At 37.4% G+C, this 72,089-nt stretch overlaps 1 protein-coding gene across 1 annotated transcript; it reads left to right on the top strand.

Moving 5' to 3' along the window:
• Positions 1-45,560: 45,560 nt before the first annotated feature.
• RIOK2 (RIO kinase 2) lies at positions 45,561-68,618 on the top strand. Its single transcript, XM_066381895.1, has 10 exons — positions 45,561-45,685; positions 48,818-48,956; positions 49,712-49,828; positions 51,659-51,834; positions 54,401-54,489; positions 57,581-57,772; positions 60,979-61,071; positions 61,763-62,284; positions 64,197-64,293; positions 68,338-68,618. The coding sequence occupies exons 1-10, from the start codon at positions 45,620-45,622 to the stop codon at positions 68,500-68,502; spliced, it is 1,656 nt and encodes a 551-aa protein (XP_066237992.1). The 5' UTR covers positions 45,561-45,619; the 3' UTR covers positions 68,503-68,618.
• The last annotated feature ends 3,471 nt before the right edge of the window (positions 68,619-72,089 follow it).

Below are 72,089 nucleotides of genomic sequence, written 5' to 3'. Positions count from 1 at the left end.
AAGATGGCCCGGGCGCTGGGGATGGCTCCATGGCCTCTGCCCCAGGCGCGAGAGTGGCTCTGGTCATGACAGAGCGACGCCCCGGATGGGCAGAGCATCGCCCCCTAGAGGGCGTGCCGGGTGGATCCCGGTCAGGCGCATGCGGGAGTCTGTCTGACTGCCTCCCCGTTTCCAGCTTCAGAAAAATACAAAATAATAATAATAATAATAATAATAATAATAAGCCTGACCAGGCAGTAGCACATTGGATAGAGCATTGGCCTGGAATGCAGAGAACCTAGGTTCAAAATCCTGAAGTCACCGGCTTGAGAAAAGGCTCATCCAGCTTGAGCATGGGCTCACCGGCTTGAGAGTGACATTGTAAACATGACTCCATGGTTGCTGACCTGAGCACAATGGTCACTGGCTTGAAGCCCAAGATGGCTCACTTGAGCTCAGGGTCACTGGCTTGAGCAAGAGGTCACTGGCTGGGCTGTAGCCCCCTGGTCAAGTCACATATGAGAAAGCAATCAATGAACAAATAAGGTGCCACAATGAAGAATTGATGCTTCTCATCTCTCTCCCTTCCTTTCTGTCTGTTCCTATCTGTCCCTCTCTCTGTCTCTCTTGCAAAATAATAATAATAATAAATAACAATAATTTGCTCAAGAAACCTTACTATTATCCAACATATTTCTCCTGCTATGGTTTGTAACAATTTTCTTATATTTTCCTGTAAAATAGAACACTATTTTTTAAGGTACAGAGGATAATGTTCATATACTACAGAGATTTCTACTGCTATATTTAGGTGAAATATATCATAACATCATCAAAAAATAAATATTCCTACTTAAGACAGAGAGAAAACATCTAATAAACATATTCTATAATAATAGCCCCCCATGTAATTTGTAGCAGTTGATGCTCCTTATAAAAAATCTGTAAGAAAGATTATTTGGTTTCCAATGATGAAATTAATTTACCATAGGATGCTATAGATCAGAGACTAGTAGTTTTTTTATTTCATAGAACTAAATGTCTGTAGTAGACAGAATAATGCCCACGTCATAATCCTAGAAACCTATGAATGTTATCTTACATGGCAAAGGGACTTTGCAGATATAATTAAGTTAAGGACTTAAAGATGGTGAAATTATTCTGGATTATCTGGATTGGCTCAATATAATCAGGAGGGTTCTTAACCCTTTAAGAAGTGATTTTTTTGTTAACCCTTTGAGTGAGGACGTAACATGAACATTCATACTACTCAAAGGATTAAAAGAGGGAGATAAAAGGGTCAGTCAGAAACGGAAAGGTGATGACAGATGCACAGGTTGGAGTGATACAGGAAGGGGACATGACTCAAAGAATTCAGGTGACCTCTAGAAGGTAAAAAAAAAAAAGGCAAGAATATGTTTTTTCTCCAGCGCTTCAAAACGACTGCTAACACCTTGATATCAGCATTGTGCTGACCTACAGAACTAATAAAATCATAACTTTGTGTTGTTTTAAGTCACTAAATCTGTGCTAATTTGTTATAGCAAAAAAACTAAGTCAATGACTATGAATATATTATTTATTGATCTCATGAATTTCTACCCAGATGTCAAAAATAAACAAAATATCCTGACCAGGCGGTGGTGCAGTGGATAGAGTGTTGGACTGGGATGCGGAAGGACCCAGGTTCAATTCCCCGAGGTCGCCAGCTAGAGCGCGGGCTCATCTGGCTTGAGCAAAAAGCTCACCAGCTTGGATCCAAGATCGCTGGCTCCAGCAAGGAGTTACTCGGTCTGCTGAGGCCCCCAGTCAAGGCACATATGAGAAAGCAATCAAAGAACAACTAAGGTGTCGCAACGAAAAACTGATAATTGATGCTTCTCATCTCTCTCCATTCCTGTCTGTCTATTCCTATCTATCCCTCTCTCTGACTCTCTCTCTGTCCCTGTAAAAAAACAACAACAAAAAAAACCTTACAATTTTTATGTAGGAATCAAACATATGCATACAGAACATAACTGATATAGTATATCTGTAGCATTAAATAAATAAATAAATAAATAAATAAACAAAATGTATATGATTTTTAGAAATAATGCTCAATTAAAAACATCCCCAATATTTATAAACCACAAAATGAGTCCTAGGTATATTTAGGTACTTTTAATATAACAATTTTCAAAGTATGCTCCACAGGACACTGGTTCCATGGGATATTAATAGGTGTTAAACACTAAAAGAATTCTTAGGTCAAACAAGTTGGCAAAACCATACTATTTCATTGTAGAATAATTGAAATCATTTTTTAAATTACTCCAGGAGTCTAGATTTACTAATAAATGCCTGGTTTATACAAAATATCCAACTAAAATCAACTCCACAATAAGTAACAGATATATTGCCTGACCAGGCAGTGGCGCAGTGGATAGATCATCAACCTGGGACACTGCAGACCCAGATTCGAAATCCTGCAGTTGCCAGCTTAAGCATGGGCTCATCCCAGCGTGAGCACAGGGTCACTGGCTTGAGCGTGAGGTCACTGGCTTGAGCATGGTATCATAGACATGACTCCATGGTCACTGGCTTGAAGCCCAATGTCACTGAATTGAACCCAATGTCACTGGTTTGAGCAAGGGGTCACTGGCTCGGCTGGAGCTCCCCTCCCAGTCAAGGCACATATGAGAAAGAAATCAGTGAACAACTAAGGTGCCGCAACTATGAGTTGATGCTTCTCATCTCTCTCCCTTCCTGTCTATCTGTCCTTGTCTGTCCCTCTTTCTCTTTGAAAAAAAAGGTGAAGGCACAGTAGAATATAAGTACTAAATGGTAGTACAAAGATGTCATTCCAGCCCTATGAAGTCTTGCTTATCAACTCTCATCACAACCTCACACTCCTCAGCCCATCTGTGGACGTCTCTGCCATCTGTGCCATTTGTCACTGACCTTGATCAAGGAAGCTTGCCTAGGCTTTTATTTGGAGAAAGGATACCAGAACTACTCACTAATCAAAGTGAAAAAAGCAAGCCATCTATCTCATTTATTTAGCCCAGCCCCTTACCATTCACTAACCCAACATATTTCTCCTTTCCTCGTCCAGTTCTCTCTAGCTATAGAAGGAAAGAAATCTGCCAAGAGTGTAAGTTTAGTGGACCACAAACTTCCCACATGGACATGCAGAAGTTTCAGGCTTACTCCTAAAGTACAAGATCTCAATGGTCTCAAAGTTGCAGGGACACAGAACAATTGCTTCACAAAATGTTAACAAGAGCCAAAGCTTGGTGTCTCACAAAAGTGCTACACTAAAAATGTTAACAAATTTCTACACTGTAGAACAAATGAGTACCAAGAATCTTTAAGAGAAAAGGAAAGTTACACTGTTTTTCACACATTTATGACCCAGGAACAATCTTCTCTCTGGAGTATGTACAGAATAACAGTTTGGAATATAATAAAAGACAGAGAGAGAGTCAGAGAGAGGGATAGATAGGGACAGACAGACAGGAACAGAGACAGATGAGAAGCATCAATCATCAGTTTTTCATTGTGACACCTTAGTTGTTCATTGATTGCTTTCTCATATGTGCCTTGACCATGGGCCTTCAGCAGACCGAGTAACCCCTTGCTCAAGCCAGTGACCTTGGGTCCAAGCTGGTGAGCTTTTGCTCAAACCAGATGAGCCCGCGCTCAAGCTGGTGACCTCGGGATCTCGAACCTGGGTCTTCCACATCCCAGTTCGACACTCTATCCACTGCACCACTGCCTGGTCAGGCATAAAAAAGAAAGAACTTCTATATGGGCAGTCTGAGAACTGATTTTGGCCCAATAACAATAGAAATTAAAGAAGCTTGTTTCTAGATAGTAGGGAGGAGTTTGGGCCCTTACTGCTGAACAGCTGTAACCCGATTAATTGAAGTTAGGACAGACTAAGAATGGCCAAGTATCAGAAATATGATTAAAGCAGAAATTGAGGTCTAAGGCCACGATAAGGTAAGAATCAAGGAGGTGGGGTCAACATCTGGCATGAAATCAGGATGGTTAATAGAGAGCCAGGTCACACAAAGTCACCTCTACCTACCAACTCAAAAAGAAAGCACAGAAGCAAAGATAACATGATCCAAAATTAGTACCTCAGCATCACACCATGTACTCAAAGTTAAAATTAGGGGAAAAATTATTGCAAGCAAAATAAATGATGTCCTAAGAAATAACTGCCATTATTTGTAAAAATCACTGAAAACAGTCAGATCTGACAAATGAACAATCACTCACTATCTGGAAATTCCATAGGTCCTAGGCCCAGAATAATTTTCTCAGTTATAATCCTCTTGTTTATTTTAAAGAACTTAAAAAAAATTCTACTTTTGAGAACTTTCCAAAAAACAGACATAAGAATCAACCATCAATAGTTTTCCATAGAAAGTTATCAACCAAACTTCTCTATTCCAAATGTGTTTTTTTTTATTTTATTCACCAAACTTTTATATTCCAGGAAGAAAACATAATTATAAACACAGTTTTTAACCTGGAAAAGCCTTATAAGCATCCATAATTACACACACTAACACAGAAAACCCAAATTAGTGTAATATAGCGTGGTCTTTTGGAAAGAAGCTTCATAGAACATGGCAATCATAATGTCTTTATTGCCTTAGGTGAGCTTGTCTTTTGTTAATCAAAATGATTTGATTAAATTTTTCAAATAAAAGGTATATCCAGCTTATATTACTTATATATTCATAGAAAAATTAAAATTAATTCATTCATTCAACAAATATTTATTGCTTTCTCTAAACAGGCTAACAATGGTGAGTACTAATGTATCTGTGTGTTTATCTCATAATTATATTCATTAAATCTTCTCCCCACAAATATAAAATTGCTGTGACCAAAAAAAAATTTATAGTTATGTATCTTTAGTTATTTATGAAGATCCCTAAAAGAAAGATAACTTTTCTAAATCTTAATATGAAATTATCCATTTAAATTGTAATTCTCGGAGGTTTACTATATTTTTATACAGTATTGGATGGAATGCTTTCTTAAAATATTGAATTAGTTTTACTTTTTTCCTAAGGTTTACAGATAGTGCATAATTTGGTCAGGTGTTTGGTCACTAAAAACATAAGTAATTTCGAAGGGAAAAGCATTTTAATGCACGCTTTCCTTGTAAAACAAAAAAAATATACATTTTTTTAATTTGGGCATTTGTTTAAAAAATCAAACAATCTGCAAGGTTTTATTTTATTTAATAGTATGCTTATTTTCTCTTACTGTTCATTTTATATAGCATTTCCACTTGATATATGAGCAGAAACACTTACCATAAAAGCAGCCACAAAAACTGAAATGACACACTGCAACCTAGAATATTTTAAAAGAAAATTGCCTAAACAAAAGATCTTTTGGTAGCTGAACAGCAGCTGTTGGAATGAACCCTAACTTATCACAAATAATTTCTCCAAAAGCATTGTGGTCTTGACCTTAATATAATGATTAGACTCATATTTCTTCAAAAATATTATAAGTGTTGACTTAATAGAATCATGTTTCTCACAACCAGTTATCTCTTTAATGCAATGTATTGCATTACATTAGTAATATAACATAAGTAATCTGAGTACACCAAGAAGGAGCCTTTCCATTGTTTGTCAGAGCAGTTAAAAGATAGTATTATGTACTTTAAGCATCATTTTCAGGTAACTCTATTAACAACCAACACAGCTATTTCTAACTATGTGGCTGACATTGTACTAGAGATGAAAATTTTATTCCTTCTTTGAATCCTAAGTACCAAGAAGGTAAAGCTAGCAACTTTTGTTTTCTGTTTTTTAACATGGCATTAAGAAGGAAGTTCTAGGTTTTGCATTTTGCCTAAGTAAAATTAACTTAATTCCAAACTCACTCACTGCAAAGAACTAGGTACACTGAGTAATTTCTTTTAAAATAAAGTCATCTAGATATAAAATTTGTGTGGAGAAATTTGATTATCTCTATAGCTCATCAACCTAGTAATCAGCAAACAATGTAACATTCCTTGCGGAAAGAATATAATTTTTCTCAACATTATTGTTCATATCACACACAGGAGAAAACTGAGATTGAGAGATGTGACAACCCAAGATCATGTAGTTTATGAATAACAGAATGGGGCCTCAATCCCATCAATAGCTAAAATCACCACCTGAGCCTGTCCAACAGATTGGGACCATCAAACTTGCCTATTTCACCCCACACTGAATTTCCAATTTCACTGTACTCTGAAAATAAATAAAAACACTGAATGTATTCTATAAACCAACTATGTTCAGTCTTGCAATTCATTATCAGAAATATTTTTGTATTCTCTGACTAGAAAGATATTTTCTGTAATTCATTTAATTTCAATTTTTCTGAACTATCTTAAGCACAAGTGATCTTTTGGAAAAAATATACACATCCTAATACTTATACATAGGAAAGAGAAATTTAAAAAGCTTACCATGTATCCTAAAAAATTGCCAAGGATAGAATCTGCAGTCACATTTTTAAGCCTCTCATCAGACACAAGGCTCATACCCAGCCACAATTCTCATGCCTATTGATAGATGTATTTCCCCCAGACAGAGCTCTTAGCTCTACTACTGCAAGCCCAAGCACACTATCAGTGAGAAAACCCTCCTTAATAATATTCTTCACTGATTTCTTTTTAAATTAAGAAGAAACAGCAAGGAATTCTATATATAAGAATAACTTTCTTTTCTTTTTATTTAGAGGCTTGCCATGCATACTTGAAGCATAAATGAAGCCTCCCCTTTATAAAATATTTAGGACTTCATTTTTAATTCTTTTTGTGGTTGTAGTACAATTCATATTCAGGCACGTTCCAGGCCTTCCTCGTTTTGCAGAAAGGCAAAGAAGGCCCAAACTGCTAATGTAATGAGATCTTTCTCATTAATAAATGCTTTTTAAATAAATTAAATCTAATACACTTGTGTTTTCCTAGTAATACTAACACTTTTTATATGATGCTTACTTAAATTTCTAAAAAAAAATTCTGATGTGCATGTTAGTGAGGGTTCTATCTAATTCCTCTCCGCTGATACCACTGCCACCACAGCACCCTAGGAAAAAGCTCTAGCTAGCACACAGTGCTGTAATATCTTTACATGTCTGTCCCTACTTCCAGAATGTAAACCCTAGAAAGCAGAAATCTTATCTTATTTGATTTTTAACTATATTTAATAAATACATTTGGGAAAAAGGAGAATATAAAAACCAAATACAGCTCTTCCCTTCCCTCTTTTTCTTCCTCCCTTCTTTTTTGAACAATTAAGATTATTACTCTATGGGCAGAATGAGGCAGGCACCTAGGTGCAAAACCAACACTGGATGAAGAAAGTGTCCAAGTAGAAGGACTGCCCAGCATGAGTCAGTACCTGAGTGGGGTGAGGAGAGCATTCATGTGAGGGGACAACCTCAAACAGGAAGTCAAAAGCTAAGCAGGGTGACACAGGGACCCTTGCATGAGGAACAACCCAGAGAGGGATGTCAGAGCCAGAGCAGAATACAGAAAAGAGTGCATGGACTCTGGGAGCCCAGCGTGGAGAGTCCGAGCTCAGACAGTGAAGACAGCATGTGTACTTGGAATTGATCGAGTTCAGAGTTCCAGAGCCCTAGTTAGGGGAGGAAGGTGTCCACAGGGAGAGGACCCTGGCATGCCGTGACAGAGCCCAGGCAGAGCGAGGAGGGTATTCCTACAGAAGGTGGAGCCCAAGAGCAGTCTGAGGGCTTCTTCATTCTGGGTATAAATGGGTATCTGAGCCTAAGCCAGTGAGGAAGGGAAGGGGGTGGCAGTCGGTCATGGGGTGGAGCTGCAGTGGGGGTATCTGACCTTGGGAGACCCAGGGTGGCCCCACCTTCTTCCAGTTCCCCTCCTCTCTTGGGTACTCCCTGCCCCCCACCCCTTTGCAGGGTAGGCATGTCAGGTGGATCCCTTAGCACTTGTCATTGCAGAGCTCCCCTCGCCCAGAAGACTGCCCTCTGCGTACACACTAAGGCTGGCTTACGCCCTACCTGCCATGAATCCAGCTGCCCCACAGGACTCACATTGCTGCCACATCAAATCAAACACGCCAACTCCTGTAGCATCCTGTCTCTCATAGTCCTCCTGCTCAAACAGACGTGGGGGTAGGACCGTCAGAGGCTGCAAGCCATCTGTTCTTACAGGAATGTCCATTCTCTACAAACAATTCACTTGGAAGCCAAATATACAATCACTTTCTCTCTCTCCCTCTCCTCCCCTCCCTTGAATTTCCTTATACACACTGGTAGGGGCCTATGGCAGGAGAGGCTGTGTAAAGCCAGAAGCCAGGGCCAGGGCCACTATCACAGCAGCCCGGCTCATGCAGGTTCGCATTGGATTCGGACAGTCGGTAAAGAAACAGCAGAGCCAAAAACTGATGGGCCATAGTCTTTAATTCTAGCTTGCACTCGGCAGGCAAGTAAAAATACACACTGGGCTCCAAAACCCACTCACATTCCGTGCTCACAAAGCCACTGACTTATCCGAGTTTCCTAGAATCAAAGGTTTCTAGCTCACCAGCCTTATTCTCCTCAGTTCCCCATCTCCTTCCTTCTCTCTACACAAACTCTACACAAACTGACATCTCACTCAGCACTCTGCCATCTTGGCTGCTTCTCCTGGCCACATGGCCTCTTTCTGCTCTCTGCTCTGCTCCCTCTGCTCTCTCATGCTAATCATCCCAGGAACCAAGAGAGCAAGCTCCCGCTCTGTCCCCATTTTATAGTGTAGAAATCCAAACTCTTAATCCAATATACAAAATAGGAAAGTCTCTAATACAAAGTCACTTCTCTGAGGCATGATTGGGTTGTACCACCCCACATCAAAAAAGGGTGGGAAAGGCTTAATCCCAAAACCAAGCCCCAGGCTACAAGGATTCTGCCTGCCCACAGAGACACACATTAATATCACCTGGGCAACGGCCTCCACGTGGGCAGCGCCACTTTAACAAAGTGAGCATAATACATATTTTATCTGCCCAACAGGCTATTTCAAATCTGGTTTGAGCCCTAGATGGACTGTCACACTCCAGCTCCGTTTAGAACAGGGGTCTCAAACTCGCGGCCCACGGGCCGCATGCGGCCCGCAGACTAATCCACGAAGTTCAAAATATTTTGGATAAAATTAAGTAAGCCTAAGGGCCTACTTGTATTTTTCATTTCTCTAGCATCCTAGCTAGATATTAGCTTAGTTAACAGCAGTTGTGATGCGAACTACAGTTTCTGGTCGTTTTGTGACACTGAGTAAACTGCATGTATGATTGTGCTTGTTGTACTGATTTTTTTTTGTTTTCAACTGCAGTGAGAAAAGTGTTGCGTAACAGTTGCCTTTTGTAGACCTAGTGCGGCCCGCCAAATGGCTGTGATCTTGCTCTGCGGCCCACATGCTGAGTTGAGTTTGAGACCCCTGGTTTAGAACATGAGATACTGACTGTCTTTAGTTTTGTCCCTTAGTCCAGAGAACAAGAAATGTCCCACTCAAAAGCCTAATACATATGCTAATGCAAAGAAAATTTCAGAAAAGATACACACAAAACTGGTGACCATGGTTACAATTCAGTGGGAAACTGGCACAGGAAACCAGAACAAAGGAAACTTACACAGGTGCTGTCTGAATCTTTCCTAAGACTATATTCATATACTACTTCTGTAATTTAGAATAAATCAAAAGAAATAAAAAATTTTAAAAACTAATTACTAACATTCAAAAAGAACATAGTAAATATAAATTACAGAATGGGCTTTGTCACCATAAAATCAATGAGGAAATTAAAATATGAATAAATTTGCACATATACAGTAGTTAAATAAATATATATATGCCTATCTCATACAAAATAAAAATTTTAAAACATCAAAACCCTACTAATTAAATGAGCTAGAAATATGAATTAACTCTTAAAAGGAAAACAGCTGGTCTTGGCCAGTTTGTGCTGTGGATAGAGCATTGGCCCGGCATATGGATATCCCGGGTTCGATTCCCAGTAAGGCACACGGGAGAAACGACCATCTGCTTCTCTCCCCTTCTCTCTCCCCTTCTCTCTTTTCCCCTCCCACAGCCAGTGGCTCGACTGGTCCGAACATGGAGCTTCAGCCAGGCACTTGGGTTAATTCGCACTGTGGATCTTTTCGGGATGCATGCAGGAGTCTGTCTCACCACCTCATTTCCTCTCACTTAAAAAAGAAAAGAAAAACAACTAAGTTTAAAAAGTAATCAATTTCTATTGTTTGCCTCGAGGTATAATAAGACTGGTGGTTTTTCTTTATTTTTTTTTCTTATAAAATTTCTAAAATGAACATCTGTCTCTTTAAGATTAAAAAAAATACTTAAAAAGAAGCTTCTCTTGCCCCTACCACCCCCACACACAAATACACATTTTTGGTAAAACTTAAGAAATCTAGAGAGAGAGAGCTAAAGAAACGCAAAGCTCAGTAAGGAAACCAAATGATATTCCCTTTTCCAAAAGATACAAATATTCAATAATAGTTTTAATCCATCTAATAGTTTATAATTAATTTTATACTTTAAAAAAGTCAATGAATCTTTTTTTTTCTTTTGTTTTTTTTGTTGGGGTTTTTTTTGTATTTTTTCTGAGTTTAGAAGCCGGGAGGCAGTCAGACTCCCCCATACGCCTGACAGGGATCCACCAGGCATGCCTCCAGGGGATGATGTTCTGCCCATCTGGGGTATTGCTGCTTTGTAGCCTGAGACATTCTAGTGCCTGAGGCGGAAGCCATGGAGCCATCCTCAGTGCCTGGGCCACCTCTGCTCCAATGGAGCCTTGGCTGCAGGAGGGAAAGAGAGAGAGAGAGAGAGAAAGGAAGGGGGGGAAGGGTGGAGAAGCAGACGGGCACTTCTCCTATATGCCCTGACTGGGGAATTGAACTGGGGATTTCCATACGTCAGGAGGATGCTCTACCACTGAGCCAACCAGTCAGGACCTCATTGAATCTTTAATATAGCCATCTCTCAAGAAGTAGCAACATGACAAAGATATTTAAAAATTTCCGAGTTAACTCAAAAGCTTGTTACTTTTTATAATTTTAGAATGTTCTATGAACCATTTTCTTTAGCTTCTCAACTTTTTCCTTTTTCTGTTCTTTTCAGAAGTTATCATTCTAAAAATCCTCCTTCGTTAGAAAATTTCTTTTTTCTGGCCTTCAATAATTCTGACATTTACTCTTTTTTTAGTTTGAAACTTTAGATAAAGTTTCCTTCTTCCTTAACTTTTATAGAGGTGGGTCGGATACTAAAACCAAAGATATCATAAATTTCAAAATTAAAATGTCAATGTATTTATAGAATAAATTTAATGATCTCTCAATATATTCATTACAATCATGAAACAAATAACCTTACATAGTATACATCCCAAGAATAAGTGAACTGTAATCCTTTAAAAACTTGTATAATGTACTTTCTTTCAAAAAGAAAAATGCACTAAGCTTGCAGAGCTAGTCTTGTGTCTAAAAATTAACCCGTGAATGAACTAACCAAATACAACCTTATGGTCTATAGCCATGGTAGAGAATTTTCTTCAAGAAGCTAGCCCATAATGAAAGCGAACAGCAAGACCCTTGAAACATTCTGGCCAGTTCCCTGCTCTGCGGAAGGAAAGCTGGGCTGGAACGGAAGAGGAAACAATGCTGAACCAGAAGACAAGGGGGCATGCCTCTAATAGGAATAGCAAAGCCTGACTGCCTCCCCAAAGCATTCTTTGACAATTCAAATGCATGAAACCTGCCAGTCAAGTCAATATTTCTATCCATGATTCAATCTCTCTATCATGCAGTTGGTAAAACACTATTAAATGAAAAAAGAACAACAAATTATGTATTTCCTGAAGCAAAGATAAAATCAAGGGAAATATTGTAATTATACATTATCATTTTAATAGTTTAAACTCATCTTGGGTTATCCTTATTAATTAAATCAAAAAGAACCAAGATTTTTTTAACCTAACATGAAGTTAAATACTATTAACAAATGTACTCAGACATTCACATTTTAAAAAGTGGGAAATTTTTTTTTTTCTGCATTTGAAAGTATTGCTTTCATTATCCTGCTGTAGACTCAATTTCACTAAAACTAAAGAGTCCAAACAAGGTAGTATTTAGCAAAATCTTCTGGGTGAACTGGTGTCTCATTCAATCCTACTTAGAGCCTAACTGTTAAAGAAGACTTAGAACTTCAGCGTGCTAAAAACTGTTACATAGAAAATAGCAGGCAGCCTCCCCCAGACAGCTGCATGTGCTGGCCCCTTATATAAACCAGCAGTGAGCCCCTGGTCACAGCGGGAAGGCTCGCGGGCATGGCATGTTCAGTGCCAAAGCAAAGGCTCCAATTAGCGAAGGACTCCGGTCTGACAGTCAAGGCTTTAACCTTTTTTGGGAAATAATGAGCCAGACAATATTTGAAGCTTCCATGTAAGTTTTGGAGAAGAATGGGGGTGCTCAGAACTGCCTTAAATGTGCTAAATTGACAGATACAGGTGACCGAACAATGAACTGTACACTTGGCACTACAAGAAAATAGTTGGTACATGCTAGGGTTCTCCATAGCAGCATTCCTCTTTTGTCCCTGAATTAAGATTAAACAATTCGATAGGCCACAGTATGTGGCTCAGTTACTTTAAAGAAAGTAGAAGACTTAGTGAATAAAATATATTTTTTGAAAACAATTCCTAGATACCAACTTCTACATAAATCAATATCTGGGAACTTCTCTGAAGATCCGGGACAAATCTCAGTTTCAAGGCTGAAAGTTCTTTAGTAAACATAAACATTCAGTGGTTAGAATTACCTAATATGACATCCACACCAAGGGCCCAAACACTAAATAAAAGAGAACATGTCCATTTGTCTTCTAATCTAAACAAATATTACTGCTCCGAAAAGTTGCTTGCATCCATGATTTTTTACTTGTAACTACACAAACTCTAAAAAATAAGAATATGTAGATTTTTGTTTCATATCAGTAAATTGGAGGGGAAAATACTTTTGATTGTTCACCAAAACAGCAAGCATGCATTCTTTAATAAACTAAGGAGATAACAAATTAATCCCTGGGTTTTTCCACTGGGTTTTTCTACTTCACTCACTCAACTTATTACATCTAAAATTGCTATGATGTCTAGGATAAACAAAAATATGTACTGTATATGAAAATACTAATGCTTTACACATTCTAGTAATGCTAAGTTGTCTTCCAGTATTTGTTCAGAATGTTTAAAACTCTTGGTTTAGTATTTAAATGTTAACTCTGTTTCTAAAAGATTCATCTTAAGAATTATAAACCTCAAGCCCTGGCCAGGTAGCTCAGCTGGTGGGGGTATCGTCCCAGAGCAAAGAGGTTGATAGTTCAATTCCCCAGTCAGGGCACATACAAGAGCAGCTCCATGTTCCTGACTCTCTCTCCCTCCCTCTCATATATATATAAAATACCCCACATGACTACAGTTAATAAATCACCAACAGTAACCTTGAAATCCAAAAACTTGGAATAGAAATTTTAAATAAAGAGCACTGCAAAATAAATATATAGTATAGGTGCTGTATTGCTGTGCTAAAAAGCAAAAAAATCTGAATTCTGAAACACATCTGTCCCCAAGGATTTTAGCTTTATGGTATTGAGAAGTTGTGAATAGTAAGCACATTTGTTTCCCCAATCAGGACACTGAGAATTGGGGGTTTGTTTTTTTTTCTAATAGAAATATTTCAAAATAGACTCCAGAAAGAGAGAAGAATATATGACTTGCATAGAACTCTCCCTTTTTCCTTTTCCTTCCCTTTTTGCAATAGGCAACATTTTTCTCTTGGGGAATAAGAGTAAAGGCTCTGTCGTGCCATGACCACAGGGAAAACAAAGGCACTTTATCTGCCTCTTCTCTTGTCAGGTAAAGGGAGAATTACACTTTGGGAATGTACAAAAGCACCCTGAGTCTCCCAGTAGGCTTCAGTGTTCAAAGATCTCATGGAATGCAAGTCGGGCAAGTCACCCAGAATGTTGGGCAAATGACTTCGTGATTTGAAAATACAAACTAAGAGATGGAAGCTACTTGATTTGAAATAAAGTTACTGAATTTAAAAACAAATTGCTTGTAGGGAGTAGAAATAAACACTGAAGAGCATCCTATGGTTTTAATTGCTCATGGTTATAAAATTGTCTGTTATAACTTTATACCATATTTTGTTTGCCAACACAGTCTTCCAAATCAAGGTTATATCTGAAAAATATAAAGTGCATTTATTTGCAACCAAAGAAGGTTGATAGAGCTTATCACCTTTTAGCAAACTACAATTTTTCTTATTTATTAACTACATATAAAATACTAAAATAACTTACATAGTAATTAATAAAACTATGTTATTATAGTATCGATTACTTTATCTTCCCTACTAGAATGCAAACTCTACTCTGGTATAAATTTTTGTAGTTGTTCACTGAACACACAAAACAATGCCTGGCACATGCCACAAACACTGTGCAGTGAATAACTAAAATACTAAAACATAAAACTAAAAATTAAAAGAAAAGAATAATTCCACTGAAAACACTTTATAGTACAACATAATCAGATATTACCATATTTCCCCATGTATAAGATGCTCCCATGTATAAGACATACCTTAACTTTGGGGCCTAAAGTTTGAAAAAATATATTACATGAAGTTACTGAACTCAAGTTTTATTCATCATAAAATTCATACAACTCCTTATCACTGTCAAATGCAAGTAGAAAAATCTACAACCACTGTATAAGACGCACCCAGTTTTTAGACCCCAAATTTTTTTTAAAATAGTGTCTTATATATGGGGAAATACAGTAATTTTTAAAAAATCATCTCCAGAAGGAGTTAATCTGTTCTCATTTGAAGAAAGGTGCCATAAAACCAGGTCCTGCAGCGCCCCCCTCACCTCGGGAAAGCCCTCTCCATAGTCGGCAGGTCTTAGCACATGGGTCTTCCCACCCACAGACCTTCGTCCTAGTTCACCACTCTCGGGGCAGTAATCCCATTCCATGCTCTAGTACTTTCCCATCTGAACTGATTCTACCATCAAATTTATATTGCCACCTATCAGGGAATAAACATGTATTAAATATTTAGTCTCAAGTTTCTGAAAATAGATTTGAATAAGGCTTAAAGCCAAAAAGACTTGGATTGAGACTAGATTTTCTCTGTTTACCCAAGCATTGAATTTTGAGGTAACAACTGAAAAGTAGAAATGCTATTTTGATTTAATCACAACATTATTGTTAGGTATTATTTAAAATATAAGCTGTATCTTACCGACTATGGTAGTTCAAAATGTTTGATAAGCTTTAGATAACAAATGAGTATGTTAAGCAACTTAGAAAAAATTATGATGAATTTTGTGAAGGGTAAATTGGGACTCTTCTCCCCAATTTCAACATATACTGACAGTGACTCCCACCACACAAGACACTGCCGGGAAGACATCATAAATGTCCTTCTTGCCAAATCCTCTTCTCAATCATTTCTTGGACAGCATTTCATGATTTCTACTCTAAGTTTAGGTGACACTTCACAATCCTAAATATTTTCCTGCTTTCACAAACAGATCTGAGATTTTACACCACTTCTCACGGAAATATTCCCATGGACTAAGTTTTCTCATTTGTTATTTTGTTTGTATTGACATCTCATACATTCTTATAATTTTACCTACTACAGTGTGTGTGCTCTTGTAACAGGTACCATTTTGATGCTTAGTTAATGCTTATTGAATGAATAATTCCTATTCTGACCAATCATTAAGCTTATTATGCTTGTTCCATAAGATTATAAGATGTTAATTAAAAATTAACCAATGAGGCCCTGGCTTGTTGTCTCAGTGGTAGAGCGTCAGCCCAACGTGTGGAAGTCTCAGGTTCAATTCCCGACCAAGGCACACAGGCAAAGCACCCATCTGCTTCTCCACCCTTCCCCTCTCCTTTCTGTCTCTCTCTTTTCCTCCCGCAGCCAAGGCTCCACTGGAGCAAAGTTGGCCTGGGCACTGAGGATGGCTCTATGGCAGGGGTCCCCAAACTACAGACCGTGGGCCGCATGCGGCCCCCTAAGACCATTTATCCGACCCCCACCACACTTCTGGAAGGGGTCCCTCTTTCATTGGTGGTCAGTGAGAGGAGCACATTGATCATCTCATTAGCCAAAAGCAGGCCCATAATTCCCATTGAAATACTGGTCAGTTTGTTATTTAAATTTACTTGTTCTTTATTTTAAATATTGTATTTGTTCCCATTTTGTTTTTTTACTTTAAAATAAGATATGTGCCGTGTGCATAGGGATTTGTTCATAGTTTTCCTTATAGTCCGGCCCTCCAACAGTCTGAGGGACAGAGAACTGGCCCCCTGTGTAAAAAGTTTGGGGACCCCTGCTCTATGGCCTCCCTCTCAGGTGCTAGAATGGCCCAAGTTGCAATAAAGCAATGCCCAGATGGGCAGAGCATCGCCCCCAGTGGGCTTGCTGGGTGGATCCTGGTTGGGCACATGCGGGAGTCTGTCTCTGCCTCCCCGCTTCTCACTTCAGAAAAATACAAAAAAAAAAAAATACACCAATAACTTTGCATGGGGCGTGTTGGGGGCATGATGCAGGGTGTAGAGAGCATTATATTGAGTGGGACACTTAAAACCATGTCAACACAATAAATTACAAATAATATTTTTTTAAAGAAATCTAATTATTTTTTGTGATTCTCTAATTTAGTCAACTCTAACCTGCTAAGATACTAATATGTAAGAAACTCTCAAGGAAAGATCACCTCAGCTAGGAAAGCTGAAGATCTGTGAGTTCTATTATCACAACTACATTCTTGGAAAATTAATATCTGTATGTAAAAAAACTTAGAGCATAAAAAAGTAAACAAAAATCTACAAATCTTTGAATACATACACACACATATATTTGAAATACACACATTTCAAAGGTACTTTAAATTATTAAAAGAGAAATATTATGCTTGCAATATCACTTTTTGTATCAAAGTCTATTCATTTCTGCTAGTAAGACTGCTATGAGGTGGCACTAAATACTAATTTAAGCAATACAAACCAATTGTCCTCATCTTTACATAGGACAAATATTATTTTTTTCATGTGCAATGATCTCCAATATGTTTCAGTCAAAAGAATTATTAGCAATTATAATGGTATTGAGAATTGTATGGTTTACATTCTCACTAGCTAGAAACAAAACCTTTAAACAAAATAAATTCTACTTTACTGACCTAATTTCTAAAAGAAAAAAATTTAGACAAAGCCAATAATAAATTGATATTCTTAAAATATGTCACATGATACAAATATTATGGAAGGTACAATATTTTCCTAAATTGTTTGATCGGCTGATAATAGAAAAACAATAAATTGAAAGCCTTTTATTATATATTTACCACCAATTTCTATCTCTAGACCGAAAATATTAGACAAATACAAAAGAAAATATGTACAGATAACAAAAGTTTACTAGTCTAGAATATATTTCATGGAAACATGCAGAAAGGTATCTTGCTTTTTACAACTGAAAAAAGCTGAAGTTTTGCTTTTGTTTTGTTTTTGTCTTTTAGCAAGCCAAGTGACAAATCTGAAACCTTAAATCAAAATGTTTTCTAAGAGAAAAAGTTTATATTTAGAAAAATAGAGCTCAATTATAAGTAAATTTAGAACATAAGTCATGCTCTTCCTATGTATGCTTTCTTAGAAAATAAAGAAGGAAAGCCAAAAAAATCTTCTCTTCATATCCAAATCAAATATTAGTTTATGGAAGATCTAATTATATTGGATATTTTCTGGTTAAAGGCATGTCTTATTAAATATCTTAGCTATACAATATATTTTTTAAAAGAGAGAGAGAGAATGAGCAGAATGAATCATTTCTAGTCTTACAGAAAGGCTGTTCTCAAATTTCCCTCTGGACGCAATGGGGAAGAGAAGCACTGCCCTCTAGAGGAACAAGGACCTTTCAGAGCAGGCAACTAGTTCATGACAATGCAATGTTGCTATACAGAACTCTCCTACTAATTTTAGGTTTATGTTCTGTAGGGCATAGAAAAAAATAGAAAATAGCTTCAATTTAGTAAACACTAAAAAATATATAAATAAATTTAAGACTTTTCAGAAGACTGATAAACACTAATCATTGTGGTACATTAATTTACAAACCTTCAAATGATGTCTTTGTACTGAATTTGGGCAATAAAGACTTGCCTCAGAGAATAGGAAGTTTTTAGTTTTCTTAAAATGTGTAAATTTAAATCAACAGACTTTTCCCTTAGTTACTACAGCAATAAAACCAGGTATACAATACACATGATCTTATATTAAATTAAAAAGAAAAGTGGGTGACAAAATTGACCTATATATTTTGCTACCATATTTAAACTTAACATTTAGAGAATTGAAAAGAAAGTAAAAAATAGAAGACAATTTAAATCTTCAATGGCTAGTTGGGGCAATCCATGTCAAGAATTGCCCCCTTTTCAGAAGAAGCTTTAGCACACTTACATGATGCTAGGAACCAAAATCAGAAATAGAAGCAAGTCCTTTAAACATCTAGGTCTTTGTTTTTGATATAAGTAATTAGTTGTTGTTTTTTTAATTATTCTCCCCAGAACCACAGCCAAGCAGGTTATGGGTACTTCTTTATCAATGCTTCCACCAGAGCAGCCTTTCTCTTATCTTTCTGTTAGGATTCTGTATAAAATTAAATGGTTTCAGGCTTTGGGAGGGGAGGGAGGGAAGGGACAAGGGAGGTAGAGAGAAAAGAGAAAAGAAGGTAAGTGGAGGATAAAAAGCAGCTTGAGAATTGTTGGAGTAGAAGTCACTTTAAATTCCCTTCTTAGATTGTATAAATGTATTTCCTTTGGTTTTCTCTTTCTAGAGGTGGCAACAGCAAGGATCAGGTTGATTCAAGCTAGTTCCTAAAATGAGAGATCATATGAAGTACAAACCGAAGGATGAAGCAAAGGGATAAAAACATGTAGGGCTTTATATATTCTCAGCATAAATTCTACACTGTGGAGTACTCTTCAAAAAAATACAAAATAGAGCATTCTACAATAGAAATCTAAGTATATATATTATATGATGCAGAAGATTACTTCATATGAAATGGCATTTTGTTCCTCAGTGTGTACCTGACAGCCTTCTCACACTGCCTTTCATAATTAGACATGTCCCTTTTCCTCCTGTCTCACACCAAAGTGCCACTGTATATTTACAGAACTATAAACATGTTGCAAAATAGCAGGATAAGAGGTTTCAATGAACTATTAATGGAAATTGCCAACCAAAGTTTCTAGTTGGCCTCTGTGTTTCCACAAACAAAGGATTAAACTATTATTTAGAATAGGATCTGGAAGCTAGTCTTTTTTGCTTCTTGAAATTCAACCATATTGTAAAATTCTCAGGACATAAGGAATTCTAGGACACAAACTATGCTGTTGGTCAAATAAGTCTGTAAAGTATTTTTATGTTTGCTCACTTATAGTTTGCATTGAGAGTTGGGCAGCACCAGTATATGTGGTCTGTGAAATTGCAAATTACCTTCCTGCTTGGGAAGCACCATTGTTTTACTAATATTTGCTGGAGGAAAGGTTTTCACTCCAGAAAGTTTTGAAAAGAAGAGAGAGCAGAAAGAAGAAGGGAAGAAAGAAGCCCTGTTTGCAGAGTGAGAGAGGAGAGAATGCAGAGTGCTGAGGAAGAAGCCAGTTTGTGCAGAGAGAGAAGGTGTGCAGATGGGGAACCAGAGATGAGGGGTTTTTGTGAGCTCTGCTGAGACTGGTGGGGCCTTTGATTCTAGGAGAACCCGGAGAAGAGTCTTCTGGTTAAAAAACTGGAGAGTGCATCAGTGGCTTTAGGAGCCCTGTGTGTTTGCTCGTCGGCCGGTGTGAGACTTTAATAAAGGAACGGCCCACCATTTTTTGGCTCCACTATTTATTTACCATCTGCCTGAATCCAGTGAGAACCTCCATACGCATGGTATGATGGCCATGACTACTGGCCATACATACATGTACTCCTTTAGTCATGGAATCCAAACTGGCTAGGCTTAGCACACAATCCTGGCTTGTTTTCATCCACTCTCCACAAGGCAGTTACCTCGTGTGGCAGAACCAACAGAGAAGAAATAAAACTCTTCTTGAATAAGTCTCAGAACATCTCTCCCACTTTTTCCTGACACTCACAGAGGTTGCTTACTACCATGAACTTGTGATCAGTAGGCATTTCAGAAGCCCTTCTATTCCCTGGCCCATCCGGTTGAGCCAAATTCCCTCACTGCTCCAACTCCCACCTGTCCTATCTTCTCTTCCAAACCACCTGATAGGCCTGAAATGCTTTCTTCCCCACAACGTAGCTACCTCATCTTTGTCTACTGCCCAATAATTTGTCTTCATATAAAAGGGTTTAAAAACAGTTCTCTCACTTAAGAAAATATCTGATATAACTAAACAGAAATACATTTAGCATTGACATAGAATTAGGAAATAATAAGATTTTATTTCAGAAACCTACACCAAAAAAATAAAAGAAAAAGGGAGGGAGACTTGACCTGGGGTGGTAAATACACAGTGCAAAATACAGATGATATATTATAGAATTGTACACTGAAACCTGTACAATTTTATTAACCAATGTCACCCCAATAAATTCAATAAAAAATTTTAAAAAGACATTTCAAAGCAGAGTTTAAAATTAGTTGATAATTATTGTCACAATCCAGGTCTCATTCCAAATCCCACATATGATATTATTTCAGACAAGCTTGGAAGATATAATAATATTACAAATATCTTTAATAAGTCATATTCAGAATGCAATTGTGCCTTTTAAATGCCCTCCTAAATATGATCAAATCCTTTATGTGTATCTGACTGCATGACAGGTGAAACAATGTACAGAATGGATACTGAAGTTTCAAAAATACTTAACCCTCCTGTAGAGAAATAAGGCCTGGTACTATCATCTCCTGTTCAGAACCAAAGATTCCCATAATTAAATATTATTCTTGTACCATCATGATAATAATCACATCTACTGTGTATTTATTATTTGTCACACACTATAAAAGTACTTTTTATAAGTTAAACAATCTTAAGAGTATGATCATTATTGGCATGTTATATATGAAGAAAAGAAGCACAGACAGATTAAATGATCTGCCTATAAAATTCGCCAGCTAATGAATGAAACTGCTGAGATTTAAACCCAGGAAGTCTGCTTGCAGGCACCGCTGATCTTGACGTGCCTCCAAAGAGTCTAGTGAGGAAATGTGATGTGGATACAGCAGAGATTTCCCCTCCTAATGTTCAGTTTCGTTGGAAGACTAAAAGAACCTACCTATACCCAGCTGTCTATCAAATGTACACTTCTTGTTCCTTTCCAACTGTCTCCACCCAGAAGATGTAAAAAACATTCAAAGAAGGGAAAAAAATCCTGAGATAAGTGCCATTTGTGTAAATCTCGAGCAATGCATTCTTTTTACGCAAGTTAAAATTGCAATTTGCCTGTTTACCTTCAAATTTGTAATAATACCTAGAACAGCTTTATGCCAGAAGGGAAAAGACCTGAAGTCACTGACAGCCAATTAAAGTTTGTCTTAATATTGTTTTTAAATGTTCTTATCAACAAGGAAAGTAAACTCTAGTTTTGACTCAGGAATTAAAGGACTACACGAACAAACCAAGGAAATTAAGGAATGAGTCAAAATTATATTTGAAACCAAAACATTTTATATAATTATAAAAAATTAATTAGCGCCCTGGCCAGTTGGCTCAGTGGTAGAGCGTCGGCCTGGCGTGCAGGACTCCCGGGTTCGATTCCCAGCCAGGACATACAAGGAGAAGCGCCCATCTGCTTCTCCACCCCTCCCCCTCTCCTTCCTCTCTGTCTCTCTCCTCCCCTCCCGCAGCCAAGGCTCCACTAGAGCAAAGTTGGCCTGGGGATGGCTCTATGGCCTCTGCCTCAGGTGCTAGAATGGCTCTGGTTGCAACAGAGCAACACCCCAGATGGGCAGAGCATCACCCCCTGGTGGGTGTGCCGGGTAGATCCCAGTCGGGTGCATGCGGGAGTCTGTCTGTCTCCCCGTTTTCAACTTCAGAAAAATACAAAAAAAATAATAATTAATTAGGATTACTCAGTTAATTTTCAAGAAAATGTAATGGTCAGATACAAGAATGTGTTTTTGTGCATACTATTCCTCACTACTTTTCCATTTCTACATATTTATGGTACACTTAATTCTTAAGATTTTAGTTATTCTAAGTAAAGTAAATGACTGTGGTATTCATTTATTTACTGTGTGATTAATGTAATGAATAAACTGTGCTCTATGTACACTAAACCAGATTCAAATATTTAATCAGCAGTTGCCAAAACTACCCAAAGTTATATTTCTCCAGAACTGTGCAAGTTGGGTAAGGCTGTTTTTTGTTTTGTTTTGTTTTGTTTTTAATGAAAAATTTTTTATTCATTTCATTTTCTTTTTTTTTATATAATTTTTTTTTATTATTCATTTTAGAGAGGAGAGAGAGAGACAGAGACAGAGAGAGACAGAGAGGAGAGAGAGACAGGGGGGAGGAGCTGGAAACATCAACTCCCATATGTGCCTTGACCAGGCAAGCCCAGGGTTTTGAACTGGCGACCTCAGCATTTCCAGGTCGACGCTTTATCCACTGCGCCACCACAGATCTCATTTCATTTTCATTAATGTAATTTTAAATTTTAAAGCTCCACAGCATCTGTCAACTAGAGCCAAGTTTCACAACTCACATTTATCAGTGCACAAATATTGACATTATGATGGATATCTGATTATCTGATTGGACTTGTGAAATTCTGCTATTCCTGACTTCCAAGGTACTATGATAGGCTTTCATAAGCTTTATTGATACTTCTGTCCTTATCATGTAAATAAATAAAATTTTGAGAGTCACACTTTGCTGTCAGAGCAACAGAACAACTTAGGTTTCCTGGTAAAGATTATAGTTTTCCCAGAAATAATTTAAATACAAAATAGACTGTTCATATTATCCATAATAGTATCTACCTTTTTTATTTACTATAAATAAATATATACTAAGGCTGCTCTATTAATGTGATCCTAGTGTTGTTTCTAGTCTAAATATATCCTTATCAAATTCTGTGAACCTAGTTTTTCTGTAACATTAAATCCTCAATTTAATATGATACATAAGTTATCACTGGCATTTTTAGTGAATATTCTTGGAAGCACTGCAAAGTACTAGAAATGAATGGCCTTTAGAAAGTACATATCATAAAATTAAAAAAAAAAATCAGTATAAAGTAAACACCCTCTGTTACAAAATGTAGAACAGGAACAAAATATTTGCTCAGGAAGCACTCTAATTTCACCACTTATTGCATCCTTATTTCTCCTTTCTTCACAGAAAGTACAAGGGCAACAAAGCAAAGACAACCAACACTTCTTTTCCACTAACTCAACAGTATAGGCAGTATAGAGATATTATGATTATATTTTTTCTTAACCCCTGACTTTCCCAGATTGAAGAACCTTAAAGCACATGTAAAGAAACACTTTATGAACCCTTCTATGGTTATCCTTATTATTTCATGTGATTCTTAAGAAACATTAAACTAGCCTAACCTGTGGTGGCGCAGTGGATAAAGCGTCGACCTGGAATGCTGAGGTCACCGGTTCAAAACCCTGGGCCTGCCTGGTCAAGGCACATATGGGAGTTGATGCTTCCTGCTCCTCCCCCCTTTCTCTCTCTCTCTCTCTCTCTCTCTCTCTCTCTCTCTCTCTCTCCTCTAAAATGAATAAATAAATAAAAAATATAAAAAAATGATAAAAAAAAAAGAAACATTAAACTAGAAGAGTTTCTGATCTTAAACTATACCAAAAGGACAAAGATATAAACACTATATTAGAACATTCTATTAGAATTGTATACTTGGATGATGTCAAAGGCAAAATGTTAAAGATAGTCCAGCTTTAAAATTGACATTCTATTAATAAGAGATATAAAAGTCTTTTTAAAACCCATAGGCTCTAAAGCAAATGAAACTTTGAAAGGGGTTCCATTGTGCAATGGTTAGCACCCTGGACTCTGAAACTTTGAAAGGATCATGATTATGGAAACATAAGGAAAGAGAAAAGTGGCCAAAGATTTCAGAGACAGTATGGATGGACATGGAGAGCATTATGCTAAGTGAAATAAGCCAGTCAGAGAAAGAAAAGTACCATATGCTTTTACTCACATGTGGAATCTAAAGAACAAAATGAACTAACAAGCAAAATAGAGACAGACTCATACAAAGAGAGCAGGCTGACAGCTGTCACAGGCTGGGGGCTCAATGAGGGAGCAGAAGAATTGAGCAAAAAAGGACAAAAAAAAGAAGAAATTCATGGACACAGATAACAATGTATGTAGTGATTATAGGGGGAGGGGGTGGAGAGTATAGGGCAGGCATGGCCAACACACGGCCCACGGGCCCCACTCGGCCCATGTAATGAGTTTATGCACCCGCATTTAAATTTTTAATATTCTCCGCTACTTTAAAATCTCAGCTACTCAGAAGCAGAAGTGTCTTTGATTATTGGAAATCGAGATATTTAAGAAGATAGTGATACGCAGAAAAGAATTCCGCGTTTGACTCATCTAGGGTTAACTTCCAATAATTGGTTGAATGGATACGCGATACTTCTTTATTTTTTTAAAAAATTCCATTATAAAGATTTACGATTTTTGTACTCATCTGTACTCGATATGAACTGTTTGACATTTAGCAGTGATGTGAAACCCACATTCTTTTAGGTGGAGTTTGCCAGTGCGCACCCAAGGTCAAACAATTCATTATTTTTATGGTCAAGTGTGCTGAAGCCAGTGGCATTGTAGCATAGACAGTAGCTGCAGTTGATAACTGAAAACATGTCCAGGCTGTTTATAAACCGAAATAATTGTTTTATTTGCGATATAACCCCTTCAAGCTCATTCTATTAATTAAATATTGTTTTGATTGATTGTGATACAATTTTAAAGCTGGACTATCTTTAACATTTTGCCTTTGACATCACCCAAGTATACAATTCTAATAGAATGTTCTAATATAGTGTTTATATCTATTTGGATATTTATATGGTATGTAGTTATATTTTTATTAAAATAATATTGTATATTAAAAATTTTTTACTCACATTTATTCATAAACAAATTACATAATAAAATTTCATTTACTTAAACAAATCGTTTTTGTAATTAACATTTTTTAATTTTAATATTTCGTCTGGCCCGTGAAAAAAGTTTTCTTTCTAATCTGGCCCAGGGGCAAAAACTGTTGGCCATGCCTAGTGTAGGGGGAATAAATGGTGATGGACGCAGGCTTGACTGGAGGTGGAGGGTAAACACAAAATATAGTATACAGAGATGTGCTGTAGAACTGTGCACCTAAAATCTGTATCATTCTGTTAACCAGTGTCACATGCAAATTCAATTAAAATAAACTAAGTGTTGTGAGGACAAAAGATACCCAACAAGCACTTCTCAAATAATAAAATGTATTCAGGGGAAAAAAGAACTGATAATAAATGCCTTAGTTTTTCTTCTTGCTATTTATTTATCTTTCAGAAAAATAAATAGGTGGGATATTTATAAATTAAAAAAAACACCAAGTTTATCCTAAAATTAAGGATATTACTTAGTATATTGCAACTTAGAATACTACATTAGAATAAAAAATTACAATTCTTTATTAAATACTGCAATTTCATTATTAATTTTCCCTATTACTCAAAGTTCATTTACATATAGTACTTGGCTCACAATCCAGTAAGAATAAAAACATTGATGTTGAGAAGTTTTAATGAAAATAAACTAAATAATAGCTGTATGGCCAGTAGTCTCAGCCATCGTGGCCATGCAGATGCAGGTTCTCACTGGATTCGGGCAGACGGTAAAGAAAGAGTGGAGCCAAAAAATGGTGGGCCATTCTTTTATTAAAGTCTCGCACCAGCCAACAAGCAAACACACAGGGAAGACACTTCCCATTCACTCATTCAGAGCTCACAAAGCCCTGACACGTTCTCTGGTTCCACAACCAGGAGAATCTTCTCCGGTTTCTCCTAGACTCAAAGGCCTCACCAGTCTCAGTGGAGCTCGCAAAGCCCCTCAGCTCTGGTTCCCCATTTGTACACCTTCTCTTTCCCTGCCAATATGTCTTCCTTCTGACTCTTCTCCTTCTGCTCTCTCTCTTTTCAAAACTTTCTGGCTCGAAAACCTCTCCTCCAGCAAACATTAGCAAAACAATGGCCCTTTCCAAGCAGGAAGGTAATTTTCCATTTCACAGACCACATATACCCAGCCCTGTCCAGTCCCCAAGGCAAACTATAAGTGAGCAAACATCAAAATCATATTTTACAAACTTATTTGACCAACAATAGATAAAAATCAAATCATGATAAATTAATTTATCACAAAGAGTTTCAACAGACCAATGTGCAAATAACCTAAAAATGAGGAGCATGCCAATTCATTGTTTACTCTGTTGCTTCAGATTTCAAGATATCTTTAGAAACAGATATAACATACCTGTTGGGCAAATGAGTTTGTAAAATATGATTTTTGAGTTCGCTCACTTTTATTGTTAAAAATGGTGCTGCCCACATGAATGGTACTGCCCAGGTGAAATTGCTAATTATCTTCCTGCTTGGGAAGGGCCATTGTTATGCTAATGTTTTCAGGCCTAAAAGTTTTAAAAAGAGCAGAGGATAAGAAGGAGGAAAAAGGAAGTCAGTTTTGGAGAGAGCAGAGAAAAGGCAGAGTGCTGGAGAGGAGAAAGCCAAGATGGTAGGGTGCTGAAGGAATAGCCAGTTTGTGCAGAGAGGAGAAGGGAGAAGGTGTGCAGATGGGGAACCAGAGGTGACTGAGACTGGTGGGGGCCTTTGATTCTAAAAAAAACAGATGAGTCAGTGGCTTTGGGAGCACTGAATGGAAAGGGAAGTGTTTCCCACTGTGTATGTTTGTTTTACTTGCCGGCCAGTTGCAAGGCTAGAATAAAGGAATGGCCCACTATTTTCTGGCCCCACTCTTCCTTTACCATCTGCCCGAATGTAATGGGAACCTGCATCTGCCGGAGTCTGGCAGCGACAGTGGCTGCGGCTGCTGGCCTTGCAATCCCATAACTGCTTTTCACTTTGAAAAACCCCTTTCAGGTAATTGACAGGAAATAATGATTAAAAAAATCAAAAAGAATACTGTCATTTAGTGAGTACTCAATAAATATAATTTAAATAAAAATCTTTAAATAGACAAATTAAATTAGCTTATTTAAATTTCAGAGATGACTCTTCACCCAAATTATTTTTATAATAATGCATTTAATAATGTTGTCCCTCCAAAGTCACTTAAAAATGTGATATTTTTTAGTATAATATACAAATATGACTGTCATTCTAAGTAGACCAGCAGACCTGTGGTCTTGTGAAGCCAGATAACCATAAACTATACACATTTCTTTAGGAAAGCGTAATAAAAAATAGCTGATAAGTAAGATCCTTGGGAATAATTACACAGATTTTTCAGTACTCAGATCTCTGTGTGAGCTCCAAAAAGAAGAAATTACACAACCAGACTAAATAAAATCACTTCATGAAAAACAGAGTGTAGGCCAAGTAGTCACGGCCGTCAAAGCCAGGCACATGCAGGTGCAGGTTCCCATTAGATTTGGAAAATGGTAAAGAAACTGCGGAACCCAAAACTGGTGGGCCATACCTTTATTCTAGCCTTGCACCCGTCAGGCAAGTAAAACACCGAGGGCTCCAAAACCCACTCATTCAGCGCTCACAAAGCTACTGACACATCTGGGTTTTCCTAGAATCAAAGGCCCCCCACCAGGCTGTCATCTCTGGTCCCCGATCTGCCAACATGGCTTCTTTCTCTCTGCCCGAACTGGCTTCTCTCTCAGCATCCTGCCATGTCGGCTGCTTCCTCTTCACAAACTTTTCTTGGTGTGAAAACCTCTCCTCTGCACACATTACCATAACAAAGCCCCTTCCCAAGCAGGAAGGTAATTAGCAGTTTCACCTGGGTAGCGCCATTCATGTAGGTGGTGCCACTTTTAACAATAAAAGTGAGCAAATCCAGAAAGTACAAACTTTACAAACTCATTTGCCTAACACAGAGAAATGATAAAAAAGAAAACATACAAGATTAGAAATGTTTAACCAAACAATGAATCATATAATAGAGCTATAAACTCTCTAACAGTTCTGAAAAATGTTCAAGCTAAATTATAAAACATTCAAATATATATTTTAATATCCTCCCCAGCACATTTCAGTATTTCCCTGAACCAATTTTATATATATATAATTTATGTTTCTCTGTCAAACACCTGCATGTTATAAATATATTAGCACAAAAACCGATTTTGAGGAATTTTTAAAATCAGAAGTATGTACTAGTGTGCTTGCATTCAGTTGAAGAAGTTAATACAAGAGTTTTGGGCTAGTTATGGTACAAAACTGAGCCAGGGAAAACATTCATTTATTTATATACTGTAGCTCTTGAAAATGTTTCATTTACACTATGCCCAGAACCACAAAATTTATCAAATAAATTTGCAGACTCTCTCTTCCAAGTAAAGGCTACATTTCCAAAGACACTAAAAATTCTCATTAATTAAAAAAATAAAAATTAGCACTACCTAATTGTATCTAAAACCAAAGATAGAAAAAATAGTATTCTGTAAATGATGAAAATAATAATATATAAAGATTTTATAAAATAAAGCATCATATGCAGAAAATGAGGAAATAATAATCTTAAGAACTTCTTCTGCAAAAAATCAAGGTTGCATAAGATAAAGATGAAAAACCTGGGGGTCTGGTTTTTTTCCCTAAAACAAGTTTATATCTTTGTAACAAACATATAGGGAGACCTGAAATTTTCTACTTTTAAATTATTTATTTATAATACTTACAATCAGCCTTTTAATTTAGCATGGAAAAATTACACCTAAATCAAGTTTGCTAGCAGCAACAAGGATGAAACCTAGCTAAGAATTCACATCCCTGTATTTCAGTGGTTCACAAATAGGGGTGATTTTACCCTCAAGTGACATCTGGCAATGGATTTGGTATCAAAGTAAGACTGCCTCAGAGAATGATATAGGAAGTTTGCTCTCCTCTTCTACCTTTTGTAAAGCACAAAAAAATTTTTTTTTAAATAACATTATAAGATTTTCCATAGTCATTCAGTATTCAGATTTGGAGTGAGAAAAAAGTAATTATAGAAAGGACTTGCAGGAGCATTGCCTTCGGCTTTTAACTGAGGGTTGAGAACAAGTCTATCCAGAATGTGCTAGTTTGGCATGCAGCTTTTATGAGCTGAAGAAAATCGAAGCCCAAAAGACACAGAAAGAGATTTTGAACGCTGCCCCACCACCACCAGCTGCCTAAAAAAATTTACATAGAGAGCCCATCCCAGGAAGAGAGCTATTATCAAGGGTAACTTATTTTTACATCAGAAAGGCTTTTCTGTATGGCACCAAAACTTGCTCTTCCATCTTCCCAGAAATCTCCCCCTTCTCCTTAGCTCAGAAAGGCATATAAGACTAAATTACATGACTGTCTGAGAGCCTTATATTTGGGGGATTCCTGGATGCACAAAATTAAAATGTTTTTGTCCTGTTAATGTCCTATACCAATTTAATTAGAAGGGAAGGAAGGAAAAGAATTTCTCCCCTACACAGTTATGGTGCAAAAACTAGTATTAGACTTACTCTCAGCTACAAACAATTGAAAGACTGGAAAAAAATGCTTTTATAAATTGGACAACCAGGCCTGACCTGTGGTGGCGCAGTGGATAAAGCGTCGACCTGGAAATGCTGAGGTCACCGGTTCGAAACCCTGGGCTTGCCTGGTCAAGGCACATATGGGAGTTGATGCTTCCAGCTCCTCCCCCCTTCTCTCTCTCTGTTTCTCTCTCTCCCTCTCTCTCTCTCTCTCCTCTCTGAAAATGAATAAATAAAAATTTAAAAAAATTTTAAAAAAAAAATTGGACAACCAGCAGTACAACATATCAGGAAACATATCAAATAGAAAGTGTCAGTTTTATTGAAATGACAAGGCAAAGACTGGAGGCTGGGTATTGCGGCAACTGAAATTTAAGGGGCAAGATTCACAAAGCAGGGAGTTGTGATGAAGTGGTGAAATAGAAGTTTGCATAAGAACTCCCTTCAGGGTTGGGACTAAGGCCATAGCCATGCATTTCACACTAATATTCCATGAGGCCTAGGAGACAGTAGCTACAAAGAATTAAATGGAAAAGAAGTGGCCTGAACAGGCGGTGGCGCAGTGGATAGAGCATTGGACTGGGATGCAGAGGACCCAGGTTCGAGACCCAGAGGTCGCCAGCTTGAGTGAGGGCTCATCTGGTTTGAGGAAAAGCCCACCAGCTTGAACCAAAGGTCGCTGGCTCCAGCAAGGGGTTACTGGGTCTGCTGAAGGCCCCTGGTCAAGGCATATATGAGAAAGCAATCAATGAACAACTAAAGTGTTGTAATGCGCAATGAAAAACTAATGATTGATGCTTCTCATCTCTCTCCATTCCTGTCTGTCTGTCCCTGTCTATCCCTCTCTCTGACTCACTCTCTGTCTCTCTAAAAAAATAATGATAATAAAATAAATAAATGGGAAAGAAGTGAAGTTGCACAAAGCTGGGAAATGCTGTGTTCTGGCTGGGAAATGCTGTGTTCTGGCTAAAGGAAATGGAAAGATCTTGCACAGCTCCTCGGGTCCTCAGCTGCAACTCTCAAAAGGTTTGCCTTAACAGTAACAATTACAACCTAAAAGAACTAAGGGCAAATATGAAATAAACCCACATTAGCAAACCATGTTTCTAATTCTGACAGAGCAAAAGGATCTTTTAGTAATTTAACTGCCTGTCATAAAACCTGACATTTATCAAGAGGAAAAAAAGTGTCCATAAAAAAAGTCCCAAAATGTAACAGATGTTAGAAGTAGCAGAAAAGACTTTAAAGAGGACATTATATTTCCAAATACTTAAGAAAAAAATAGATATGATCAAACAGATGAGGAAGAACAGAAAAATGAAAACTATTTTTAAAAGATTCAATTGGAAGTTAGAAAAAGATAGACAAGACAGAAATTCATTTATAATAGTTAAGTCAGTAGGATAGCTATAATAATTTCACACATTTCTAAGTGATTATTGTTGAAATTCTTAAAGATTAAATCAGTCAAAAATGATGACAAGTAAGCTAATATCTCTGTACAAGTTCGGTTAGAAACGTAGTTATTTAAAGGCTTTTTAAAGGCTAATAAGCAAGTATCAATAATACCATATCCAAAACTAAAGAGTACTTCGTCAGAATTAAATCTTACATGTCAGCAATTTAAATTCAGTAAGAAATAGGGAAATGTTAACCATATACAAAGTGGGCAAAGTAGGTCAATAATAATAATAATAGCAATAGTTACTATAATAAACAATAATACATAAAAAAGTTGTTTTGTGTACTCACAGCTGTTAACCTACTTTTGCCAGCCACTGTGTCTGTGATACAGATTCTTCATCAGATGTATGAAAATATTGGTAGGGACTTCAATTTTGTATTATTTGGTATATTTAAAAATCAAGAGGAGAGGAAAATATTGATTTATGGCTTTTGCCTAATTAAGCTGTCATCTATAACACATTTTTTAAATTTTTCCATTGATTTGAGAGAGAGAGCAAGTGAGAGAAGCATCAATTTGTTGTTCCACTTAGTTGTTCCATTTTAGTTGTGCATTCTTTGGTTGCTTCTCCTAAGTGCCATGAGCCGGGATCGAACCCACCACTTTAGTACACCAGTACAATGCTCTATCCACTTAGCCAACTGGCAGGGCCTCATTTATAACATATTTATGTGCCATCACATATGCCTAAGTATAAGGCTACCCTTAATATAAAAAGATCTCCTATGTTCTCAGTGGCAAATCCAATTAAAGGGTTTCTTTTTCCCAAAAATGAATATATGAACTTCTATTATTGTAGATGGAAATGCCACATTGCTATTAATATTAATTAACTTAGTTTATACTTAAATCACATATTATATATGATTACATAGTAATCTAAAAATATTACTCTTCCCTTTAGAGTTTGATGAAACAAGTTTTTTCAGACTTTTCATATGTATCTTTACCATCTGGGTCTGGTTCCTTACCTTTACCAGAGCCATTCACACCACGAGGAAATCTCAAAATAAGTTGCTGAGAAAATGGATTGATAACTCATCTTCATCAAGGCAATACAGATTTTGTTGATGAGGAGCATAAAAACATTTGTAAAGAGGGTTTTCATGAAGAAAGCTGCAATTCTAACTACACCAGAGGAAGTGTGAGTAATATCTTCACTTCACCCCGTGCCTGAAGAGAGGGACTTTAAAAATTAAAAAGTGTCTGGAAAACTCCTCACGTATTTCCTGTAGTTGGAAGACATAGTCATCTATTAAATGACCTTCTCTTAAGAAAACTAAAGCAACAGAACAGACGAGGCTGTATCTGGGAAGTAATTAAACTTCCTTTCAATGGCTGATCAAAATGTGTACATCTTGAAGACAAAATGTGGAACTCACAGTAGGTATGTTCATCCGGGATCATTCACACCAGGATCCTATCCCACAAAGATTATTACCTGGCTCCCTGTTGTCTTCTGTCCACAGGATCACTCACAGGAGACTACAGAAAAGGACAATGAGAAAAGAACATGCTCCTTCTTGTATGTTTCCTATTTCTGTCAGAATCACTTACTAACGACACTTTATCCCCAGCAGAAACAGTTAATCCTAACATAGCAGGGTGTTGCAGTTTCACTCCCAAAACTCTCTTCACTGCGCTCCTCAGGGGTATTATACCAGATGGCCGTTGCCTCTCCCCAGCGTTCTCACACCAGTACTCACATTCCTGAAGAACCAGTGCTAATCAAGCACTGACTCCTCCTCAGAGCTCTGCATTCCAGCTCAGCAACCCTTCTAAAAGCCTTTAAGTTATAAAGATACTGATCCTGGGGGGTTGGCTCAGTGGTAGAGCATGGGCCAGGTGTCTAGATGTCCTGGGTTCGATTCCCAGTCAGGGCACATAGGAGAAGCAACCATCTGCTTCTCCATCCCTCCCCTGTTCTCCCTCTCCCACAGCCATGGCTCCATTGGCTCTAGCTAGTTGGCATCCAGCACTGTGGATGGCTCCGTGGCCTCCGCCTCAACTGCTAAAAAAAAAAAAAAATGGCTTGGTTGCTGAGCAACCAAGCAACAGCCCCAAATGGGCAGAGTATCACCCCCTAGTGGGCTTTCTAGGTGGATCCTGTGGGGGCGCATGCAGGAATCTCTCTGCCTACACTCCTGTCATTAAAAATATAAAAAATAAAAATAAAAGAATATAAATATACCAACCTCTTTCTTTTTGTACCCCAAACTTAAACGGGCATCTGTTCCCTAATGTCTAGTTAAGAATTCTTTACATGAAGTTCTCTATTAAAGCAGTTAGTATATAAAAATGTTGGTATAGTTCCTGTTTCTTGACTAGACTGACTGATTCACCTTATGAGTTTCACTGTCCTCAATACAACCTAGTGCATAGCCCATAAATATGACACTGTACAATTTATCCTAAAGCTCACACTCAACCAGGTGGTGGCCACAAAGAGACCCACCTGGCATCACAGTCAGTCCCTTCCTATAAATGAGCAAAGTTCTTTAACCCCTTCGAGGGCTGTACACCTGGAAGCACAGAACGACCTCACTACGTCCCTCTCCTTTTGTTTTTTACCAGTAGACAAGTCAGCCAGCCTTTTAACTTAAGTTTCTTAAGAGTAAGATAGTTACCTCTGTGTCCCCTAAATCCTTAGTGCCACATATGAAGTTCTCTGAAAGGGTCTCTTAAGGCCCCATCACTTGACTTGAGGTGGAGGCCATCACTCTGCTCTCTGTGGGAAAGGCGGGGTGGAACATCCTGAGACACTGACGTCTCTCCCCTGAGAAACACTCAGTACAGGCGTCCGTCTTTCAGTCTTCAGCATCCCCAGTTTCCTTCTATGTAGGAGGGCAGAGGTGATGGATTGACAAGAGCAGAACTGGGTTTTGGACATTCCCCTTTTTAACCTGGTACAGATGGCCTAGTGCTTATTAAAACTTAAAATGTAGATAGTTACTACCTATAAGCCTTGGCCTCTAGAGTCTATTTTGAAACTCAAAGTCTTTGTGAAATTCTCAATTAAAGCGCTATCTGTATTAGTTACTGTATGAACTGATTTTTTATAACAAAAAAAAAACAACTAAACTACAGTAGCTCAAATAAGGTAGATGTTTATTGCTCTCTCATGCAACATTCAGGGTCAGCAGGGGAAGTGAAATGGGAAGGCAACCTGCCCAAGGGTCACCCAGAGTCCAGGCCTTTCCATCCTGTTTTTCAGATAGCACCGCGAGTACTGCCCTCATCTGCATGGTTGAAGCTGGCTCACTACCTCAATGGTCAAGCATGGAATGAAACAGAGCTATCTGCATACCCAATTGTTTTAAGGCAAGACTCAGAGGTGCACTTCTAATTTCTACTCACATGCCATAGGTAAAAACTTAGACATGTAACCAGTCTAGCTCTAACAGGCTAGGAAATGCTGTCCCTAGCTCAGGGACTATGCGTCCAGCTGCAGCGCAGCAGTTTCTATTGCCAAACGGAAAGAAAAAATAATGAACGTTGTGAATAATTAGCAGACTCTGCTAATGATCACTTATTAATCAGTTCAAAATTTAAAAATGAATATTGAAAAAAATTACTGAAAAGGTTTAACATGAAATGCTACCCTTAGAATATATTTTTAAAAATAAAATGGTTGAAACTAATCCAAAATAATATTGAATGAAAGTGGAAAAAACAAACTTTAAATTAAAAAAAATAGTTGTTGACATAAAAATACAATGAAAAATGATTTTACTACAGGGCAGTTTCATTAAAAAAATAATAAAATGGTTTTCTTTATAAAGTTAGTCCCAAGTACCTTAGACATCCATAAATTACAGTCTCCTTCCCATTTAAGAAACCAATGTTCAGATCTACTTTCAGCGAGAAACAGTAAAAACTATGGGAAAATCCTTAGGTACCAGGACCCTCAATGTAATGCCTTGAAACTCTTTCAGAACATTTTAGCAGAGTCAATAAAATAAAAGCAACAATAAAAATATCATTTTCATTTCACCTCACTTTCTTTTACCCACCACTCTAAGTTAGACAGGTAGAAAAATGCCTAGCGAGAATCCAGAGGGGAAAAGCCAAGAAAGGGGTTCAGTTTATTTACAAACCACATAATCCATTCTTTCAGTGACTGCAAAGAGGTCACCTATTAAGTACTAAAAGACACTACCTCTAATACTTATAGAAATAATGGAAGTTCTAAAAAGCACCAGCTTACAGGCTATTCTGGCAAAGTATATGCATTGTGTGAGCTTTATTCCATACAGTCTTAATATATGTTAGATATGTTCAGAAAAACAAATCAGTTCAACATGAACGAGTCAGGCAGCAACCACAGATCAACTAAAGCCAACTTTTGATTTCTTCGACTAGAACTCCCTCGTAGGTTAATAAATAATGAGTTTGGAGTTTCAGAGTGTTAGTGACTATAGTAAAACCCAGCAACTTTTTAAAAGCTAATTCCAACATTTCCAGATGTCCTCTGACTATAGATGGCAGCTTAACAAAGTTAAGAATTCTAAGAGAACTAGACATTCTTATTCTTGGGAGACCTGTTTGAAAGGGACACCTGCAGTAATAAAAATTGAAGCATTTAACATGCCTCAAGAACAGAGGTTTCCCAAAACTAAGATGAAAGGACCCGGTATCTGAACTCCGCTCATGCTGGACTCCAGCAAGCATGTTGAGCTATTTATAAATGTACCTATGGAAATGACTGTGCTGTATTTGGGGGTCTGGCACGATTATTGCCTTTCATTAAGCTTAGGTAGAACGTACTTTCACAATCTGAATCTTAGAGAAATTATATTTTTGAACCATCACATACATTTTTACATAGAAAAGTTTTTAAATAGATTATTCTTTATAATATTTCAACTGAAAAACACAAATGACTAAATAACTATATTTTCATATTTGTTAATTTATGTCAACAGATTTTAAAATACTCCTTGGCTAATTAAACCACCATTCCACTTTTGAATAACTTGTTTTTAACATTCTCTATTTGACCATTTCCTACTGAAAGTTTAATAGCATATTTCATATAAAGTCTACTTTCATGAGAACTTCTTATGAGCAAATAGTATTTTCATGTTAAAGAGTTGCATATCAAGCCATGTTAAAAGAAGCATAATAAGAATGTTTAACCCAGTTTGGAAGTCAAGCAGTAGCTTAGACTAAAAAAAGCAATCCTAAGAGAAGGCCAATTAAATACTGCATAGTCTGGATAATATTTTTTAAGGCCCATATTTTTAATTTGAAGAAAAAAATAATAAAACTATGTAAAATTTAATGTGTGGAAACATTTAAAATTCCAGCATTGAAATGAGTAACTTGGAATAATATGTCAAATGTTTTCATTTGTAACCAAGACAATTACACATACTATTTTAGGTAATTCAGAAGCCCTTACTTGATGAAAGGCACTACCAGAATAATACAGTTATTTTTAACTGTTGAAAACAACAAATAACAACAAAAAAAAAGAAAACAAGCACAGGACTAAAATAAGTACATTCACTAATTAAATTAAGGCAATGAAGTAGAAGACAAAAATCTGAAACTACTTATTTTCTCTCCGAATTAAGGTACATAAAATGAAAACATCTCAAAACAGTCAAACCATAAGAATTCTTACTTATTTCCCTGTGTAGGTCTAACAGGCGGAAAAATAGAATACTTTTTTTAAAATTATTTTTATTTATTTATTCATTTTAGAGGAGAGAGAGAGAGATTGAGAGAGAGAGAGAGAGAGAGAGAGAGAGAGAGAGAGAGAAGGGGGGAGGAGCTGGAAGCATCAACTCTCATATGTGCCTTGACCGGGCAAGCCCAGGGTTTTGAACCGACAACCTCAGCATTCCAGGTCAACGCTTTATCCACTGCACCACCACAGGTCAGGCTAGAATACTTTTAAAAATTATTTTTAATTTTGAAATTGTTTTCAATTACTGTTTACATTCAATATTATTTTGTATTAGTTTCAGATGTACAGCATACTGATTAAACAATCATACACTTTACAAAGTGTTCCCTCGGTATTTCCAGTACCCACCTGGCACCACATAGTTATTACAATATTATTAATAGTATTATATTTCCTGTGCTGTACTTTACATCCCCATGACTATTGTGTAACTACCTATCTGTACTTCTAAATCTCTTCACCTTTCTCACCCAGTCCCCCAAACACTTACCCTCTGGCAACCATCAGTGTGTTCTCTGTATCTATGAGCCTGTTTGTTTTGTATGTTCATTTATATTGTTCTTTAGATTCCACATATATGTGAAATCATACGGCATTCATTTGTCTTTCTCTGACTGACTTATTTTACTTAGCATAACACTCTCCAGGTCCATTCATGCTGTCACAAATGGTAATATTTTGTTCTTTTTTATAGCTGAGTAATATTACACTGTATATATGTACCACAGCTTTTTAATCCATTCCTCTCTTGATTGGTACTTAAGTTTCCTCCATAGTTTGGCTATTGTAAATAATGCTGCAAAGAACGTAGGGGTGCATATATTCTTATCAAATCAGTGTTTTGGGTTTCTTCAGATACATACTCAGAGGTCGATTCTCTGGGTCATAAGATAGTTCTATTTTTAACTTTTTGAGGAACCTCCATACTGTTTTCCATAGTGTCTGCATCAATCTGCATCTTAAAGCTCAAAAATATCCTAGAGATTAAACCAGCTATTCAGCTTTTAACTGATAGCTTAAATACAGACTACTGCACTCTATCCACTTTCTGATGCAAGGGCTGAGACCTCGTAAATCACATTTCTACCTTGCCAGCTGGCTTGATGTTGGACCGCCAAAAAAGGAATTCTAGAAGGAGGAATAATCAGCCAGTTCCTTCTGTGTGCTACTTGCTTGCTTCCTCTTAGCTTCTTGAGCGTGTCAGTGTTGTTAGCAGTGCCCCAAAACTACTTCAGCTCAGCAACAGCATTGCCCTTTTAGAACAAAAGCTGGCTCTAATCTGTAGTTTCCCAGCATTTGTCAAACCAGTTTCATCATGTCCCCCCAGCCCCGGAGCTATCAGCACCAACGTGGCATTGCCTCGTTTTCAGAGGTCTGGGGCTCAGGCCTGTGGAGGCCGCTTTTCTAAGCTTCTAAGTTTTAGTCATTTCAATTTCTTATTTTTATTACTCTACTTTTACTACTGGTAGTTGTTGTGGCTTAGTGTTCTTTTCTCTTTTTCAGTTCTCTAGTTAGCTTTATACTGATTTCATAATTCTTAATATTAAATTCTCTATTTAAATAACTAATATATTTCCTGTCCCCTGACTGAACCCTATGTCCAGTAGTTCCTAAGGTAAATAGTTCTATCAAAATCACCAGGGGCTTGCGATGTACAGTTTGAAAGGCCATATCTATTACTATGTTATATATTTTTCTATTAGCAAAATGAAAAATATTATTTTCCTAAAACAAATCTTAACCAAATATTCTTGGTTCCTAGGAATGCACAGAAGAGAGTAATTCTCAACCAGAGTGAGTTGGAGATGGGCCCTGAGGTGGGATCTGAAATTAAAAGGTTTAGAAACACCAATTGAGGTCCAGTCTTTTCATAATATAAATAATGATCCTAAAATCTATTAGACCTATAAACTCCTTGAGGAAAGGAACTGAGTTTTGTCTACAAAAATGTGTTGTAAATATTCCAAATAAAAACTTGTATGAATGGGAGAAGTTAAAAGGATATTTATCTAAGGTTTAAAAATTAGTGACATAATTAAGCCAATGACCACCTTCACAGTTGAAGGTCTTCTCCTGCTTATCCCATTTGTACAACAGGATCCCATCACCACTAAGCTGAGGGCCTAGAAAAACACTGGTGAAGGTTGAGCTTCCTAGAAAGAGGGCCTTGTACTGTATTAGAAGCAGTAATAGGAAGTGTCCTTTGATCAACACCTGGAGAGTAGGGAAAGAAACATGATTAAGCAAAGAAGAGGTTGAAATGTGATGCAATACCAAAAGAGGCCTCAGTTGACTCTAGAGGGAGTTCTGAAGATAGAATGATCCTTCAGAGTTATGCTGAATTGGGGCATAGGTTGAGTCTTCAGACGTCCATAACAGTCAGTCTCTGGACATGGGCAACCCAGACAGAAAGTGTGGTCTTGGGTAAGGTGGCTCCATTCAGCCTGCACAATCAAGTGGAGGCTGGCAGCTGAGCATTTTCTGTTGCCTGCACTCCCGGTTAGCCGGCAGAAGTAAGTCCTTCATTCCTGAAGGGAACAAGCTGGGTGGAACATCACAATGTCCACCGCAGTCCAACCCTTGTCTACTTGAATCTATGTCTTTAAGTTCTGGAAGCAGCTCCTTCAGGATTCCAGTTAGCCACTCTTTCTGGGGAAAATCTTAGAGGAGGAACATAAATAGGAAAAACTATAGCCCCTAGAACAGCACCTAATCTTGGTCGATAAATGATACTCATTATTACCTGAATTTACTAACCATTCAAGATATTTCTCACCCTCAGCTGGTATGCTTGATAATCTCCACAACTTGTCTGGCATAATCCAGACCCTCATCTCAAAGTCTCTATGCCCTCTCATGCCATATCTCCTTGAAACAAGTAGCTTAAGAGCAGTTAGTAGCCACAGCTTATTATTCAAGCGAACTCTGACCGAGTCCTTTGGTGAAAATATTCCACTTTGAAAACCAAAACTTCTAAACTCTCAGAACCCAGAATTGCTAAGATGAAAATTCTATAAGTGGATCATTGAGAATGACAAAGTATTGGCAAAGCCAATACTATTTCTACCCCTTGATATTTGGACTGATGGATTCTACCTATTGGGAATCACATAAAAGTTATTGATCTCTTAGAGGACAGCAACCTAAACTCACAGTTCTACCTCTAATCTGATACTTCAGCAATGCCTTCAACAGCCTCTTCCTTCAATAAGTATTACCATCATTCTATCATACCAGAAGTTTCTGACTAGAATGATGTGTGACATCAGTAAGGAGCCCATGCTCATATGCATATTGCCATATCTCCTTCAAAGTAAAGAGCAGTCCCAGAAAGTCCAACACCTTTAGAGCAAACATTCTGAACACCTTACAATACTGGTGCCAGCTGAGGCCCCTCAGACAGGAAAAGGAAAGCCACATCTATAACATATGTCTATTACCATCAATATAAAGCTCTGGCTCTGGCCCTTCTATGGTAGAAAGGGTCCAATGTAGTCAGTTTGACAGTAATTGACTGATTAGTCTCTTCAAGGAATGGGAACTGAACATGGGTGTCTGCGAGAGCACACTGAGTGTTCAGGAGCAGAAGTACCTGTTTTAGCCTTGGTAATTTAGAGCACCTATGTGGTCAGGCCCATGCATAGCCTCTTCCATCCCTACTATCATAGCTAATCCATTTGTGTGTCAATTGTGCTTTCATTGTGGTGGCAGGTTACGGTGAGAGGCTGGCTATGTCAACTAGACAAGGTTTTAGTCTACCTAGTTATTTTAGTGTCTTTTCTGTGTTAGATATAAGTATACAACCCAAAGATCCTCACACTTCTTGTCCCATATACTCCCATATACCCATTTTCATGCCTCTATTCAGAACTCCTTGTCCCCGATACAGCAAATTTTTTCCTTCCAGGCTCTTGACCAACCAGCCAAGCTATTCATCTCTGCCTATGAATTCATGTATATTCTAATCTTTGTCTATTTCTATAGCTACATAAAGTGGAGGATCAAGTACACTGCCAAAGGCTCTATTAGGAGGATATCCTTGGATCACTTCCCTTTCTACCCACCTGGGACAATAGTTCAACCAAAATATCAAAATGACTTATCAATGAACCAAACGTAGGCTTTTCCTTTACTAGCTGATCATAAGAGATAAACCATAAAGATATCAGCTGAGTATTTAAACAGTAGTGAATGACATAGGGGTCCAGGTTACTTGTTCATGCCTCTTGTTTGTGCCCTTTAGTCCTGCTTGTCAATCCTAAATGTACCACCTACACCTTGATGCACTGTTCCTGTGCTTTCCCAACCTTAGGCCATGAATGATCTAACAGAAGAAAGTTCAAGGACAGTTGTGGCTACAATGCCACTTGATACCTCAATGACAGGCACTCCATCTTTCACCGTTCTGTAGCATGCCAGAAGCTGTTTCTTTAAAAGGTATAAAACTCTCTGCTACATAGTCTGCCATACTCCAGAACTCTACAAGTGTGTATTGTGTTTCTGGTTGGAACTTGCCATAAATTCTACATTGTGTCTTTTTCCACTAATGATACCTCTAATATCCAAATGAATGGCACGATAGCCGGTGTGCAGTAAAGACCATCACAGTTTTTCTGATTAAATATATCATTTTATTTTCTGTGATTCTAAATGTTGTTATTCAATCTCCTTGTTCATATTTTTTCCATAATTAATCTAATTTATGGGCCAGTGGGAGAAATTAAAAAGTGCCCAGAATCATTCAAGATCAAGTGCTACAGAAGATTACAGGGAGAACTTGCTTCCTTTCGAGATTTTAGGTTGAATAATGTCCCGCATACACCAAAAGAAAACAATGGGTTCTAATCCCTAAAATCTATGAATTTACTCTCTCTGGGGAAAAAAAATGCAGATGTGATCAAATCTGAACGGGCCCTAAATACCATTACATGTATTTTTGTAAGATGGAGGCAGATAGAGAAACACGCAGCAATGGAGAAGGCAGTAAGACTAGGAAGGCAGAGACTGAAGTGACACAATCAGAAATCAAGAAATGTCAGCAGTCACCAAATGCTTACAGAGGCCAGAGGAAGCAAGAAGATTCTTCCTTAGAGCCTCCAAAGGAAGCATGGTCCAGACTGTGAAAGAAAAAAATTTCTATTGTTAAAGGCCACCAAGTTTGGAAACTAATGTAGGGAAAATAAAGAAAAGCTTTATGGGGTACATAGCATTTGAAGAATAGAGGTAGGATTTACATATATGGTGACTGGAAAGAAGAAAAAATAAAAGGAGAAGGGAAGGGAAGCATTACAGATTAAAGAAAAGGCAGTAAGACAGGAAATCAGGGAAGCTGCACAAGTAAAAAACAAAGCAATTCAAGTATGCAGGCACCTACGCTACTTGAAAGTAATGATACAGATTGTTAAAGACCTTGAATACTAACATAAGAAGTTTGTATTTTAATCTAATAAATTTAAACTTTAATCTGTAGATATTCAAGATCCTCCGCAGTTTGTGAGGACAAGGTATGTGAGTGATGGGACTGAGGCCTGGGAGGAGGAGATAATACCGTTGAGTTCCTTGCATATTTATGTCATACTATTCTCTAACTTTTCATTCATCTCCTTCCACAAGACTTACAAGTTAGAAATCAGTTTCCCCAAGACCAGCAAAACATCTGACATATTTGTATGATATATTGTAAATAAGAAAATGAGAATGCAGTGTATTTTTTGTTTTATTTATTATTAAGCATGGTGTGATAGAGTTCAACAGAATATTGAAAAGTATTTGAATCACTTTTAATTTTCAAAGGTCTTATTTGATAGGATAAGGGTCTCAAGGTCTGGGCAGTTTACTAAATGCTATTCCTGCTAAATATTATAATGTAGCAGTATTTTGCAGAGGCAGATAAATGTAAAGAGGATGAGTTTAGCATAAACCCAACTGATAGCCCACTGCAAAGAAATCAACCGTAATTAACCAAGTAGTATATGTCAACATTGGCTAAACCATCCTTCTGGGTAAAAGAGTTTTGAATGTAAACCCCTGCTTCCTTACTTGTTGCAAGTGAATGAAACTACTTAACAACTATGCTTCCTTGAATAGAATATCCAAAGCAGTGAAGCTCTTGAGTTCAGTAACAGTCTGGTTAAGATGACTTTATTTTTAAAATCTTAATACTGAAAATATAAAAGAAATATGGGCACTTTTGTGATTAACCCCAGAAAATCCTTCAGAACCAGGCTTGCAATTCTAGCCAAATCCAATCAATTAGAGGAGGTTGTCTGGAGCAGAGTTAAGAAGCAAAGAAAAGTCTGTACCGTAATAGATTAGCAATGTCTGCTCAAGAGTTGCATTGGGAGTTGATGTCCAAATAATTTGTGTTTCTCCTTCTATTAATACATGTTCCAGAAGTTAGTAATTCGGCGTCTTTAAAACTTTTCATATTCACTTCCTCTTATGTGAAATACAGAAGAAAAAAACCCTCCATTTCAGTGCAAGTTTTCACTTAGCTGAGCATAGCTAATAAAAGATTTACTGCAACCACATCAAAATGTTAAGCCCAATCCAGAGGGACCCGAAACATTGAAGACACGAACAAAGTCCGTCAATTACACACCAAAGCTTTATTGTCTAGCTTGGCCAAGTGGCAGCAACTCCGACAGATAGCTGAGGGAGAGGGTGCTAGCCCTTTGTTTTACCTAGTTTTTATAGTTTTGTAAGTGGAAAGTACAGAAGCAAAAATTGTAATTAGGAGCCCTTTACCACTATTGGTTATAGTCAAATGTCCTTTAACGTGATAGGACCATGTTCAATTTGCAAGCCATACATCATTTTGGAGAAATCAAAATTTACAAATCAACAAAATGGTAGAAAGATGTCTCTTTACATATTAAAAGGCATTCCTATATTTTCTAGCGTTCATCCACTATCTCTCTGTCCAGAGTCACACGTATTAACCACATGCATTTACATAGGAGAGGTAGTTTCCGTGGGGACAAATGCGGAAATGGCTCATTGCTATAAGAAAAGATTTATTTTGGCTTTTCTCTTCCTGCACCTGGCTAGCATTCACCCCTTTCCCCACAGGTGTGGTGGAATGTCTGGGAATCCATGTTTTCCTCCCCTTTGCATTTACAATACAATGCCAAGGGCCATCCTGGTTATGCCAATCACACAGTACAGAGACTATTCTCAGAATTTCTCTGCACACCTTAACCCAAATTAATAAAATGTTCTTCAAGCCTCTTAAAATATTAATATTAATTCTGTAGTTTTGGGTACCTTACAACACCTGCGGTTGAAGTGGCGCAGTGGCTCCTCAGGGCTCCTCAAAAAAAAGAACCAAGGTTGTAGTGAAGAGGGGGTAGAGGGTTGTTCTCCCTGTATTCAATGATTTCAGATAACTACTATTCTGGTTGCAAAAGCAGGGCAAATTCAACTGCCTGCCATCTGACTCCAGGGCATGTTTTTAAATACTCAGTAGGCCTTGGAGAAAAGAAAAAACAATACACAGGTCAGTGGAACCACACATGAAAAAATAATAATAATAATAATGGAACTCTAAATGCAGAATTCCAAAGTTTACACTGGGAGGTTTGACACTGCACCCTGAGAGGCGAACACCAGTGGCTGAAAATGAGATCAAGGCTGAAACGGAGAGCACAACCCTCCATGATCACATGCAGCACCCACGCCTAAAGGGAGGGATACCAAAACGACTACCATTTGAAGTTTTAAAATATAATTCATGAAACAAGATATAAACACAAACGCTATCGTACACGTTTGTTGTCCCTCTTGCTGTTGTAGTGACGAGTAGCGAACCCACCACCCCTTTTCTCAGGATGCAAGTTGGTCCCAGGCCCACTCTCACGACCATTTCTGCAGAGAGCGAGGGGAGTTCCTGGGCCAGGGTGGGCTGCTCTCCTGAAGCCCTAAAATTGCGCCTAGGCCCCTGGATACTCAAACCGGGTAGGTGTGTGGGCAACCATAAAATGCAATTGAAGATTCTGGAAATGAGCAGAAGCAAAGACGACAGCCCCACCTCCTCCACCAGGCGCAGGCGCCTCGGAGTCTGGGGAACCAACTTAAAACCTAGTACTAAGCGGATGCAAGGTAGTTCTCATAGCCACGCCTTCTCCGGTCCTGAGCGGGAGCAGTTATAGGAGGGACTGCTTGGGGGACTACCCTCGTTATCTTATGAGACCTTGATTGTCTGCAGTCGCGCTCAGGTTCATTTCCCTCTTCTCTTGTTGGAACTCGCTTTGACTGAAGTAAGAGTTGTTGTTTGGGGATAAAACGATTAAAGTTAACACTCTCAGAGGTAGGTCGCGTCCTTATAGCAGTCGGTCCTGACAGATATGAAAAATAAAAATGGCATATTATAGCAAACACTTATAGTCCACCAACTCACTTACATGAAAAAAAAAATCACTCTATAAAGTACTCTACCTTTTCCACACAATGTGCTTCAAGAGACCCAAAAGACGTATTATCACCTTTCCGTGCCAGTGAGTATCCTTTGTTAACCAGGACCTGAAGTAAGGAGCAGCGCATGCGCGAGCGGCCGCACGGCGGAGCGACACGTGGGTGGTGACGTACCCTGCATTCTCGGGTGGTTGGGAAGAGGCTTCTGGAGCGGCCATGGGGAAGGTGAATGTGGCCCAGTTGCGTTACATGAACCGGGACGACTTCAGAGTCCTGACCGCGGTAAGAAGCTGGCCGTTTACCCCTGTCCCTTGCCGTTTCCCACCCTAAGTCCTGTTGCTGGAAGTTCGCTGGGATCGGAGCGCGCTCTGAGTCCTGGAATGCGGCAAAGGTTGGGAATGGGGGAAAGACCGGAGAATTTGATTTTTTTAAAGTTTTTGTTCGGAGGCTTTCATTGTCCTCCAAATACAGCAAAGCCCCCCTCCTGTGCTTCCTTCCTGCTCCCCGCCCTCTGATGGAGAGCTCCACGCATCTCCGTAGCCCCGGAAGTTACCCTGACCCGGGGCGCGGACCCGCGGAGAGGGCTTTAGGCTCCTGCTGAGAATTAAGAGCGTCGCGTTCCCCGCGCACAGGTGCAGTCACGTAGTATTTCTTCCGGTTCACTCGGTCAACCTATTTGGTTTTAGTAAAAATTTTAGGGAATTCAACGGGGTACAGACAAGAAGACAAGGGAGACAAACGATTAAATAAACGACTAAGTAAACAAGGACAACATAAGAATACTTAGAAGATAATGTGGAGGTGAGGATGGGGGTGGGAGCTGGAGCGCTGTCTGAATGTTGTGTAGCCAGAGGGGCGACTGCAGCACGCCAGGATCTTGTCTGTTTACTGTTGTAACCAAAGCTTTAAGGCTTTTTGAAAAGTGGCACTTGTTAGGTTCTGAATAAATACTTGCTCAATAAAAGAAAGAGTGAGAGGATAATAGGAGCTGAATGAGAAGTATCTGGCCCATGAAGTCCTTGGAAAGAGTTTAGAGGCAGAGGAAGCAGCAGTAATAAATGGAAAGGCTCAGAGACAAAAACAGTTTTTGAAGACTGGAAAGGCCAGTGTGGCTGGAAGCATAATGAACAAGATGCTGAATGGTTGGGGATGTGCTTTGAAAAGTTGAGAGTCGGATCTGCCTTTAAGTAAAAATTTGGACTATGTTCTAAGTATAGGGAAGCCACTGAATATTTTCAAGAAGGGAAATGACAAAAATTGATTTTCTGGTCTTAGTCTTATGGCACAATAAAGCAACACAGATTGGCCATTTGCAGTATAAAACATTTTAAGAACTATTTTCTTCTTACAGGGATTAAACTCTCAAATGCAAATTCATTATGAAATTTGGAAGACCCTTTTTTACCCTTCCAATAGATTATTTAGTTCAGCTGGACTTTCTGTACCTACTGCCATTTCTGAAAGATAACTTCCTTTTCTGCTTCCTCAGCACATTCCCTCATTCCTTAATGCTTCTGACAGAAAGAAGGGAATTGAGAGAAGTTTTAGAGGCTAGGAGAGACAGAACAAAGCATGGTAGAGGAGTTAAGTTAGTTTAAAGTGTGAGGTTTTGGGGCATCAAGACAATGCCAGATTTACCTTCTAAAACTTTGTCTCATATATATATATAAATTTTTTTAAGCTCATTAAAGAATGAGTCCCAGATGAGTCTCACCAGCATTGGTATCAGTGGTCACCTTTCCTTCACCCTTTCTTCCCTTGACTTCTCTGGCATATCTTTTGTCAATAATTGTAGTTTGACTGGCTGCCCTCACCCTTCAATGTGGACTTCCCCCCAAATTTTGTCCCTTGACCTCCTTTGTCTTCTGTTATCTCTTGCTTGATGAATGAACATGTCTACCTTATGGCTTCATCTCTTTATCAAATAATTCACAATTTTTTCCCTCTAATTACAACTTCATAACTGAGTGTTTCCAATTTTTCTTAAACATCTTCATTTGAAGGACCTTCCAACACCTCAAAATTCATTGTGTGCAAATCAAATTCATCAACTCTGTCTAGCCTCTCCTTTCCCAAACTCTATTGAAATAATTATTATTACTGTTATTTTAAAACTTGTTCTTCTTCACTTCAGCTTTGATTCATTTCCTTTACCCTCTCACTTCCAGTGCCAATCGCATATTACTTTCTAAAGAGCTTTAGTTCTTTCTTGGAATCACCACTACCTCTTCCCTGTTAGGGCTTCTGTTTCTTCTGCCCTGGACTGTCATCTCAGTTTTCCAGTATGCCACCTCCAGTTTTTGCTTTTGCTAAACCACTTTGTGTATTCCTGCTAGAGTAATGTCCGTGAAACAATTGTTCTTATATCTCCCTTGCCTGGACATCTTCAAGGGTCTCTTCCTGTCCTCTGTGTAAAATCTAAAACTACTTTGTCTGCATTCAGGGCCTTCCATATCTTGCTTAAAAGTGTTTTCCAACCTTCTTTTCATGAATTCTACATGCCACCCCATCTGAGCTACCACTGTAATCTAATAGCTTTCCCTGTGCTCTGTCCTTTCTCGCATATGTGCCATGTCCAAATCTTTTTTATTGTCTTTCCCTGGTATTTGTCTACTTTATCAATAGTCCTATATCTCTCCAAGTTGTTCTCAAGTGCTGCTACTTCTTTGAAACTGATCCTTCAAGCAGAAGTATTCTTATTCTGCCTGAACCAGCTCTCTTTAAGCACTTAGTATCTTTTACCTTCTAATAGAATTATATGCATACATTCATATTTCCACAGATAATATATTCTCCAGAAGTAAAGAGTATTTTTACATATTATTTATTCTTTACAATACTTACATGTGATACTTTCTTATTAATGCTTACTTAATAAATATCTAGAATATCTGCAATTTTTAAAGACACATATTTGGACATCGGTAACTGTTAAGCACTCACATTCTTTACCTTTGAAGTGCTTATTGTTTAATAGATACAATATGAATATATCAGTGATTATATATCAAACTGATTTAAAATATATCCAGAGAAGGTAGTATGTATTTCTCCCATGTATAAGGTACTCGCATGTATAAGACACACCTTAATTTTGGGGCCCGAAATTTGAAAAAAAGACAACAAGCATGAAAAAGCAGGAAGTGCAAATTAAAATCTACAACAATGAGTACAAAAACAAGCGGGAAATGCAAGTAAAAATAACTACAACCACTGTATAAGATGCACTCAGTTTTTAAACCCCAAATTTTTCGGGAAAGAGTGCATCTCATACATGGGGGAATACAGTAATCCTGTTTCAGAATTGGTTGGGTAACTGCGTGGTCAGAGAATTTGAAGAAGTTAATTTCTTAGCAAAGTTTTGATAGCAGCTCTGTGTTGATTCTGATTACATAATGATTTCTTTACTTTCAGGTTGAAATGGGTATGAAGAACCATGAAATAGTTCCCTGCAGTTTGGTTGCTTCTATAGCCAGCCTTAAACACGGCGGCTGTAATAAAGTTTTAAGAGAATTAGTGAAACATAAACTCATAGCTTGGGAACGTACCAAAAGTAAGTATTCTGGGGCACCATTTGTAGTTTTTCCTGTAACTGACTATCCCCAGAGCAGGTATCCACAAGGCAGGAAGTGGTAGTTGCCAGACCAGGAAAGCACCAGCCTTAGAACCAACACAGCACACTTACAGTGTTCTGTTGATGAGACCAATCTCAGGGCCTACCCAGACCAAACGGCGTGGAAAGTAGTCTGAACCTCCTGATAGGCGATTAGCAAATTTCAGTTACATAAGAGCAAGTGGGATTGAGATCATTGATGGCCGCGTATTTGGTTAAAATACAATCTGCCACAAGACTCGAACATTACTTCTCAAACCATTTGTGGTGAGGGATGAGTTTCTTTTTTTCGGCCTGTCATGAATCCCTACTTTTATAAAACAGCAATAAAGTCATTACTAGAAAAGTGAAGTAAACTGTTAAAATGTAGGCACAAATTCCTTATTAGAGTTGAAGATGTACTATAATGTGGTCAAAGCAGTATAAAATTTTTGAACCTAACCCTTTATTTCTTTTTCTGTATCTTGTCACAAAACTAGAGACACAGACTAGTATCAGTCTCTTGGTCGCACTTTGAGTGATACTCCTCTAGAGAAGAAACAAATTATAGAAAGAAATGCTAAACTTGTAAAACTGGATAGCTGATCATTTTCCAGCTAAGACTTCCCATGTATAAATTCTTCTCACGACTTGAACTGGTGTGACTTGTGGTACAGTGTAACTAAAATGTGGTTTTTCTCATTTCTTTTATCTAGCTGTCCAGGGCTATCGGTTGACAAATGCAGGCTACGATTACCTAGCTTTGAAAACACTTGCTTCTAGACAAGTCGTTGAATCTGTTGGAAACCAGATGGGTGTTGGCAAAGAATCTGGTAAGTGCTAACAGTGCTATTGAACGCATTTTCTTTGCTTTAGCTTATATTCCCTTTGAGAAAGCATTCATTTTTTTAGTTTATTTTTTCCAGCTAAACAATAAAACAAAAAAGTTTTTTTAGAAACAATGGATTATGAAATTACCCTTAGTGTAGTAGATGATTATTTTGTCTTAAGTCTATCACTGAAAATTAAGTATACCAAGAATTAGTTTTCCTTTAATAACTGAAATCTTTGACAGATATTTTATTTGCTCTTGTATCTGATATATTGGATATTTGTAATAGCTGAAATATGAAACAGAAGTAAGACTAAGAGACAATATCTAAAAACCACGAACACTTTATTTTTCTACTGAAATATGATCAACAAGGCAAAGTTAGGTACGTGTAGACCTCAGGGAAAAGCATTCTAAAATAGCATTGAGCAAATGCGTATGCATTTTCTATATGGAAGACAGAACTGAAGAATGGAATGGTTTTTTTCATACCATGCTCTCCTGTGCACTGCTTTTTTTTATCCAGTATAGTTTATTTTATATAGTTACATTGTTACCTGAACTAAGGAAGGAAAATTAACGTTGGGAGAAAAAGAATGATTAGGAAGCTTGCTCCAAAGGAGGTTGCTCTATGTACTGCTTATGGCTTGTATGTCTTCTGTATTAATATGCAGATTATGGTGTATATTTAATAAGTAATACAGGAGCACTCAATATAGCAGTGTGTGTGTAAAATATATAAAGTGATAACAAAACACTTTTTGAGATACGTCTTAATTTATGTCCGCTTTTTTTTTTAGAGAACTTAATTGCATAGAAAACGCTAAATAGTACAAAAGAGAATACAATAAAAAGGAAATCTCACTCCTAACCCAGGTTTCAATCGCATGTACCTACTTCCTAAAGCTATCTTTTCTATATATCCTTCTAGAAATTTTTTATGTAAATACAAATACATAATATGCAAAGGATACATGTGTATACAGTCACATATGTTTTTAATCCCAGGTACAATTTAATAGTACTTACTATTCTGCACCTTGACCTTTTTCCACCTGATACATCCCTGATATTTCATAGCAGATTTGTCTTTCTCATTGTATGGCTGCTTTATACAATTGATTTTACCAGTCCCAGTTGTTATGGACATTTAAGTTATTACTTCCTATCTTTCTTTGTGAGTGATGTGGTATAAACACTCTTGTACAGATGTTTCCATGCAAATAAATTTGTAAATAGTCTTAAAAATTATATATGTACTTTTAAAGTTTTGATACTACCAAAATGTTTACACCAATGTAATTCCACTAATGTAAGAAAAAGGCTTTTTCTTGATAATTAATAAATACAGTTCTCCATGAATAATTAGGATATGTTCTACATGTCAATATTACAAGTAGCAACTTGTTTTGATACTTGAAATATTTAGGGAATGATCTGCTCCATTCTCATTATAGGATTATATTCTAACAACTGAGTATTATTCATTGAATCAGTTGAGGAAATGAACTGTTTTTGAAAAGGGAGATACTATTAAGTCAGTTCTTGTACATATAGGATGCTAAGGAACAATTAGATGTTTTCCCACTAAATGGAATTGAGCATTGAGCACCTTTGAAAGCAGTAATTAATCTTTGACACATTGCAACCCTTGTTTTCTTCTGTAATAGATTTTAATACATGTGATCTTAATATTTTGGATTGTAATAAGTGGATTTTACTGACTGATAAGTATTCCAGGTTATTTGGAAAGATATAATGTGATAGAAATAAAATCAAAGTTAGAATTGTTCCAACTTGTAATAATGACAGTTCAAAATCTTGACTCTAGATATTTATATTGTTGCAAATGAAGAAGGGCAGCAATTTGCACTAAAGCTTCACAGATTGGGAAGAACATCGTTTCGAAATCTGAAAAACAAGCGTGATTATCATAAACACAGGCATAACATGTCTTGGCTCTATTTATCTCGTCTCTCTGCAATGAAGGAATTTGCCTACATGAAGGTATTTTTAAAATGGTCTTTTCATCTTTTAACCAAATAATACTTGAAAGGCTGTAGTAATAAGCATCAGTATGTTGCCCCCACACCTGTCTCCCCACCTCCACTCCTAATCTTTACAGTCCCTTTTAAATCTTATTGATTCATTTCTGTTACTAGTTTTTCTGGTGATTTCCACCTATGGGAAGGTGTTTTTAACTGTTATTAATGTGTAAAGGCAACATGTAATCTATAATATTAATAAGATAGAGTAGCCTAAAGTACATTAATGATGTGATTCACTCACAAATGTGTAGGTGTGAATGTATATTAAAACTGTACATATGTTTATCTAATTGAAAACACTAGATAATTATAATCTGTAGAAACAGTGTCTTCGATAGGTTGACTAATGTTTTTATTTTACATAATATAAGAAATGTCAATTTATAAATTTTTATGTATATTAGAAATAGTAAAAATCCTGAGTTTTTAAACTTTCATTTTCAAAATTAAGTTCAGTATAGATTTGTTAAATATCTTTAATACTTAAACAATAAATAACCTTGCAGTTTTATTACCCTCTAAGTAGGATTTATTTATGTTATCTTCAATTCTTTTTTATTTGAATTATTAAAAGCTGTCCAGTGTATGACCAGTGTTTCTTGAAAGTTTCAGTTTGGTGTTCTTTAAATAGGCTATTTTAACTCATGAGCTTAAATTTTTAGTGGTCATGGGGAAAATTCTCAATACAGTATAAATAATACTGGTGTCATATGTGTTATGTGTTTCTTGTCTTACACTAACAGTTCATATCCTACATTAGTCAGTAAATATGTAGTTTGGTAGGAATCATATTTTTCAAAACTGTATTAGGTATATTCTCAAGGTGTTTGTATGAAGATTCCACAGTAGAACTTGGTTATTCTTAAATATGCTTCTTAAATACATTGATATTTTCCCAACAGAGAAGAAGATATAATTGAGCTATAGTTTAAGAGTTAAGCTATGGTGCTTGGCTAGACCACTCTGGCAATAGTTATGGTTTTTATATGCTACATTGAGCTGTCAGGGCATTCTTAAAGTCACTTGCATTGAAAAAAAAAATTTTGAGCCAAGCATCCAATCTGGAAGTTGTTCATTTTCTGTTCAAAGAAGGTAAGAGGTAGAGTAGACAGGCTTTTTAAACCAATCCGGTTGATAAGTATATATTAAGGGGAGTATCAGCTATGTGCCTACCATTGTATATTAAGCACTAAGGATAGGGTGGGTATAGGGGTAAGTACCAAAGGAATAACCAATGCATTCTGTCTTAAAGTTGGAAAAAGAACGTGAACACACACATAAAACAAAGAACAGTTTAAAATAAAATTGTATGTGTTTAGAGAAACTTCTATAGGGTAGAATAGTTTATGAAAGAGGTTTTATGATGTGAGTAGCATTTGTGTAAAGTTATAAATCATGCAATAAGACAATAAAACTGGACTTTGCAGAGGAGCCACTTGGGACAAAGACACAAATGTGAGTGTAAGCGCTGTGAGTCCAGGTAATAGTCACTGAGGTGACTGTACACTCCAGAGTACTTACTGGAGAGAGGATCAGAAAAGGAGGGCTGGTTAAATGGATTAAAGAAAGTTTTGAAAACGAGAAAGAGATGTTCAGACTAAAATCAGTGCTTATAGTCATTGTGGGTTTTTAATTTATTACAAGTGACATTGGTTAGCAAAATCATACAGATTTCAGGTGTACAACTCCATAACACATCATCTGTACATTGTATTGTGTTGACCACCCCAAGCCAAGTAGCCATTGTGGATTTTTAAAAATTGAGCATTGATATAAGCAACTTAGTTTGCTATTGGTGCACAAAAGAAAGGTTACATGTGGTGGCAAGATCTAGAACCATTGTTGGAGTATTTGGGTGTAATGATAAAGACCTACTTAGAAATGGTTGCATTTCAAATGGCAGAGGTTATAAATCTAACACTTTGAAGGAAGCAATAACAGGACTTTGTAAGCAAAGCATAGAAGTTGAGCATGGGGGGAAGGATGGGTCTGTGGGTGATGTGAAGTAACATTTGACACAGAACTACAGTGTGTGTTTGTCACTTAATAGATTCATATCATATGTTTGGTCTGAAGAGAGGTCAGTGCTCTATAAAATGCCTGATCTACTGGAATATTTAGTTTCCTAACATGTCAGAGGACAGAGTCCGTCCTAAATCACAATCTATTTTTACTTGATTTTTTTTTTTTTTTTTTTTGGCACACTCCAATAAATGGCTGTAGAGGTTATGTCCTAAAGGTTGAAACTTGCACATTCACTTTTGTAATCCTAGCACAGTGCATAATATTTAGTAAATGTTCAATAAATGAGTGTTTGGTGAATTAAGTAACTGATTTTTAATTTTTGTTTTTATGCACAGCTCATTCTATACTATGAATAAGCCATACTTAAATAATCATGCATTAGCTGTAATTTGTAAAGGCTTGTATGTTTTTCTTCTGGTTGTAGGCAGATATATTTACTTTTGTTGTTTCTTAAAAGTAATGACCTCTTCATTAGTTTACACCTGTTTATTATGTTCTAGGCATTGTATGAGAGGAATTTTCCAGTTCCAAAGCCAGTTGATTATAATCGCCATGCAGTGGTCATGGAACTTATAAATGGCTATCCTCTGTAAGTATTTGTTATTATTGAAACTATGGATCATCATAAATAAGTGGGAAAAAAGTAATTTAGTTAAGCAGGATATTGTTTTTGGGAGGTTAATAATTAACCTACAGCAGTAGACTTAGACAGATTGATAATACAGTTTCTTTCTAACAGTATGTATTTTGTAATCTCTGTGATTGACTCAACAAATAGTAATCTAATATGTGCCAATTACTTATCCAGGCTCAACAATAAACCGAACCTCTGCCCTCACAGAGTTTATATTCTGATGGAAAGAGACATGCAATAAACAGCTAAATAGGAAAATACAGATTGGGGCAAAAGTAGGTTTATAGTCATGAGTATGCAAAACACAGTTTATTCTTGTATTATTATTATTTTTCATATGAACAACTAACCTTACTCTGCCCCATCATGTATATATCAGATGGTAGTAAATGCTGTGGATACAGATAAAGCAGGGTAAGGAGGACAAAAATGACTGAGGTGGGTATAAGAGGCTGCTGTTGTGCATGGGATGGTCACGAAAAGTCTCACTGATAAGAATCCTGAAAGAAATGAGAGGAAACCATGCAGGTGTCTCAAGTTTCCAGGCAGCAGGAACAGCAGTGCATAAGCTTGGAGCCGGAGTAGGCCCTCATGTTCAGAGGACAGTGAGGATGTCCCTGTGGCTGGAGCTGAATGAGTCAGGGAGACTTGTAAGAGAAGGTAGGAGAGGCAGCAGGAGACCAGATCACCCGGAGTAAATAAGTAGCTCATTGCAAGGCCTTTTAATTTGTTGTTATTTTGTGTTTTTTTAATATATTTGACATATGATATTGTGTAACTTAAGGTATACAACATGTTGATTTGATACCTTTTATATATTGTAATGTGATTGCCATTGTAGCAATATGTAGTGCAAGGACTTTTAATTTTGATTAAGAAGCCATTGGCCTGACCAGGCAGTGGCGCAGTGGATAGAGTGTCGGACTGGGGTGTGGAGGACCTGGGTTTAAGACCCCGAGGTTGCCAGCTTGAGCGTGGGCTCATCTGGTTTGAGCAAAGCTCACCAGCTTGAACCCAAGGTCGCTGGCTTGAGCAAGGGGTGACTCGGTCTGCTGTGGCCCCCTGGTCAAGGCACATATGAGAAAGCAATCAATGAACAACTAAAGTGTCGCAACAAAAAACTAATGACTGATGCTTCTCATCTCTCTCCGTTCCTGTCTGTCTGTCCCTATCTATCCTTCTCTCTGACTCTGTCTCTGTAAGAAAAAAAAAAGAAGCCATTGGAGGGTTTTGAAGTGAGAAGAGATGTGACCTGACTAATGTTATAATAGGATTATTCTGGCAGCTGTATTGAGACTAGATTGAAAGAAGGTAGGGACAGAATTAGGAAGACACTTTAGGAAATTACTGTAATGCCCAGACAAGAGAGGATGGTGGTTTAGATCAGAATGATACATATCAGGTGGTGAAAAGTCAGGTTCTGGATATGTTTTTCAGGAAGAGCCAACGTAATTTTTTTGGAATTGAATATTGATATAGGGAAATTGGGAGTCAAAGGTAACAACCAGGTTTTGGACCTGATTGGTGAGTTATTTGGGATAAAGGTGACATTTATAGCTGTGCTGGAAAGATGGAAGAACAGTGTGAAGTTAGAGGGTGGGACAGAATCAAAGGTACAGTTTGGGACAGGCAATTTGAGATGCACAAGAGTTCAGAGAAGTCTAGATTGAAATCTGTGTATGTGGTGTTTAAAGCCATGAGCCTGATTGAGATAACCAAGAATGATATATTTTTTTTTTTTTTGTATTTTTCTGAAGCTGGAAACGGGGAGAGACAGTCAGACAGACTCCCCCATGCACCCGACCGGGATCCACCCGGCACGCCCACCAGGGGTGAGGCTCTGCCCACCAGGGGGCTATGCTCTGCCCCTCCGGGGCGTCGCTCTGCCGCGACCAGAGCCACTCTAGCACCTGGGGCAGAGGCCAAGGAGCCATCCTCAGCGCCCGGGCCATCTTTGCTCCAGTGGAGCCTTGGCTGCGGGAGGGGAAGAGAGAGACAGAGAGGAGGGGGGAGGGGGTGGAGAAGCAAATGGGCGCTTCTCCTATGTGCCCTGGCCGGGAATCGAACCCGGGTCCCCCGCACGCCAGGCTGACGCTCTACCGCTGAGCCAACCGGCCAGGGCCCAAGAATGATTTTAAATAAGAGTTCCTAGGATTAACTTTGAGGAACTCCAAAATTTAAATGTCGGGGAGAAGATAAAAAATTAGCAAAAATATAAATGCTAAAGGAATAATCAATGTAGAAAGAGGACAGCCTCAAGAGTTGGTGTACCAAGGGTCAAGTGAGGAAAATGTTTTCAAGGAGAGGGAAGAGGTTATCTGGGAGACCAAACAGGAAGACTGAGATTTAACCATTGGATTTAGGAACAGAAGACACTGGTAGTCTTGATAAGGGCTATTTTATTGGAACAAGGTGGATGAAGAAAGCCTATTTGAAATGGTTCACTAGAATGGGAGGCAGAAATTTGGAGAAAGCACATATAGAGGAATTTGACTATAAAGGAGATCAAAGAAAAGATGTGACAGTAGAAGGAAGATACTGAATTGAGGAAGGGTGTAGCTTATTTTTTTTAATAATAGGTGGATGCTATATGTCAGGGGTCCCCAAACTTTTTACACAGGGGGCCAGTTCACTATCCCTCAGACCGTTGGAGGGCCGGACTATAAAAAAAACTATAAACAAATCCTTGTGCACACTGTACATATCTTATTTTAAAGTAAAAAAACAAAACGGGAACAAAGACAATATTTAAAGAACAAGTAAATTTAAATCAACAAACTGACCTGTATCTCAATGGGAACTATGGGCCTTCTTTTGGCTAATGGGATGTTCAATATGCTCCTCTCACTGACCACCAATGAAAGAGGTGCCCCTTCCAGAAGTGCAGTGGGGGCCGGATAAATGGCCTCAGGGGGACGCATGCAGCCCGCGGGCCGTAGTTTGGGGACCCCTGCTATATGTCCATATGCTGACGGGAATGAAGAGAAAACCGCCAGAGAGACAAAGAATGGAAATAACATTTATATACTTGCTTTCAAACATACAGATGTCAGATTCACCATGTTGAAGATCCTGCATCAGTATATAATGAAGCCATGGAGCTAATTGTAAAACTTGCGAATCATGGACTGATTCATGGAGATTTCAATGAATTCAATCTCATTTTGGATAAAGATGACCACATCACCATGATTGATTTTCCACAGATGGTTTCAACTTCTCATCCCAATGCTGAATGGTATATGCTAAAATTATTGTCAATGTGGGTGTGTGTATGTGTAATGCAATCTTTTTCCATTATTTTCAACTTTGTGTACTGTCATTTGGTCAGTAACTGGTTTGAAATAACTGATTTCAGTGGTCTAAAATTTGAGGACTTTTTAAAATTTTTTCATTTATTTGAGTGGGGTGGGGTGGGGTGGGGTGGGCAAGAAGGAGGAGAGAGAAGCATCAACTTGTTGTTCCACTTAGTTGTTTCATTTAGTTGTGTGCTCATTGATTGCTTCTTGTAGGTGCCCTGAGCAGGGTCAAACCCACAACCTCTGGCACTCTGGGTCAACGCTTTATACAATGAGCCACCTGGCCACGGCTGAGGTTTTTTTTATTAAATGATAACAAACTTCCAGGATTGTCCCCCTAAAAGAATCTTCTTATTCCTCAGGTTTTAAGGGGGAGAAAAGGCACTTTGATCCAGTTTTTAAAACCTGTTCATTAAATTTGTGCTGTGTATTAGAAATCGGAAAAAACTGCCTGCTTTTATAAACTATCAAAACCGTTTGAATTACTCTTATAACAGACTTTCAAAAGTCAAATTTTCTTAGCTATGGAAACCTTTATTCAAACAAACATTTAGATGGAAGCCCCGTTGTTAAAACCAATAACAGCTTGCTCAGAAGTAGGGGCACGGAGAAGGGAGCCGGAGAACCGCATCCTCCGCCTTCCCCCTTTTCTCCTCCATGTTGCCTCCCAGGGGCTTCACCAAGCGTGATTCGATGCCTTGGTGGCCTACCTAAAAGTTAGGGGTTTGCACTGGACTCAGTTGCCAGACCAATATCTCTCGTGTCCTTTTTAGCTTTTTATTTTATTTTTATTTTATTATTAGTAAAGAATTTCCATAAAACCCAATCTCTGACACAGGACAGAACCACTTTATATAGTTTGATAATCTTTACTCTTCACATTACTTAACCACTTAAGCCACCAAGTTGTGAAATAAGAATATTTTCCTGTATTTGTATTCAATGATACAGTTGAGCATAATGAAATTAAGAGTTAGTGTTTTTTCTCCGTCTCTTCCAAGTTAAAAGAAACTTCTTCTTTTTCCCAAAAATAACTTATATTTACATAATATATTATGAGTACAGTTTGAGCTTGAACCAGTTTATATTTAGTGCTCTTCCTCCTGATTTCTATTAGAAAATGTCTGTTGTTCTAGAAAAAGAAATGTCATTTAAAAATAAACTTAAAAGAATGGCATTTCCTCAAAAAATTAAAAATGGAACTTTCTTTTGACCCAGTTATCTCACTTTTAGGAATATATCCTAAGAATGCCAAATCACCTATTCAAGAGAAAATATGCACCCCCATGTTTATGGCAGCATTGTTTACAATAGCCAAGATCTGGAAACAGCCCAAGTGTCCATCAGTGGACGAGTGGATTAAAAAACTGTGGTACATATACACAATAGAATACTATGGGGCCATGAAGAAGAAGGAAATACTACCTTTTGCGACAACATGGATGGACCTGGAGAGTATTATGCTAAGTGAAATAAGCCAGGCAGAGAAAGACAAATATCGTATGACCTCACTTACATGTGGAATCTAATGAACACAGTGAACTGAGGAACAGAAGAATGGCAGAGGCAGGGTCACGAGCAGAGGGAAAGAGGATGAGGGGATGGGATCAGAGAAGGTGAAGGGATCAGTGAAATTATATACACATAACACAGAGATATAGATAACAGGACAGCAAACCTCAGAAGGAATTGGGGGGAAGGGGTTAATGGAGGACACATGGTTGGGGGTAAGAGTATTATATTGAGTGGGACACTTGAATCCATGTTAACACAAATTAAAATTAATAAATTTAAAAAAATATTTCCAGTAAAACCGTACTAGTATATTAATGCCTGCCACTCGGGTGGTTAATATATCTTTGGATAATGACTAGTCATTTTTATTAAAGTGGAGTAACAGTCACACAATAAATGAATATCTAGGAACCACCAAAATTAGAGACAGATGTGATACCTGATTGTGGTATTTCAGGTTAAGGCTGCATTATTCTTGAAGACACGTGACTTAACTTGAACTTTTATGGGCAAGTAATTGGGTGAAGGAGTTCTGCTCAGAACTAAACCACCTTATTTACATGAATATATAAATTAGACCTATGTCTGCTTTTGAAGATATTACTGTCTAGTAGGTGATACATAAGCATATATAAAAACAAAACTAAAAAGAATTCATTGAGGTCTTTCCCAGGATGCCCTAAGAGTGACATTTTCTTCTTATTCCTAAACTTCATCTTTCTTGAAAATAATGATTCAGTTAAAATTCAAGGAGTCATTTCCATGTCACACTTACTTCTCCCTTATTTGGAAGCCTGTAGAGCTGACCCTGTTCTTGCTGCTTTATGATGGCCTGAAAAGAGCCAGATACTCAGGTCTTTCACGGTCAGTTCAGGTTTATATGTCTTTAGATTATAATGTATAAGCTACAGCGTTATTTATCTCTTTTGGAAGTTATTATAATTCAGCTGATACAGATAATAAAGTTACATAAACATAACTCAGTACTCAACATATTTTTTATGAGTTATTAATCTATTTTTATCTCCAGCTTTCCCAATTGACAAGGGGTTCAACTAGGTGAAGCTGCTGGGCAGTATACCAGACACACTGGAGACTGCAGGGGAGAGGGGCAGCCTACTGCCCCTCCATTCCTCCATTACAGCCATGGTCCTCTCTGCGATTCATACTCCTCTGATTGCTCTTAGTATGTTTGTTGCATTATGAGAAAACCTTGAGCTTGCTTTTTTTTTTTAATTTTTTTTTAAGACTTTATTCATTATAGAGGGGAAGAGAGAGAGAGAGAGAAGGGGGGAGGAGCAGGAAGCATCAACTCCCATATGTGCCTTGACCAGGCAAGCCCAGGGTTTTGAACCGGCGACCTCAGTTTTTCCAGATTTACGCTTTATCCACTGTGCCACCACAGGTCAGGCACCTTGAGCTTTCTAACCATGAACTCTTATGCCTTTGACAACTTATATTCCTTGTTCCTCTGTTTTTCCATTTAGTATTTCACACACACTGTCAAAAAGTTGTTTTCTTTTGAGTAGCATCCTTTTTGCTTTCATATGAGTAGAACGTAAGAGTACTGTCACTGGCTGATAAGGAAAAATGAACAAGAAAGGTTATATCAAAAATGATTCTTTTGCAGGTATTTTGACAGAGATGTTAAGTGCATTAGAGATTTCTTCATGAAACGTTTCAGCTATGAAAGTGAGCTGTATCCAACCTTTAGTGATATCAGGTTTGTACTCTCCATTGCTTAAAATGATAGAACTCTGTTAAATACCTAACTTATTTAGTTCTAAAAGTTGAAATTTTTATTTAAAAATTGTTCAGATAGTGAATGATCTTTGACACATTGTAATCATTGTTGAGTATCATAGCTGTGTGGTATATAAATGAAACTTTAAAATCTAGAAAATACCTGCTTTTGATATACTTCGACAGTGTTACTGAATTTGAGGGAGGAACACATCTAGTTTCTTAGAAATTCAAGAAGTTTTATTTACATTTATGCTATATGAACAATCCATTTGTAAGGAATTAAGCCAAGTGTTTATCAGAATTTGTGTTTTTCCTTTACTCAGAACAGGAACTATCTTTAATTGATTCATGGAACCTAATTATAGGTACATTCTCAAAGCCAAATTTTCTCACTTATTTTATACACTTAGTTAAAATATTTTCTGGCTTGGGATGATTGGCATGAGTTAAAAGAAGAAATCTTTAGTTCCCTTTGAAATTAATTTATTAAGTCAATAAATAGCAACTGAAGTTTTTGTAACCTTTCTACTAATGTCTATTGCTTTAAGTATTACATTTCAAGCAACGAAGAATATTTAACATATATAAACTATTAAATTTAGAATTTTTTCAGAGTAATAATATTTTTCCATGGGGGGGTTTTCTCTTACTGTTTTATATTTTCCTAGGAGGGAGGACTCCCTGGATGTGGAGGTTTCTGCCAGCGGCTACACAAAGGAAATGCAGGCAGATGATGAGCTGCTTCATCCAGTAGGTCCAGATGACAGATGTATTGCAGCAGGGGAGGGATCTGAATTCTCATTTTCTGATGAAGAGATATCAGAAAAAGCAAAGGTTTGTAGGTCAGAAAATCAGAGTGAACCAGACTGTGCAGATGAAGTAGCTGACTGTTGTCACAGATCCCCTGAGGACCTCGACCGACTAAAGGGAGATGCTTTGTCAGAGGACAGAGCTAGTGCACACAGCTGTGCCATGACTGAATTCCGTCTCGCTTTAGAAGAAATACAAGGGCAGGTTGTTGAAAACAATTCAACTGAGTTTTCTGGGAAGAAAAACAAAACTGACAGTGACACCAGGCAAGATGGTGAGACTGGTCAAGGAGGCATCCCCACGGGCTCTGAAGAGTATGAAGATGAATGCCCTCATCTCATTGCCTTGTCATCATTAAACAAAGAATTCAGGCCTTTCAGGTATTGATTTCCGTTGATTGATTTTTGTTACTTTAACCTGGAGACCTATACTTTCCTCGATTCTGGTAAATGAGTATTATTCCAAATGATGTGACAGTTATATTCTGTGCCATTATGTATAAAATGAAAGCAAATGACCCCTCTGGTAAAATTTCAATTATCCTCTACAATCGACTTGATCCTAGATAGCATATTGATTCAGTTTTAAGCAGTCTACCTTAAAATACAAACTGATTACTTTGGAAGAATTAATACAGATCTGTTACTCAATTGATCATGTTTCAGATGGATGAATTGTTTGTATATTTTATAATTATACATGTAATGTCTGATTTATGTATAGTCCAATAAACCTGCAGTAAATGTGCTCTCTCCATGAAATACAGTGAATTTTCTCTAGTACTCTGAACCTTCTGTTCTGATTTGTTCATGTAAAATTATAAAATTTTATTTTTTTCTTTTAAGAAATTTTTTTCTTACAAATATCAGCCTCAGCTTAGATTAGCAAATGATCTAAAATTTAATTTTTAGATTTGAAATAATTTAATGAAATACAGTTTTATTTATTTCAAAATAATAATATGACAATTAAAGTTAAATTAGTACATTTAGACATTTCTCAATGCATGTTCATTCAGGCTTACATTCTAAGGCTACCTTTATCGTTCCATTGTGAAGCAAAACAGGAATTTTGTTCCTTTTCCGTATAACTGTACCTTGAGACTCATTTACTTCCACTTTAATAATAAATGTGTAAAATTAAATTTAAATTGAGGGTGGCATTGGCTCAGGATTTTGAGTAAGTAATAGAAGAAAATCTGCCCTGGTTAGGTAGTCTAAGCACTGAATAATTTGGTTTTTACTCTTTGAACAAATGTGGCCAAGATTATTATTCAGAGTAGAAATATGTAAGAACAGATGTTTCTGAAAAATATTGACTTAGTTAATATCATCTGAGTTTCTTATACATTAAAACGTTGAGCTTCCTGACCAGCACAGTGGATAGAGTATCATCCTGGGACACTGAGGACTCAGGTTTGAAACCCCAAGGTCGTTGGCTTGAGCCCAAAGGTTGCTGGCTTGAGCCAGGAGTCACTGGCTCAACCGGAGCCCCCTGGTCAAGGCATGTATGAGAAAGCAATCAGGGAGCAACTAAGGTGCTGCAGCAACTATGAGTAGATGTTTCTTATCCCTCTCCCTTCCTGTCTTTTTGTCCCTATGTCTCTCTCCTCTCTTGCTAAAAAAAATTCAAACTTTGAGCAATAGCAAAACAAATTAGACAGTTTCTGTCATTGCAGTTTTTCTACCTTAGCAGAACAGACTGTAGAATATGGTCTCTTACTCCTGCTTTTGTCTGGGAAAATGGCAAGAAACTGTCCCAACAATTTAGATTGTACTAATCGGGTTTGTGTATAGTTCGGTGAAAGAAGAGGGGAGAAGATACAAGTTGCGGCTAAGTGATAACAAATTTTGATGGCCAAAACATTCTAGTATTTTGAAATTTTGATAGTGACTGTCAGAATGCTGAAAAATGAAAATTGTTAGTATATTTGGCTGAATTGTGGGTAGTGTTACCTTCACAGAAACTTTAAAATATAATGGTATTTTTGAGGTATTTTATGTCTTTAACTTTTATTATCACCTGACCTGTGGTGATGCAGTGGATAAAGCGTAGACCTAGAATGCTGAGGTCGCTGGTTCAAAACCCCAGGCTTGCCTGGTCAAGGCACATACGGAAGTTGATGACCTGCTCCTCCCCCCTTCTCTCTCTCTCTCTCTCTCTCTCTCTCTCTCTTTCCCCTCTAAAATGAATAATTTTTTTTAATTTCATTATCGTATAAAGAATGATATAATTTAATTAAGCATAATTAACTATGAAAATTAACTACATTGTCATTTGTTTTCATTTTAGAGATGAAGAAAATATGGATGATATTAATGGATGCAGAACAAGAACTCTGAGTATTACTTCTGCAAGCAGTGCTTTAAGCTGTTCAACAATTCCTCTGGTAACCATTCATTCAACGTTTAGAAATGTTTATTAGGTCACTACTGTAGATGGATTACATGATGTACCAGACAGTCTCAGCCATTTGGACCTCACATGTTAATAACATAAAATTATAACAAGTACAAATTTAGTAACACAGGAGAGAGAGGTCACTTTTAACTGGAATGATTAAAGCTTTCAGGCAAAAAATAGCATGTAAGTTAGCTTGAATTTGAAGGATAAGATTATAGAAATTTAGACCAAAAGAGAATCCAATAATTCTTATATGTTCTAGTCCCCGCATTTTAACAGTGAGGAAATTGAGGCCCAGATCTGTTAGATGACTTTGCTCAGGATACCTAGCTGGTGACAGCACTGTGGCTGGATTGTGAAAACACACCAGCGTCACCAGTTCTTACATTTCAAAAGAGAAAAATGACTATTTTCAATTTTGGTACCTCAAGTGTTTTCTGGACATTTTTAGCAGCACTGTCTAAAAGAATTTTATAAGGGACATTTTCTGGACAGGATAATGAACACAGATAGTTCAGGTGCTACTGAGGAGCTGTTCTGCCTGCCCACCTTCTCTAGGCTGTTCCGACAGGAAGAAGCAGTTTATAAAATACTGTAATTGGTGTATTGGGATTTCCCCTTCTGCTTAAAGGTATTATGTCAAATACCATTGAATTCTTAGTGGTAAGGTAAAATGAGCAAAAGAAGAAAATCAGTTTAAAAGTTAGAAAGAAGGAAATAAAATTATTATGTGAAAAGTAAATTAAAAAAAAAAATGTGGCCCTGGCCGGTAGGCTCAGCAGTAGAGCATTGGCCCTGCGTGTGAATGTTCCCAGTTTGATTCCCAGTCAGGGCACACAGGAGAAGCAACCATCTGCTTCTCCAACTCCCCTCCCCTCCCCTCCCCCCCCTCCCCTCCCCTCCCCTCCCCTCCCCCTCTATCTCTATCATCTATCTCTCTTGTCCTCTCCTGCAGCCATGGCTTGGTTGGAGCAAATTGGCCTCAGGCACTGAGGATGGCTCCAAGGCCTTGCCTCAGGCACTAAAATAGCTTGGTTGTGGAGCAGCAGAGCAACAACCCCAGATGGGCAGAGAATTGCCCCATATGGGGTCTGTCTCTCTGCCTCCCTACTTCTCACTTAAGAAAAATCTTTTTTAAAACATGTTTTTTCCTGAACTTCTCATATCCAAGTTCATGAATATTGTCAGTAAGTTAAAATGTGTGTCCCATGGTGGGTAATGTGAGATATTTTAAAAAATTAAATCTGAATTATCAAAAGCTAAAAACAACAGTACTATATTTTGTAACTTAGCACACTTTTAGTAGTTTGGGTATCTTTGTTTGATAGTAAATAAAAAGTTTTTACTTGTAGACAAGCTCTAGCTTGTCAGACCAAAATAAAAAAGTATAATTCTAGAAATGTACTGATTTTTTTATATACTTTTTTTTTAGCCAAGGAGAGAGAGAGCGGTAAACAGGAAGCTAGAGAAATGAGAAGTATCAACTGGTACTTGCCACACTTTAGTTTGTTCATTGATTGCTTTCTAATGAGTGCCTTGACAGCGGTGGGGGCCTGGGGGGCTCGAGCTGGTGAGCCTGTGCTCAAGTCGTTGACTTGGGGCTTTCTGTACATAAAATTTAAGTCTATAATCTTTGAAACATCTATTAATTAAACTAAAATATAAACATCTCCTTGAAACTATTATAGCCTGTCTTTATTAAGAATTTCTCATACTTTATGGTTTCCTGTCCATTTTTGGCACTGATACTTCCTATACATACTGAGATTTACCTTTTTTTTCTTTGTTTTCTCAGATTCAGAGCATCTTATATCTAATTATAATGTTGCAAAACCTGGCAATTTCATATAAAGAAAAGTTACAGTGCTAATTCATGCTACAATACTTTTTAGATTCTAATGATTGCACTGGCATTGTCTTTAGGTCTTGACCTTATCCCATTTTCCTTATGGCTAAAAGCAGGAACTTACAATTTAAAATGGGGTCCAGACTGTAATGAATTGTGTTATAAAATATGTCTTCTAAGGAGAAAAAGGGTCTCAGTAGCCTGGCTTGTTTCCTCTCTAATCTCTGAAACAAAACAATTATCTTAAGTTGTACATTTTTAGGGAAATTTGGTCATACTATTTTTCTTGAGGTTACCTTTTATTTTGTTTAAAAAGTTAGGAGAAAAACTTTATTTTGTTACCTCCATTATTTTGATAATTATTTTGATTATTTTGGTGTCTTTGCAAAGGTAAAAGATTTTCTCTTTGTTCTATGATACTATTATACACTGTGTTTTTCTCCTTAAAATAATTTTTAGTTCCCTGTTTATTGACAGAGTTGCCACTTATGAACTCTGTGCTTTCTAATATATGAGTTAAATTATAATTAAATGTTAAGTATATTACTTTTTAATAAATAAATATGCAGCCATTATCAACAGTAATCAATAAGAGTATACATGATTTTTATTGATTTTTATATGTTCCCTGAAATAGTACACAACTATTTTATTTCATGTCTTATCTTTTAAAAAAAATTAACTAAATGGAGCTTTTCTCACACTTTTGTTAACATGAAAAAATAACCTTGTTTTTCCTGGATTAGGAAGAAACACATGCATAGTAATGCATTATCTCATTTTCTTCAGCTGCTTGATACGATTATCTTAAGGTCTCATTAAAATGGAGAACTAAGGGAAATTTAAGTAGAATATTTGGAAAATAAGTTGATTTTTTTGTCTTGGACATATTCTGGGGGCCTCTTTGAATTTGTCTTTTAAGCATGGTGCATGCTTTCATTTTATTTTCCTAGGACTCTTCCTCGCCTGTCGGTGCCTTTTTTCCTAGTTTCTTTTTTTCTTACCCTACTTGACTTCTTTGTTAACAGTGTAGATTTTAGTAGTTATTTGAGTGAATTTTGAGGAGACTTTTTATAACTAAAAAACTTTCTTTAAAATTTTGTCCTCACACTTGATTGGGAGTTTCAGTATTAGAGTTGTGGGTTGGAGATCATTTTCCTTTAGAATTCTGAAATTATTGCTCTGTTGTGTTTGTTGTGGTTAAGGTGATGATGTTAGGATGGCTAGGATTCTGGTCTCCCACCGACTGGGAAGACTGATGGTGCCTGGCTTCCCGAGGCATGGAAGGGTCCTAGCGTCCAGAGACTCCCATTATATTAAACTCACATCTCATCCTTTCAGTCTGATATTTCTGGGATACCAGGTCCTTCTAAGTCACCTTCCTTCCTAGTTTTGGGGGACAGTCTTAAATGCATCTTTGTGCCTCATTTAGGGTAGGGCATATTAAGAGACCCATGATTCAACTTTAAAGTGATCATCTTTTTTTTTTTTAGGAGGCAGCTTGGATGATACAAGGTTACATACAGTTAAATAACAGGCTGTAGTGCTTCAGAGGAAAAATGGTTATTGTGAATAAAATACTTAAAGTTTTTATTTGTTTTGGCAGTTATTGGCAGCCTGTGCCCTAAGTAATAAGAAAGCATTTGAATTTCTGATCATTCCCTATGAGAAAACGGTCTGCATCTCCCCAAAACTTAGACCTCTTCATGAGGAGCCGCTGCCATCAGGTCATGTCTACACCTACAGTTAGGAAGACTCTATTTTGAATATATTGGTACCAGTAGCAGATGCCTTCAAACATTATTGTGTACTACAAATATATGCCGTTTTTCCCTAGAAATCAGAGAAACAGCAGTTTTTATCTTGTTGATTTTTGATTTTTTGGTTTTGAGGGGTTTTTTCTTTCTTTTAGTTTTCCTGATGGACACTAGATGGCAGTATGGTGATTAGTTATTCAAAGACTCCTTTTTGTTATAATCTATATTTCCGTTAAGGATGTAATTAATTTATAACAATTTTCTGTTTTAGTGCTGATTTGTGTATTACTGTTAGTTTTTGGAATTTTAAAAATACATGCTTTTAACAAAAACTTAAAAAATATTAATGTCAATCCTTCTTTTATTAAATGTTTTTCTCCTTATCAATATGGCCAATCAGTGATACTGATTATTGAAATTTTTTCAGGAGCTGGTGAAACAGAAGGTGAAACGTCAGTTGACAAAACAGCAAAAAGCATCTGTCAGACGTCGATTGCAGAAAGGAGAAGCAAACATATTTACCAAGCAACGGAGAGAAAACATGCAAAATATTAAGTCAAGCTTGGAAGCGGCTAGCTTTTGGGGAGAGTAATATATTTAAGATCTTGAATGTTCTTTAAAAAGTTACTATGATCCTCTTTAAGCCACCGTTAGTCTTTTTTGGACCAAGGCAGATAGATAAATAAATGAATGAATAAACAAACAAACCCTCTTGTCTATAAATTTGACTCATTCAATACGTGTTTTCTAAAGAATAATTACAATTCTACTAAAGCAATCCAATTTTCCAAATAATTTTTTTTTTCCAAATAATTTTGATTACTGGTACATTACTAAAATCTATTTTTCAGAATAATTTTTATTAGGTAGGAATATGTGAGTATTTTTTAAAATGTAAATGTCGTTTTTGTTATTTTGTTCTCCACTAGAAACAGGTAGATTGCTTGACTTGTGGAAACAACCTTAGGCAACTCATAGTTCTCTCCCTCTCTCCCTCTTTCCCCACAGTGGTCTTTCTTACTATTAAAATTAGATTTGTCACAACTTGGTAGGGTTGTTTTGAGGGCCACATGAGGCAATGCACAGAAAGTACTTTAATGCATTCAGTAAAGTGTAGGTATCCGAATGATTTTAATGATATTTGTCTTTCTGAAATTCTGCATAACAACTTGGTTGCATTTTATTTAAAAACCACTGAAAGAATTCACTGCTGTCTTTTTTTTTATTTTCCAATATGAAGGATAAGTCAATAATGCATTAATTTTTTTTCTGCTATTTAAATTAGTAATGTGATCGTGGGAACAGAAACTTGAAAATAGTTTTCACTACAGTTTTTACAGTTGCCAGATTTTATGCAGGCTGTGTAGAAGTAAAAGAGTTTAGGGTATGGAGGAAGGTAAAAGGAGGAGGCGTGAAAAAAGTTCTCCCTAATATTCTTAGCTGGGTGGTTCCAAAACACGTTTCACTTCAGCATTAACGCGGACTTAGTGTAGGAAAGAAATGAGATACACAAGACATAGTTCCTCTCTCAGACTTTATAATCCAGTGAGTTGTGAACATGGATGCCTAAGTATATGTCCCTGATGACTTTTAAGTCCCTTCAAGGCCAGAGGAACCCACAGTGGAAAATGACCACTAGATGGCAATGTCACACCTAACAGGATGTCCTTAAATTACTTCCATCTGTGATAAATGTTCTACCAGAGGCAATAACAGCAAATTCTTCCAAAATTGATAAAGATGATAGATATTTTTACACCTTTGCCAAATTAATTTTACTAGCTATTTGCAGACCTTTCATTAATAAATTCACATTAATATAAATGCAAGAAAATGTTTAATTTTCTTAAACTTTTTGAAAGTACATAGCTTTGAATTTAAAATTATTTTTTATAATATGTCTAAATCATTTTAACAACATAATATTGACAGCTTGATGGGATTATCAAATGTGTGTTTTGGAGTATATTAACATTCTGATTATCTGATGCGAATTGGAAATGAAATACATGATTTCATCCTACTCACCTGTACCCAGTTGACTCAGACCACTTATGGGTAGTCTCCAGTTTCCAAGGAGACAACAGTACCGGTATGTGACTGTACAAAGTAATATACGGAGCCCAGTATTGCTGTCGTGCTGAGCAAATCAGGGACAGGGGATAAGTGAAAGGCCAGAGTGACTTGAGTTGTTTTGGGGAAGTGGAATTCGGGTGAATCAAAGACTACAAAGGAGAGTGCTTGCAAAGAAGAAGTCATGCAGAAAATGCAGCCTAGGATATAGTATGCTTGTTATGCTGCAGTTGGGAAATGGGGGTTGTGCTCCAAGGGACCCAATTAAAGAGGATTTTGAAATTTTTAAATTATTTTAACGATATATTAGGAAAAAGCAATTCTAGATTTTGAGCAGTGCGATTATTTGATTCTAAAGGCAAAGAAGGTACTAGAACTAAGGAAGTTAACGTTGCAATTAAATGGACTGGAGAGGAATAGGGTCTAAGAGGTTGCCCACCCAGGCAGCCTACGTACAGAATTAAGGTGAAGACAATCTGAAACAGAACCCTATTATACTAGAGTTACAGAGATTCTTTACTACCTTGCTTTTGTTTAGAGATGAGAAATACCTTTGGATGTAAAATTGCTTTCCCAGAGTCACATAAAGTGAAATACGGTTGGGAGTGAGTGGGAGTTAAAAATAAGTACCGGAAAAGTGAATGGTAGAAAAACCAGCACAGTAGGGTGGTTTGGAACTTTGAGGGTCTCTGCAAAGTCACTAAGGTCCACAAATTTTGACTTGTTTTTCTAGCCCTGTAGTATGAAAGAAGATAGTCCTCACAACAGGTCCAGGTTGTGAGTCTTATACTCCACAAAGTTTCCTTCCTTTTTAGAAAAGAGTTTGGTTTCCCCACCCCCCAAAGCTCCATACTACAGTAAGCCTTTCTGTCTTCTCACAGCCCAAAGAAAACCCATCTCAGTAGATCGAAGCTCTGCCTGACCAGGAGGTGGCGCAATGAGTAAAGCATCGGACTGGGACACAGGACCCAAGTTCAAAACCCCAAGGTTGCCGGCTTGAGCGTGGGATCATAGATATGACCCCATCGTCGCTGGCTTGAGCCCAAAGGTCACTCTGGCTTAAATCCCATGGTCACTGGCTTGAAGCCCAAAGTCACTGGCTTGAGCAAGGGGTCAGTTGCTCTGCTGTAGCCCCCCAGTCAAGGCACATGAGAAAGCAATCAATGAAGAACTAAGGAGCCGCAACAAAGAATTAATATAAATACTTCTCATCTCTCTCCCTTCCTGTCTGTCTGTCCTCTGTCTCTCTGTCTCTGTCATACACATACAAAAAAAAATGAAGGCCTGAGTGGAATATGGTTTTCCATAGGGAGGTGGAAGAGGAGCAAGGCAGTGTGGGAATCGTCCTCTTTGAGCTCAAGGCTGCTGAGGTACCCTGAGAGGATCAGAAGAATATATTATTCTCTAATTTGGTCTTTCTCCAGTTTTCAGTTTGTAGAAAAATAGGTTCTATTTCGATGCAGTTTCTTATTCTTTCTTGAAACATTTTGAAAAGAAATAATGTTACTCCTTTGTCAGCAGGATGGATGCTAAGTGCAGTGCTCTGGCGGTGACTGCATAGGAAGTAAAAGGGAAATTACAGTTTACAGTGTGAAATGGATGGGCACAGGGCTTTTATCTTAATGTAAGCATATCCGTAAGTGTAGCCTGAATTGAATTAAGAGTATACTAATGATGCAGTCTTTACAGGAAGTTTCATCTAAAATATATGGAGCTGTGAAATTACTGGGTTGTGCTTGAACTTAATTCCAACTAATCTCAGGTTTAAGTCATTTGTTTATAACCATAAACATTCTCCCTAAGCTTGTTTTAATCTAATATTAATTTTGTCATAGTCTAGATTTTCATTTTAATATGCTCATTACTGTTTCAAATATTTAAACGTTTTATACAACTCAGACCCCCAGAAACATAACTTTATCTAAAGAAGAAAAAGGTAGCGCCAATTAACTAACGTAGAATGAGTATGTGTCCCACTCCTCAGCATGCCTGTTATAGAGGACCGCATCTCTTTAGGAGTGGCTCAAAGACAGAGTTTAGATACCTCTTTTAGGATCAATCTGATCGCTTTATAGCCACAACTTGTATAAAGCTTTTTCCTGAACA

Source organism: Saccopteryx leptura, chromosome 4 (genome assembly GCF_036850995.1).
Source record: "Saccopteryx leptura isolate mSacLep1 chromosome 4, mSacLep1_pri_phased_curated, whole genome shotgun sequence".
Classification (NCBI taxonomy): Eukaryota; Metazoa; Chordata; class Mammalia; order Chiroptera; family Emballonuridae; genus Saccopteryx; species Saccopteryx leptura.
Note: the sequence above shows the minus strand (reverse complement) of the source record. Positions and strands in the feature narration are given on the sequence as shown.

What these genes read in the sequence shown, in the direction of transcription:
- RIOK2 (XM_066381895.1), top strand. Translation starts at nt 45,620, where the DNA reads ATGGGGAAGGTGAATGTGGCCCAGTTGCGTTACATGAACCGGGACGAC. An exon ending in TCTCATCCCAATGCTGAATG is followed by an intron (nt 57,773 to 60,978) that starts GTATATGCTAAA and finishes ATTCTTTTGCAG; the next exon opens with GTATTTTGACAGAGATGTTA. An exon ending in CCAACCTTTAGTGATATCAG is followed by an intron (nt 61,072 to 61,762) that starts GTTTGTACTCTC and finishes ATATTTTCCTAG; the next exon opens with GAGGGAGGACTCCCTGGATG.